Here is a 72,089-nt window from a genome sequence, read left to right as displayed (position 1 = left end):
GGTTTAAATATAATAGGCCATTGCACATTTGCACATACAAGTTTAATAATCAGTTCTGTAGTTTAGATAACACAGGTGTAGTAGTGCAGTACAATTGAATCCTCCAGCAAAAGTAATCATTAACAGGTATGTCTCAGAGCTGACACTCACTCACATTCGGGATGTCCCTCTGTCTCTCAACCTACACTGTCTCTCACTTTCTGTCCAGGTGAGCAACACTTTTTTGGGGGCCCACATTTCCTTGAGAGATGAGTTTATTTACTTTCAAAACTTAAAAATAAGGTTGAGTGGTATGTACTAGAGATTTTAACTGGCCCCTGTGTTTTGGTTTTGGTTTTGGTTTTGAATATGTACTAACTTTGTGTTTTGGTTTTGGCTGAACCGCCCTCGCGTGTTTTGGTTTTGGATATGTATTAATATTAAAAATTGCTAAAATCACATACTTTTGCTCATGATTTGTCCCTACATTATCATTAATCTCAATGTCATGTGCAAGCTAATGTTTAGGCATAAATCTGCAAATATATGTTTGTGTATTACTTCCTAGAAATAGTGTGACCTGGTGCTCTTAGAAGCTGTTAGATCAATGGGTTTTGTGGATGTTAAACCACCCAGGGGGGCTGGTATATAAGGATAGCACCTTATACCATTTATGGCAGGATGGCAAATGTGAATGCCTTTGAGGAGATCTCTTGCAAGACAATGAAATCTCACACATGTTTGGGAGGCCCCAGACAGGCCGACTGCAGAGACTGGGTTGTATGTTAATGACAGATTCAAGCTGAATAAGGGCACAGGAAAAGATCATATCATTTTCTCCAATATCATACATACCAGAGGCATGTGTGGTATGCAGATGAAGGGAAACTTAGGACCTGTTGTGTGAAGGTAAAATCATGTTCGTAAACCATACTGTTGAAAAGTTAGGACGGTGTAAAGAAAACTTGACTTAGAGGTATTCAAACAGCAAAGTCATAAGACCCTAATTTGCATTCTCCCCTCCTGTTGGTTCTGACCTCACAGGGAAGGGGGCTGGGGGGCCCTGTAGCTTGACTTTAAAACTGTATTGAAAATGTAACCCTGGGTTCTTCTTCTGAGGGAGTTTAATTGAAGAGGTTCCATTTTTTCCTGCTCCTCCCGGCACCACAAACTTGATTCTAAGTGAGGTATCAATTCTGTGTTTTATCCTTTTTATTTTATAAGAAACAATTGCACTCTATTTGTATGTCATTTTATTATCTTTTTATCTTAAGCATTGTGGATGTATTTTCCATATTAAATTACACTTAATAAGTTCTAGTCTCTGTGTTCTTATGAATTCACGCGACAGTTTGGTCCAGACGCTACCTAATTGAAACTGTGCAAACCTTGTGGTTTAAGTGAACTCTGATTAAAGTAAATTGTGTTGGATTAATGCTAGGGAGAACCGAAGGCTTCCTAAATAAGAGTGTCAGCTCTTATCCGAAACAACCTTGGTGGTGGTAATTAGTATCGCAAAGCTAGTGTGTGGCATAGATAGGGAAGGATTTAATCATTTTAGACAGACCAGGTGGTTGTCTTTGTGGTTGACCCTGTGTCACATATGCGTCACGCAGACTCAGGTGAGTGCTGTTCGTGACAAATTGGTGGCAAGCTTGTGGGATATATTTTTAATTATTTTTTTTAAGAACTTAAGTGAATTAGGGTTGTGTGATCCCTGAGAGAGGAAATACAGACTAATTCACCAGAGACTAAACTCAATGCTTAAAACATTATAAGACATACAGCAATTGTTTCTTTCCCTCCCCTTCTCTTTTTTTTCTTATCTTTTTTTATTTGGCATTAAACTGAGGAAATGGCTGCTGCATATAAACGTTTGACAAAGGAGGCGCTGATTTCAGATTGTGAGGATGCAGTAATTTCCACCAGTGGCAAAAGTAAGGAGCAATTGATTGAAGCTCTTGTACAGAGGGATGAACATCAACTCACAGTTGTGTCTGAGGAAGAGCATAGCCAGGACTCAGGAGCGGACCTGACTGTGGATATTCCTCAAAACCAGGGACGGTTAATTTCGGATGATTCTAATGGTGCATGTGTGGACACTGCTATGGACGTTTATATGCAAACCGCCCTGAAATATTTGGGCCCAGCGGACATTACAACTAAAATGCAACTCATACAGCAGTTCCAGGAGAAGGAAGCTGCTGACCGTCAGGAGAGAGAGAGACACGCTGCTATGGAGGCAGCAGAGAGGCGCGCTGCTATGGAGGCAGCAGAGAGGCACGCTGCTATGGAGGCAGCAGAGAGGCACGCTGCTATGGAGGCAGCAGAGAGGCGCGCTGCTATGGAGGCAGCAGAGCGCCAAGCAGAAAGAGAATCTGCCGAGCGAGAGGCAGATAGGAGATATGAGCTGGAGCTTGCCAAGCTCAAACGCCAGTCAGAAGCGAAAGACACTGGTATTAGCAGACCCCGTCCTGAGAATTTCCCTGTATTGGAAAAAGACGGGGATGTAGATGCTTTTTTGCGAGGATTTGAAAAGACTTGCCGACAGTATGGACTGGCCAAAGATCAGTGGGCACAATATTTAACCCCTGGTTTGCGAGGTAAAGCATTAGAGGCCTTTGCAGATCTTCCACCTGAGATGGACGGAAATTATGAGGCAATCAAAAGTGCCCTGTTGCAACGTTTTAACATCACCCCAGAGGCGCATAGGCAGAAATTCAGAGATTTAAAACGCAGTGCCTCTGACACATATTCAGGACTTGTGGCCCAGCTGTGTGCTTCATTCAAACAGTGGGTTGGAGGGCTACAGATCACCACCTTTGATGCTTTGCAAGATTTGATGATCCAGGAGCAGTTTCTGACTTTGTGCCCGGCTGATGTGAAGGAATGGGTAGTGGATCGGGACCCTACATCATCTGCGGAAGCAGCTAGACTGGCTGACAAGTACACTGTCACCCGGGCACCTGCAGCTAAAAGAGGAACTTTTGTGCCAGGGCAGTCGGCCTGGAAAGGGGGCCGGCCAGGAGGATCAACGCCACCCCCCTCACCGCCATCACCCACTGTTTCTTCATCTTTTGGGAGAGTTGGGGCAAAGCCTGCTGTGGGAGACACCCGCAGGTGTTTTGTGTGCAACCAGGTGGGGCACATTAGTACCGCTTGTCCAGAGAAGAAGACCAGTTCACCCTCCGCTGGGGGGGTACCTTCCCTGCAATCTTCACCAGCTGTCCTCTGTGTTGCGGGACCAGAAGGGGGCCGGAAGGACAACCTACAAACAGTCACTGTGGGTGGCAAGGTAACTGTGGGGTTAAGAGACACTGGTGTGGATGTTACGTTAGTTCATTCAGAACTGGTAGGGTTAGAGGACTTCATTCCAGGAAAATGTATTTCTGTGAAAGGGGTTGGTGGAATTCACCTAACTGTACCTGTAGCCAAAGTTTACCTTGATTGGGGTGCTGGAAGAGGTATAAGGGATGTCGGGGTCTCAGATAATATGCCTATAGATGTGTTACTGGGGACAGATTTAGGAAGAATGTTGTCTCAGTATGTCTGTAATGACGATGTCCATGCCACCCCTGTTACTGTGTCAGAATCAACTGAAAGTACCAAAGTTTGTTCCCAGGTAGCAGGAGGTGACAAGGAAAAGGTCTGTTCAATTGCACCTGAAATGTGTAAACCAGGATGTGACAGGGACAGGGAATGTCTTATTATATCTGATGTAGGTAATGATGCTAATGTCACTGTGTTAGAATCAGCTGAGAATACCAACGTTTGTTCCCAGGCAGCAGGATGTGACAGGGAACGGAAATGCCATATTATACCTGAAGTGTGTAAGGATTTTAGTGCCGCCCATGTTACAGTACCAGAACCTGCTGAGAGTAACCACGTTTTTTCCCAGGCACCAGGAGGTGACAAGGAAAGAGAATGTATTATTGTACCTAATGCGAATAATGAGGATAATGCCAATAACAGTATTGTGTTAGAATCTAAACCTGTTTTTACACTGACATCTTGTCATGGGATGGGGACAGCGGATACTGTGATTGCAGATATGGGCATTAATACTGGTATAGATAATGTGCTTTCTAGAAAAGGGACAGATGACCATGTGATTAATTCTGTTGTGCTAGAGAAAGACAATGTTTCTACCCAGGTAATATGCTCAGAAGATGTTGTACAAGGTAACTGGCAGGGAGGGCAGAGGGAAGATGTATATTCTGTGCCTGAATCAGCTGCACACAGAGCGGGTGAGCATGTGGGGGAGACACATAGTCCTGACCAACGGGAAGTAGCGAGGGACAGCAATCCTTACATTGCTGCTGGGACCTGTAGTTCGAATGTTCACCACTTAGATCTACATCTGAGTTCTGACCATTCCTCTGAGTTGCCTATAGAGACAGGGGAGTCAGTTGCTAGCCCACACTCACTTATCCAGCTATCTAATGGCTTAGAGGAAATAGATGAGGGACCCAAACTCCCTGTTACACTACACCCCCAGATAGATGAGTCTAAGGGGGAGCGGAGTGTCCTGTTCCTTAGACCCTCAGATCAGAATCACATAGTGTATCCCACAGACGGGGACTTGTGTAACGGGGAAGCAGGGCAGAGTGGACGTAGGTATTCCGCTGTGCCAGGATTGAAGGGTTCCCATTTACAGGAGTTCTTGTGGGAGGGAGATGTTCTCTCAAGCAGCACCCACAAAGACACACAGTCAGTGAAAGGTGCAGAGAGCGTAGGTAAGAATGCAGAGGTTTGCCCACAGCTATTGCAGGACCAGAAGTTCCAGCTGTCTGAGATAGTTAAGCCCTTCTTAACCCCTCCCACCAGAGAACCTATTGAGGCCCAGCTATCAGCTATTCCATTTGAACCTGGTGGGATCTGTGGGAGATGGCTTGGGCTATGACCTGTCAGTCAATTCCCATGCCATCTCTTAAAAAGGGAAGGTGTCATGTGCAAGCTAATGTTTAGGCATAAATCTGCAAATATATGTTTGTGTATTACTTCCTAGAAATAGTGTGACCTGGTGCTCTTAGAAGCTGTTAGATCAATGGGTTTTGTGGATGTTAAACCACCCAGGGGGGCTGGTATATAAGGATAGCACCTTATACCATTTATGGCAGGATGGCAAATGTGAATGCCTTTGAGGAGATCTCTTGCAAGACAATGAAATCTCACACATGTTTGGGAGGCCCCAGACAGGCCGACTGCAGAGACTGGGTTGTATGTTAATGACAGATTCAAGCTGAATAAGGGCACAGGAAAAGATCATATCATTTTCTCCAATATCATACATACCAGAGGCATGTGTGGTATGCAGATGAAGGGAAACTTAGGACCTGTTGTGTGAAGGTAAAATCATGTTCGTAAACCATACTGTTGAAAAGTTAGGACGGTGTAAAGAAAACTTGACTTAGAGGTATTCAAACAGCAAAGTCATAAGACCCTAATTTGCATTCTCCCCTCCTGTTGGTTCTGACCTCACAGGGAAGGGGGCTGGGGGGCCCTGTAGCTTGACTTTAAAACTGTATTGAAAATGTAACCCTGGGTTCTTCTTCTGAGGGAGTTTAATTGAAGAGGTTCCATTTTTTCCTGCTCCTCCCGGCACCACAAACTTGATTCTAAGTGAGGTATCAATTCTGTGTTTTATCCTTTTTATTTTATAAGAAACAATTGCACTCTATTTGTATGTCATTTTATTATCTTTTTATCTTAAGCATTGTGGATGTATTTTCCATATTAAATTACACTTAATAAGTTCTAGTCTCTGTGTTCTTATGAATTCACGCGACAGTTTGGTCCAGACGCTACCTAATTGAAACTGTGCAAACCTTGTGGTTTAAGTGAACTCTGATTAAAGTAAATTGTGTTGGATTAATGCTAGGGAGAACCGAAGGCTTCCTAAATAAGAGTGTCAGCTCTTATCCGAAACAACCTTGGTGGTGGTAATTAGTATCGCAAAGCTAGTGTGTGGCATAGATAGGGAAGGATTTAATCATTTTAGACAGACCAGGTGGTTGTCTTTGTGGTTGACCCTGTGTCACATATGCGTCACGCAGACTCAGGTGAGTGCTGTTCGTGACACTCAATAACACTAATTTCCGGTTATTTCCAGTCAATTTTGACTACCTCACAGGTCACAATATTATTTTCATCCACTGTCAGCCAAAGACTGCAGCGAGCTGGCTAGTTACTAATCGCCAGAGCAACGGTACAAACACATGGCAGTTCAAAGCACATCAAGGAAACATTGCCACACAACAGTGATAGAAAAGAAAAGTGGTGCAAGGTGGAATTGTCCTTGGGCCCTCCCACGCACCCTTGTGTTAGATATTAAAAATGACATGTACAGTTTAACAAACCAAGCACTCCAATGACAAGAATTTCCACTTTTGTGGCTGAAGTGTTTCGTTTGTTTGGGCCCCCCAAAACAAGCTAACAATAGCTTAGCACACCTTAAGCCCAACAGTGCTTTCAATAAACTCTACATCCTCACTCTCATCAGTGTGTACATCATCCTCACACAATGCTAATTCATCCCCGCTGGAATACAGCATTACAGAAGTCTCTGTACTTTGATATAATTGGCGGTAAAGGCCTTCCTCATGGAATTTGTAGTTCATTTTGATGAACATCATCTTTTCCACATTTTCAGGAAGTAAGCTATTACACCGATCGCTGACAAGGTTCCCTGTTGTGCTGAAAGCTCTTTCAGAGTACACACTGGAGTGTGGGCAGCTTAGGTTTTGCAAAGCGAGTTTGTGCATGTGTGTCCAAATTGCCTTTTTTTTTCCTCCCAGTATGTAAAGGGACTGCCTGACATGTCTATTTGTATGCTGTAATTAAAATAATCCTTCACCATTCTTTGGATGCTGATAATAGGTTGAGGTGTAGTTACAGCAGAGGTGTTATGAATTTTGGGCAATTCTTTTAGACGAGACCAGATGTCAAAATGTTGTGCTGACTCATCTGCATCACCATTGGGTGTCTTAGGAAACCTAAGGTTTGCAAAGCACACAACAGTTTATAGTACATCTAGGTAACATTGCCACACAGCGGTATCTGAAAGGAAAAGTGGTGCAGGATGGAATTGGTTATGTTGGATCTTAAAAAGGACATGCACACTTTAACAAACCAAGCACTTCAGCAACAGTGAGTGCAACTTTTATGGCTGTGCTTGATTTGTTCTAAAACTGCAGCGAGCTGCCTGGCTGCTCTGTCAATTAGTAACGGTACAAAAACACGGTAGTTCATAGCATATTTAGGAAACATTGACACACAGCAGTGGCAGAAAAGAAAAGTAGTGCAAGATGGAATTGTACTTTGGACCTTCCATCCACCCTTATGTTGGATTGACATAATATGATCAATTGGCAAGAGAGTATACAAGGTTATAGAGTAGACAATATAATGAAATTTACAGTATAATTAGGTCATCGTTTACAATGTAGACAGTATTTATTAGGTTGGCAATTCAAATGTAGACAGTATTATCACGAACTCTAACCCTTACCCTATCCCTAGTCCTTTCCCTAACCCTGCCCCTATCCCTAGACCTGTCCCTATCCCTATCCCTAAACCTGTCCCTATCCCTAGACATGTCCCTATCCCTGTCCTTAGACCAACTCCTTAACCATATCCAAAGCTCTATAATAATACTGTCCACATTTGAATAGTCTACCTAATTATACTGTCCACCATGTGATTTGTCAACTTCATAATACTATTGAAATTTGAATTGTCGACTGTTACACAAGCTGATAGAAACAAGCCCAAAATGTCTAACAGTGAAAGATGGAATTGTCCTTGGGAAATATGTTAAAAATGTTTAACAGACTCACACAGAAAAAGGAGGGGTAGCAGTACAGTTTAACAAACCGATGAAGTGTAAGACTGATGGCTTTTTGCTTTTCCTCCATCCTCTGAAGCATATAATGGATGGAATTCCACCTTGTTACCTCCTCGTGCTTCAGTTGGTAGCAGGAAAAATGTAATTATTCTTGTAACTGCTGAAATCTTCTACATACTGTTGCAGAATGACAGAAATGTCCCAAAATTTTATGGGCAACAGACAGCATTTCCTGCACGTCCTGACATTTTTCAAAAAGCTCTGTACCACCAAGTTGATTATGTGAGCAAAACAGGTAATGTGATGGAACTCACCAAGCTGTAATGCTCTCACAATATTGGTGGCGTTAATAGAAATGAAATATCGAGAGTCCAAGTGGGATAAGCCATGTAGCAATGACATCCCTTAGATTGTCAGCTGTATGCCTCTTAGTGAAGCTACATAGAGTAGCCTGCCTCTAAAAAATGTGACGTAGTTGGATACATGCTACTGCAGTTCCTGCTGGTGAAGGCCAATCACCAACCCAGTGGGCTGTCACAGTCATATAATCTTTAGTTTGCCCAGTTCCGTTTGTCCACATATCTGTGGTTAAGTGTACAGTGGGTAGAATGGCATTTTGTAGCCCAATAATTAAATTTTTACGAACCTTCTGGTAGAGGTAGCTTTTCTAGTAAAATAGTGTCCTGAAGGAATTTGGTAACAGGGTCACAAGACCTCAATTAACTGTCTAAAATCAGCTGCATTAATAGTGGATATTGTACGCAGATCTAATACTAGCATAGTCGCCATGGCATCTGTGATTCACTTGCGAATCAGTGTCTCAGTGGCAATCATACTTGCTTCCTCTTGCAAAGGATTGTTTAACAGTCACTTGTTGTAAGCTACTAGTAGTCTTCTTCTTGGTTTGCTTCTTAGATGAAGATCCATTCCCAGCAGCAGCAGCAGCAGCAGCAGGACTAACGCTCAATAATTCTTCAGAGGAATCCTGGATAGTGGAGGAGTCATCTAGCCTTAGCAACTTGGATGCAGGACTAACTCCGACACTAGTGAGGCTATTGATGAGGAAGGTGTTGTGGGTGCAGATTACAGTTGCTGGAATCTTGGTGAGAGAAGGGAGCTAGCTGATGCTGGATTGCTTGTTGTTATTTTTTTAGCATAAGTTTCTGATTTTCCCAACAGCTTCTCATGAACTCTCTTCAAATGGCTTAATATGGATGAGGTTCCTAGATGGTTAAGGTCCCTACCTCTACTGACTGTGGCTTTACAGACGATACAAATTGCTAGATAACTGTTGTCAGGATTTTGGTAAAAATAATTCCACACATAAGAGGTGGATTTTTTTGTTTTATGCCCAGGCATGACAATGGCCTTCTTATCACTGGCAAGAACTGCTTCCACTGGACCAGGACACAAACAGCATCATCGTCATTAACATCCCCATCAGTGCCTCTCTGTACCCCTCTTTTTCTTAATACTGTGCCTCTCTGTTCCCCTCTTTTTCTTAATACTGTGCCTCTCTGTACAGCTCTTTTTCTTAATACTGTGCCTCTCTGTACCCCTCTTTTTCTTAATACTGTGCCTCTCTGTACCCCTCTTTTTCTTAATACTGTGCCTCTCTGTACCCCTTTTTTTCTCAATACTGTGCCTCTCTGTACCCCCACCGTTGTTCCTCACACTGTGCCTTTTTTTTTTTTTTTACTTACATTAGTATTAGCTGTTTTCTTCTCTTCTCTTCTCTTTTGTCTTCTGTCTTCTTTCTTCTGTCTTGGTCCTGTCTGCCCTGCTCCTCACTGACTGCCGGGCGTGACTTTATGACGTCACGCCCCGGCAGTCAGTGTAAACAAAGCAGAGAGGAAGGAGGAGGGACGCCGACGCCGCTATTTTGTAAGTATTTTTTATTTTTTTTACAATGCTGCTCCCCCCCCACCAACGAAGGGGCGGAGCCCCGAACCGCTGCACCCCAATGACGCTGAGGAATGGCACTGATACTGTAGACTGCCAAGAACACTGCCACTCCTCCTGTTTCAGTGTGAGCTATGGCACAGTACAATGTCACTAGAGACTGGAGAGTGACAAGAACACTGCTACCCCTGTTTCTGTGTGACCACTGGTACTGAGACTGGAGAGTGACAAGAACAATGTGAATGGAGACTGACAAGAATGCTGCCACCCCTATTTTTTCTGTTTCAGTAATGACGTTGAGCAATGGCACTAGAACTGTAGATACATTTACCCCCAGATCTCCGTGGATGCCGGTACTTATAGAATCCAACACTCACGAGATCCGTTGACGCAACAATAATGTTTTGCCTTGTTTTCATTTTCGAGGGCGCGCAAAAAGTACCGAGCCAGCTCAGCTCGGTACTTGGTATCTGCTCGGTACGCGGATCTGCTAAGTTCGGGTGGGCTCAGTTTTCGGAAAACTGAGCCTGAGCATCTAGTATGTACTATGACTATGAGCTGTATGCATATTTGGATCAAAGATTTATGGTGGATTCAAAGTTCCTTTGGCTCTGTCCTACAGTCTCTGATTGTAGATGAAATACGTGTCACTGGATATTTTCCCTTCCAGTCACATTATAATTGGTGTGGATAGAGAAAGAACATTTATAGTGAACAACTACACCTGTTTTAACAGGTGGTAATCACTTCAATGATGACGAGAAATCCGACACAGAGAAGACCTACAAAAAAAAACAAATGATTTTAGGAAAAAATTACTGGAATATACACAGTGTCAGGACCCCACAGGTTAAGTAAACGCTTAACCTGCGGGGTCCTGACTTTGCCGCTTTAAATTAAAATGTATGCAGGTCACACTGACGTCAGACATTACTGCCGGAGAGCTGTCCATTCGGAAGGAGGTCCGGTCAGCCTTCTGCTGCCATCGGATATTTGCACATTCGGTTTTCAGGCAAGTCTGTATATAGTCCAGTCGTTTTTTCCTCAAATCGTTTTTTTTTTTTGTAGCTCTTCTCTGTGTTGGATTAAGCTTTGAACTGGGTATTCTCAGTTATTGCAGGTCAAAAGATCAGCTATAGATAGCACTGTAACTTTTACTGTACTGTAAAAAACACATTTATTGGAGCTATAGTATCTAGTAGACCTGTATTTTGGTGGTGGGGTGTATTAAAGTAATTCTATTGTTTTCAAATAAGCATTGCATAAACGATTGTATTGTGTTTCCAAAGCACAAAGTAATTTATTTTAGCAGATGCAATAATTTAACAATTCAATACAGATGCAAAATGTATCAGTTCAATACATAATTATAATACAGTACAGCGAATACCAAAAGATAAATACATACCGTGCTCCCACTGGCACCAGCACACAGTATTTCACTCCAGAATACTGTGGTCAGAGTAGACTGAAGCCAGTGGGAGTACAGCTATATTATATACACTCAGTGTTACAGAGAGAACAATGCAGATGACGTGGCTTGCTTCTATAGGTCCAGACTTCAGGTGGGTCCAGTGTAAACAGGTCATAGGCTAGTTCAAACAACCCCCTCTAAGGCTGAGGGTCAACATTCTAGATGATTCTCCCGCCCAGAAACCAGTTTAAGCAAGTCTATGTACACATTACAGTCAGTATAACTTTAAGTATTTATTCCCTAAGATCACTAACTAGAGTATGCAATGTGCGATCTCTTCGACAAATGAACCGCTGATGAAAAGGGGATTAAAATGATACTAGACACATTTCCTATAACCTGAACCTTAAATAACACTAAAGTGTACATATAATCATAATATATAAACTAATAATAAACTAAATACTATCTGCTCATAAATCACTGTGGATTGGAATATGAAATATATAAATAACTAAATGTTGTAGTGCGAGTATGTGCGTACGTATTTTACCGTGCGATCGCAGTATGTCACGTGTAGCGTGGCATATTGAGTGCAATCTCACGATAAAACAATATTAACCAATATACTTTCGTTCATCCAATTATACGACTTCGACAGGTGGTGCAAGTTTTCTTCTCACTTGAGAAATTACAAATTGCCACAGCAAGTTTGGAGCCAAATGGCCCACATGGCACATGACTGGCACCAAGACAATGTGGTCATGGAGCATGGGGCTTCGGCCTTCGGGAGCAGCGTGATTGAATGCCGGCAATATGTTTGAATTTTTTGGGGCCCCAACTAATTTCAGTTTCATTAATAGCCAACATGTGTCCCTTCTGCCCCAACTATGGGTGGCCCAGACTAGGGATTTGTCCCACACAAATATCAGGCCTCAGTCATCACCTAGCATCTAAACTGGCAGTGTCAGTGCCAGCATGCACTCCAATGCTTTTAGCTTCATCAAAACCTCTGCACAGCGCTCACTAAAACCTTAAGCATTCATCTCAGACATTAGGCTAACTAGTCTCACTACGCTATATAGTCACAGCACTCATGTGGGATTGCGATGTCAACTCGAATAGAACTCCTGATGGTAACTGAAATGGTAATTCACATAGGTCCTCCAAGTTAATTGTAATTTGCTTTCCCAGGCATCAGAGCAGGTATTTAAATCCTCCACTGCTACTACAGATCACACAACATGTGGGGCTGAAGTCCACTAAATAGCAATCAGTCAAGGGGCGCTACATGGCAATGAAACAAATAAGGTAAATAACTGTAATTTGATAAAGCTGTTTTAATTAGGGAGTGAGAGATAGGTACACAGGTAAGCTGCACTTAAACATATTTTCCCCTTTCTTCCAGGGGCATGTTTGGCATACATTCTCATTTCAGAATTACAAAAAATCCAGGACAAATGTATGCATTTTGTAAGCATGTATTATGTAAGTGCAAAAAATAGAAGATGCAGGGTGCAGAAGAAGACAAAAATGTTATCAATCTACATTCCTCTTTTGCTGTTTGCAGGTAGTAAGTGGGCATCAGGGATAAGTTATGTCACCAGAATTTCTGTACTAAATCCCCATGCTTCATTATAATGCCCCCATTCAAGCAGGGCCCTCTTAAGACCATCTTGGGCTCCTGGGCACAGCAGTGCACTGGGGCCCCTATATATACAAAAAAAAAAAAATGGATGTCGGGCGGGCGTGATGACGTCACGCCCAACAAGTACTGCAAGCGCGACAGAGGAGGAGACCAGGGAGGGAGCCGGATCGGCAGCTGACAGCACGGTAAGTATTTTCTTCTTTTCTTTTTACAGGCTTTTTTTTTTTTTGCTTCCTCCGACGGGCCCCCCTGGGCTGCAGGGCCCCCGGGCACCTGCCCATTGTGCCCTATGGGAAAGACGGCCCTGCATTCAAGGCTTGAGTGCTGCATTTTAACAGTGTTTGAGCCACTTATCTAGAATGCTCTTGTTCAATTTTTTGGATCTTCTAATTAAAGGTAGAGGTGGTAATGCTTTCTCTACTTCCATGACAACTAGGGGGTAAGTGTATGAAAGTCCGTTTTTTTCAACTCGCCGGAAATCGGCGAGTTTCCAGCCAAAATTTAAAGCGGCCCTGGCTTGTAAAGGCAAGTTTGCCTTTACAAGCCAGCGCCAGTTTAAACTGTAGCTGGAAACTCGCCGGTTTCCGGCGAGTTGAAAAAAACGGACTTTCATACATTTACCCCTAGATCTCCTTGTTTGATTTCAATGTCATTCTTCTACATTTTTGTTTGAGCTTGTTGTTCAGTAATTCCCTGGAATTTAAATGACAGTTTTTGTCAATCAACATGATTCTGCTAATTGTTACCTGTGACAGGATGGACTTCCTGTGCCACCCTGTCATGTTGCTTGGGGCGACTGGGCTTGCCTTACCACTGGCCCCCTTTCTTTATCCCAATTGCACCCTCTAAATGTAGTAGGAGGGGCTCTACTGCCACCACTAGGCTCCTAGAAACGCTTCCTTCTGGGTAACTAACGCTGCTCGTGTAGCCCTTGCTGGGCACCTGGGCTGGTACACCTGACCTCTTCCTTCAGATCATTTTTCCTTTGGATGGTTCCCCCTGGCCTATCACACTGGCCAGAGCTGCAGGGTAGCGGGCGGTGCGTTGGTACTAGATGCTAGGTACCAACCTCAGAGCAGTCAGATAACAGATTAGAGTGGTCTAATCTGTAGGTTACAGGAATTACAGCAGGTAAGAAGATGTCAAAGCAGGATCTTGATGTTTTATTAGCTCAAGAAGTCCTAATAAGGGCAGTTGCACACTAGTTTGAGGTACTAGTGATCTCCAGAAGTTACAGATGAAATAATAAAAAACATGGTCAAGCAAGGCTCTTTTTATATAGTTTTAGACACATAATCTGTCAGGATGTAATCCAGCCTCCTGCCACTTTAACCAATCCAGGCTTATTCATGCTGCCTTCAATTGAATCAGCCTGAAGGGGTTGGCACCTTTTTACATTGCTCCTAGTGGCAGGGGGGAGTGTATTTTGCCCCTGTCCATAAGCTGCTAGGTAGAGGGAGGTCTCAGTTTGCTATCTCCTGCCTGATATACTTTCAAGGACTCTGCCCTGGTTGAAAATAGTACCAGAGAGAGAGGGACCAATTCCCGGGGTAGCAGCCCCTGGCTTGTTGCTCCTGGAGTTCTCTGAGCTCCAGTATGTGACTCATCCTGCTGAGACCCCCAGGAGGTGCTGTTCATTTGAATCCAGGAGGTTACTGTTTAAACCCCTCCAGAAGCCACTGCACGCTATCTGCCAGAGGGGTGAAGACTCCAGGGCTGCTCCTGCAGCCCCCTCTGGACCACCAGGCCATAGCTTTTTTATTAATATACATTTACTTTTAACATAGTGCCTACTCACTTAGATTTTTTTTACATGTATTAATTTAAACATTGAAACATTTCTATTCTCCCTGGTGCCGGGGGTTTAACTCTCTCAATTCTGTTGCTAACTCTCCCAGCTCTGCAGCACACAGTTAAACACATTTTCATTAATTAAATACAGTAAAATATTAAAACTGCTTTCTCACACTCGGCTAACCCTTTGACTGCTGCTGCGCTGGGTATTATTGTTCCAGCGCCACAGCGCACAGTACTGACACGTGTTTAATTTATTAAATTAATTTTAAATTACAATGTTACATGTTTGACACCTAGTGCCAGTGAATTAACCCCTCCTGCACTCAGCGCTGGAGTCTATTTAAAGATGGCCATGGCATACATGCAGCGCCAAGACAGTCTGGGCCTGGCCACATTACCTTATTGATTTCTTGGTGTATAACTCTGTATTCTTTGGCTCTCATTGAAGCCTTCCAAAATTCCTTTCTTTAAGTGAGTTTCCCACTTGGTGCATTATTTTCTTATGGAACACTTACATAGGCCTTGCCTCGAATATTCTAATAAACTACAATTCAATATTGATTGCTTCATCCCAATATGTTGTTGACATATCTGTGTCAAACAGCATACTTTGCTCACTTTTACAGAGAGCATGGTTTTTCTCTGCTATACCATTCTGTTCAGTGTATGGTAATTCAGTTCTTTTTTTTCTGTGCAGCTCTGCTCCTGCTAGTTTATGGAAAATATTTTCATGTCGTTGTAACCCCCTGTCACTCTGTGTGTTGTTAAAGTGCATGGGTTAGGCAGTGCACCTCCTTCTCTAGCCCTGGCTAATTCCTGGTCGTGGATATAGATGGCCTGAGGGTCCTCGCACATGCAGGTTTTACAACATAGTCTATTTAAGGATGCTGGGACACAGGTGTGGTAACTTAAGGTGCAGTGCAAATGGATGTCTGAATTATTTGGGCACAAGACCATCTCTATAAAAACTACTCTTTATTTACATTCCTCTTCACTCAAGCACAATACTTGAGTTGCAAATAGCACTAAAATAAATAGGTAAATCTATAAATAGGTTAAATTGCCCTACCATCACCCCACAAACAAAATAGCACCCATTAATTAGCCACCACTTACCTCCCACACGCTACATTCCCACAACCCCCCTGTGCCATTACACACACACTACATTGCCATAAGCCCGTGTTGCATCACACACACTATATTGTCACAAGCCCCCCTGTGCCATCACACACATTACATTGCCACAAGCCCCCTGTGCCATCACACACACATTACTGTGCCCCCTCATCACCATGCTGTGCCCCCTTATGATCACACTGCGCCCTCCATGCAGCTTTTGCTCCCCCCTTCACCTGCTCCCCTTCATCACACTGTGCCATGCTGCTTTTGCTCCCCCTCCTCCTGGCCCTCCTTCATCACACTGTGCATTGTTGCTTTTGCTCCACCCTTCATCACACTGTGCCATCCTGCTCCCCCCCCCCTCATCACTCTGGGCCATCCTGCTTTCTTGCCTTTCACTCTGTGCCATTCTGCTTCCCCCCTTTCATCACACTGTGCCATACTGCTTCCCCTCCTTCTTCACTCTGTGCCTTCTGCTTCCACCCTTCTTCATTCTGTGCCATCCTGCTTTCCCACCTTCATCACTCTGTGCCATTCTGCTAACCCCCTTTCATAACTCTGTGCCATACTTCTTCCCCCTTCATCACTCTGTGCCATTCTGCTTTCCTCCCTCCCCTCCCTTCATTACTCTGTGCCATCCTGCTTTCCTCCTCCCTCCCTTCATCACTTTGTGCCATCCTGCTCCCCCCCTTTCATCACTCTGTGCCATCCTGCTTCCCCCCTTCATCACTCTGTGCCATCCTGCTTTCCCTCTTCATGACTCTGTGCCATCCTGCTTTCCTCCCAATGCCTCCGTTCCTTTATTTGCCTTACTATTGGCTTCTTTCTTCTCTTTTGTTCTATTCTTGCCTTTTGTCTTCTTGCTAGCTGGCTCCTCTCTGCGCTGCTCCTCACTGAATGCCGGGTGTGATGACGTCACGCCTGGCATTCAGTGCAAACGGAGCAGGGAGGAGGGGCGCCGGCTCCGCCTCCGCGATCATGTAATTATTTTTTTTTATTATTATTTTTTATTATTTTTTTTTTTAAAGTACCCTGCTCCCCCCTACCAATGAGAGGGTTGAGTAATCAAGCGTTGGAGGCCAACCGGGAAATTCCCCGGCTCCCTGGTGGGCTAGTCTGACCCCGTCAATGACACATATTATTAACTGTACTAATGAGATTTTAGCCAAAACAAATACATGATTTAAAGTGAAATAATACTGAATTTTTTTAAACAAATGTATAAACTTAGTCATGTCAAACAATGTCCATTTTCCACGAGAGCTGAATATACTGTTTATTGTCATTTACAGATCTAGCTCATTTTAATACCATTTAATACCACAATACCAAAAATGAATACCATTTAATATATATAACTTCCTCCAGTTTTCTTTGGAGTGAGTGGGAATTACTTAACAAATTTTGCGGCACACTACAGCCTGCAAAACAGTGCCCCAGTGCCTCTGGTAGGTAGTATTTAAAGCAATTTTTCTATCTGGTTGACCTGTGGTTAAGTCACACGTTCAAAATGGCATAATTGTTTAAAAACTAGCAAACAATCTGGTGGATAAGTGGATGACAGCATCTCCAATTTGGTGGATGTGTATGGTCGGTCCACCCCTCAACACTATTACGTACTTTTCCTCTGTCAGGTTTCTTAAAACCGTCAGTAACATCTAACAAATGCACTGCACTGGTTTGGTGATAGTAGGGAACTCTTTGTACAGTTTCCTGTGTGACACTGTTAGCAAATCTGAGGTTATTTACAGCTCTCTGTCTCTCCCCTATGAGAAACAAGCAAGTACTGAGAAAGTTTATGCTGTCAGGCCCCTTTTCCACCAATGATTCTCAGGCCCCATGTGATGTCTTGTTTTACCCTCCTAATGATAGCCCTTGATATAGTTATGACATACTGTAGTAATTTGCATTAAGTGATCTTCAATATGTGCTCAAAAGTCTGCTTAATATCTACTTAATACATGTTTGTACATGAAAAATAAACAGTTTAAAATATATATGGGTTATTTGTGCAGGATTATATAATGCCATATGTTTTGCTAAACATTCATAGAAAAATAAAGTGTAAATAAAAACTGTACTCTAATTTTAAAGACTTGCCAAATGTTTAGATCATAAACCTACTTTGACCAAAAACATAGTAAGTTAATAAGCTGCTGACAAAAATTGCCCTGGGGGTAGAGAATATAGACTGTAAGCTCCAAGGAAGCAGGTGTGAATCATACTTGCCAACGACTCCCGAAATTCGAGTAGATCTTCCGGACTCCTGGAAGAGCAGGCAAATATCTCTTGCAAATGGCCTCTTGCTGTGAAAATGACGCAATTCGGGCTGATTCGCGTAATTTTGGCCCCGCCCCCCGCAACAAAAACAGCATTTTGTTGCGGGGCCAAAATTACGCAATTCACCACGCCCCGCCCCCCCGCCCTCCACCCATGCCTCCCGGATACAACTTTGAGAAGGTTGGTAAGTATGGCGTGGATATGAATGATTAATTATTCTCTGCTCATCACTACATAATATGTTGGAGCTATATGAATAAGCAATAATAATAATAATACATTTAAAAAAATAATAATAAATAAAAATAATAGAAAAAATAAAAATGATAATAAGATAACAATTTGTTTTTTAAAAAAATCTAAAATAACCCCTGGTCCATATACAAGTAAAATAAAAATAGTACCTTTTACCTTTGATACAGAACCTAACTGGACTCCAATTTACATTTTAAACTTGTCATTATGACAAACGGGGGTCCTACTCGGTTCTAGAAAGTTGTACCTGATAAAGTGGCCACTGAGTGTATAGTATGTTCACACATACAAGATAAAATAAAATAAATTTAATATGTTTGTTTTTCAGCTTTTGTCAGACCTTTAATTGGTGCTCCTAGTAAGGTATTGTATAAGGATCAAATTGAACATGTTTATTGTTACATTTTCCACCCAGTTCATGTCTTTTCACTTTGCTGCATTGCCACACGATGTGGAAAAAATGCCCACACAATGACGCCTGCAGAAGAAAACTGAATTTTTCCTATTAATGTAATAAAACAGAGAGATGATCAACAACAGCGCAAATCTGGACCTCAAGCTGCCCTTATCTAAACACTGTAATATACAACAGAGTCAAACTAAAACACAAAAATTACATATGAAACAGAGGTATGGCGCTAGTGATCCGATTAATCAGTCTTTCAAAACGAAGGCATTTTTCAACAATAGTTCATATGAAAACTGATAAGAAGGGATATAATCTCTTCCCCAGGAGACTTTTCAAGTTCTGTATCCCTCTATTGATACACTGAGGGATAGATTTACTAAACTGCGGGTTTGAAAAAGTGGGGATGTTGCCTATAGCAACCAATCAGATTCTAGATTTAATTTATTCAGTACCTTCAACAAAATGACAGCTAGAATCTGATTGGTTGCTATAGGCAACATCCCCACTTTTTCAAACCCGCAGCTTAGTAAATCTAGCCCTAAGTGTGTAAAAGTGTCTATGATGATCCTTTCAATTGACAGGGGAGGATCTCTTTCCTCCGTTGTAAACAGATGTAACATAAAAAGAACAGAAACTGATCATAGTGCAGATTTGCAAGGCAAACATAGGCAAAACCACATGTATTTATAACACGCAAACAAATTATTTATCTGCAACAAGTGGTTTAGTCCATGATCAGCACCTAAAGAAATGCACTTACAAGACTTCCAGTGTTAATAGGCATGTCATCTCCACGGAATATTCTTCTTCCTTCTTCAATATAACATCCAGCCAAAGAACTCATATTTTGAAGTTGTTTATAAAAAACCATCTGTTTCACAGCAAGCAGCAGCTTGACAGGGTGTGTGTGTGTAATCAATTTAATCAATGTAATTTTTAGATTTATTTTTTTTATTATGCACTATTTATAAAGCTCAAAAATTAGGATTTGACCCCGACCGCTAACACCATCTTCTATCCTTTAGGGAGAGCATTGCAGGAGAGGGATCTTCGGATCCCTTCCCAACAGGCTTTGTGCTTCTCCCCAATGCAAATTCTGCACAGGTCATTAGAACCTGTAAGTAAAGTGATCACGATTGCAAACACTTTATTATAAACTATTCGCCGGGACAGGCTCCTATTGGAGTTGATGTCCCAGATTAACAATTTTAATAAATAGGCATTTTATAAAATTTCTTATCAATGTGAGGAAAATGTTATGGGTCATAAATAGACCCCAAAGTATTTAACCATTATTTTTACATATTGTAAATGTTAGAAATAAATGCACACGTATCTGTAAAATTTTCAATTTGATTTTGTAGTTGAAGTTGTACGGTTATTTTATCTTTTAGAAATTGTGAAGGAACCATAAATGTATTAATTAAATAAGTGTAATCTTGTGAACAACGCAGAGGGAGAAAGTATTTTCAATTCAACTAATGAACAGGTCATTAGCGAGTTTCAGTGCATTGACTGTCTAATCGTGGTTATCTCTTCAATACCTTATGCATCTTGATACTGTAATGATATTGCAATGTTCTTGTTAAGTTATAATATTTATGATATAAGCTCTCATGAGCAGAGCCCTCTTCCCTTCTGTCTCTTTACAATTTCTTCTGCTCCAACTTCACTATAATTGTTGTGCCTGGAGCTTCTGGAACCTTTGAAATACTCGTTTATTGTTCTCTACTGTTTTACCCTGTTTGGTCCACTGTATTGTGCACGGCACTGCGGAAACCATGTGGCGCCTTATAAATAAATGATAATAATAATGATGGACACAAAACATAAATAATTATTAAGCAAATTTAATGTATAAATCACTCTCTACCAAATCTATACCAAATCGAAATTAGTTATTGTGAAAGCCCTGCTACTTTTTGACCAAGGCAAAATAAACTCTTTATCATATCACATTAATGGTCTTAAAGTCTTTGTAGCGGTTATATTGTGTTACCATCACCACATCTAGAAAAATGTTCAAGAAAAGAAATCTGTATTGTGAAAGTCAAATTGGATGAAGTCGTTTCAAATTAATAAACATCGATCTAATTGGATTTATGTGAAAATATGCGACTAGCACACTATGGCGTGGAAGGGCTTCTGAGGGAAGACACGTAGGCAACAGTTGGAGAGTGATCCCCCACCCTCGGAGAGCATCGTTTGAACCGACCTATGACCTACATTGTACTACATTGTACTGGATTGTCCTAAATCCTGAACCAATGGAAAATGCTTTTACAATTGTTCTGTTTACTCTATGACATCACCACTGGGTTTTTTTATGTACAACAAACCAGTGTCGGACTGGCCTGGCGGGGTTCTGGGGAAATACCCAGTAGGCCCCACTGTCCAATGGTACCGCCCCCTATCACTATGTGCGGGGCAAAATGTGATCACCAGGGCCCCCGCGGAGAGGTAAGTATATTAGCAGCCTGCTGGTAAAGCAGAATCACTGTCTCCCATCACCCCCTTTGCTATGCTCTGATTGGCTGACACAGTCACTCAGCCAATCAGAGCACACACGCACCCTACCCACACTGCCATGGAGGAAGCAAAGCAGGAAACGTAAGAAAGGTAAGCTTGTGTGTCTGTATGTATGAGAGAGAATGTGTTGCAGTGTGTATAATAAATGTATTAGTGTGTCTGTGTATGATAAATTAATTTGTGTGTGTGTGTGTGTGTGTGTGTGTGTGTGTGTCTGTGTGCATTATACATTTATTAGTGAGTGTATGAGAGAGAATGTGTGTCAGTGTGTATGATAAATATGTGTGTGTGTCTGTGTGTATGAGAAATTAATTTGTGTGTGTGTGTGTGTCTGTGTTTATGAGAAATGTGTGTATGAGAGAGAGGGGTGAGTCAGTGTGTATGATAAATGTATTAGTGTGTGTGTGTCTGTGTGTATGAGAAATGAATTTGTGTGTGTGTGTGTTATGGTAATGTGTGTGTGGGCAATGGGGCTTGTGGCAATGTAATGGGGGTGAGAACACAGGGGGCTGTTATAAGTGAAATGGGGGTAAGGGCAGGGGGGCTTATTATAAGTGAAATGGGGGTGATGACAGGGGGGCTTGTTATAAATGAAATGGGGGTGAGGACAGGGGGGCTTGTTATAAGTGAAATGAGTGAGGGCAGAGCTGGATTAAAGCTCTGGGGGGCCCGGGGCACTTTAGACAGGGCGGCCCCTAAAGTGTGCTATGGCTATAATTTTAGACAAATACACAGACAATACTGTGTGCGCTACTGGTAGGTGCAGGCAGCTTCCTCTTCATGAGCAGAGCAGTGTGAAGTGGGACATACCTCCCAACTGTCCCTGTAGTCAGGAAAAAGTCCTGACTGAGTGGGCCAGTCCCCAAACTCAGGACTGCCCCACCAGAATGTCCTGCTCTCTCCTACCTGTTCTTCCTGCTTACAATACTCGTTGCTGCCGCTTGGGTCCTAAGCTCAGTTGTGCTTGTCTGGATCCTGGAATGTTCCCTGTTTGGAAATAGAATAGGTACATGACATATAGAAATATCACCAATAAGTGAACACAGTAGGCCTCCCTGCCTCCGTGCAGTCCGACATTAAATCAAAACAATTCATGTTTTATTATTAGTGCCCCTTTCCTGTAACCAGCCCGACTGTAAAATAATTTTATTCATCTTTAATAAAAAAAGACCCATTGCCCCCATACAACCCCAACATTAAATTAATAGTAATCACATTTATTAAATAAACCAATTTCCTACCATACATTAAATAACTTGCATTCACTTTTAAGACATAGCAATCTTTTTTCCAAAACTCTGCCATACATTTAATTATTAGCACCCAAACCACCCCAACATTAAATTAATCATCCCACCCTATATTGATAAGTCTGCACCAACCCCACTATTAAATTAAATTGCCCCACCATCACCCCACAAACAAAATAACACCCATTAATTAGCCACTACCTACCTCACACATTACATTTCCACAAGCCCCTTGTGCCCTCACACACACTACATTGCCACAAGCCCCCTGCTGCCCTCACACAAATTAGACTGCCACAAGCCCCCATGTCAACACACACACACACTTTATACAGTATGAAGTTGAAAACATTTAACTACAGTGTTAACAAAATCAATGTATCATTCTAATCATGTATAATTATCTTGGATACTATTAAGAAATGTGAGAGACTTCAGATATCGTCCTAAAAGGCTCCCTTGTGTGTCAATCTAATTGTCGAAGTCGTATAATTGGATGAACGAAAGTATATTGGTTAATATATATATATATATATATATATATATATATATATGCTACACGTGGCATACTGCGATCGCATGGTAAAATAAGAACGAACACACTCGCATTACAACATTTAGTTATTTATATAGTTCATATTCATATTGGTTCCGTTATACAGTGATTTATGAGCAGATAGTATTTGGTTTATTATTAGTTTATACATTATGATTATATGTACACTTTAGTGTTATTTAAGGTTCAGGTTATAGGAAATGTGTCATGTCTGATACCATTTTAATCCACTATTCATCAGCAGCTGTCCGGTTCATTCGCCGAAGAGATTGCATATTGCATACTCTAGTTATTGATGTTAGGGAATAAATAGTCAGAGTGATACCAAACTGTAAAATGCTGAAAAGTGCAAGGGCTCTTCCCGTACCCCTTGGGCTGTGGGGCCATGGTTATTAAAAAGACTGAGAGCACTGTCATGGATGGGGTCTTTATAATCTTTAAAACAAGTCAGAGATCCCTGGGTATAAGGTAGGTAAGGAAGTAAATGTGTTCACTAAGGGGTGGGGGTGTGGAAGCCAAGGATAGTTGTCAGTACGTCAATATGGACAATAAGCTACAATATGAAGTGCTTAATACTCTAGTACATATAAAAAAATACACATTTAGTGAACGAATTACAAAAAACAGAGTATAATCACAATAGAATACATCATGGCAAACATGAACAATGGTATAGTGTTCAGAAAAAATTCCACAGTATTTAGTTTGAACAACACCTTATTGTCAACAACCTCTGTTTTTTTTTTTTAAATATTTCCTTTGACAAAGGGTAACGTTTTTTCAGACCCGACCATGTCCTTCGCGTCAGCTGGGGATTCTCATGTGTCTCTTTATTTGATAGAACCAGCTTTGCACTAACTGGAGCCAAGCTGCTAAATTACAGTCTTCGGGATCTACACCTTCACAACACAGCCCAGAGGAAAATACCACAGCTGCTAGACAACCGCTATCACCAGCAACCACAGCTTCAGCAAGCATAGAGGAAAAGACCACATCTGCTATTTCTTCAGGAAACAGTCACCCCTTTGCCTCTGGAAATACTATGTCCCCTAGCACCACAGAGGATGCTGTCTCTTGGCAACCTGGTCTTGTGGGGGTGCCCGGTGATGTTCCTGTCCCTAGCAGTATGCCAGCTCCAGCTGTGAGTATAGCAGACCACAGTCAGCCCCCTTTGACTGACCCCACCTTGACTGACTCTAGTAACCCCAACATAGACCCCCTGTTTCATATACTGACTTAGATGATAGTGAGGGCTGCAGGGAAGTGTTCAGGGCAGCTCTTTGATCCCTCGCTGCAAGTTATGAGGCACCAGGCTGGCGGCAGCCTTCCAGCGATGGAGGTGGGGAGTGTGACCTAGCGTAAAGAGTTGTTGTACCCCTCCCTCCATCAGAACATCCCCTAATCTGTCCAGTTTCAAACGGGCTCTTAAAACCCACCTCTTTCTCAAAGCCTTCCAGTCTCCCACTTAACTTCCTACCTTTTTCTGCCTCTCCCCCCTCCTCCCCCTCCCCTGACTCTGCCCCCGTTCCCCCTTCTCTCCCTCTCATCCCTGTGTCTCTCTGTCTGTCTACCCCTCCCCTTAGATTGTACGCTCCCTTGAGCAGGGCCATCTCTCCTCCTGTTTCTTTCACTTCTAACTCTGCTCTCCAGCTACCTTTCCCCCCACCCCTCTGGGGGTCTCCCCGTCATCCGTACCCTTCCTCTTGGGCTCCAGCGCTTGCTGGTCTTCCCTCCCCCTCTCTGTAGCTGCGCTTTGAGCTTACTGAGTTACTGTGCTTATTGTTTACTGTACCGTGCTGTCCCACCTTGTATTGTACTTGTTTGTCCCTGTACGGCGCTACGGACACTTAGTGGCGCCCTATAAATAAAAATTAATAATAATAATAATAATACCTTGTAGCTAGGAAGGTAGACAGGGATAGACAAGTCCTGGAACAAGTTCAACTGGTGGTACCACTGGGCTTTCGCGCGCAACTAATGTCAGTTGCCCATGAAATCCCTATGACGGGACACCAGGAAAGGGGCCGAACACTGAAGCGCCTGACACAGACCTTTTTCTGGCTTGGAATGTCGGATGACGTCCGGGTCTACTGTAAGTCCTGAGATTTGTGTCAGCGTCTTGGGTGCCCCAGTGCTCATGTTCCCCTCAGGTCTTTGCCGATAGTTAGGGAACCTTTTCAGCGAGTGGCTGTGGACATAGTAGGTCCCCTTCCTGTGCCCAGCAGATCGGGGAAGAGGTACATCCTCACCGTGGTGGACTATGCTACACGGTATCCAGAGGCTGTAGCTCTGTACTCCATAACTGCGGAAAAGGTAGTGGACACTCTGCTAGGAGTTTTTAGCAGAGTGGGGTTCTCTAGTGAGATCCTAACCGATCAAGGGTCCAGTGTCGCTGCACAAAGTGCGGAGTGCGGCAACTCCATACTGCCCCCCACCATCCCGAGACTAATGGACCATGTGAGCAAATCAATGGCAATCTGCACATACTACAGGCATTTCTAACTTCAGAGGGGCTGGGAACAGTACATGCCGCACATCCTGTGTGCTTGTTTGGAGGTGCCGCGAGAGTCTAACGGTTTCTCTCCCCTTTGAACTAGTATATGGCCGTGGACATCTTGACCTATTCCAGGGGTCATGGAAAGGGGAGCTACCCACCCAGGATGTCCCTGTGGTGGAGTATTTTCTGAAGCTCAGAGATCGGTTAGGTAATCTCATGGAGCTCTCGCAGGCTAACCAAGCGGAAGCGCAGGTAAAACAGAAGACTTGGTACGATCATGGTGCGCATGCCAGAGTGTTTGAGGTAGGACAGAAGGTCCTTGTTCTGATTCCCATGCGCTAGAACAAGCTTCAGGCTGCCTGGGCTGGCCAGTACACAGTCTCAAAATGCCTGAGTGACATCACCTACGTGGCGTCATTTGATAGTGACGGAAGGCGGCAGCGGACCTAAGACGTAAGTATGTTGAAGGCACACCACGAGCGTGTGGAGTTGGTAGCAGTGGTTTCTGCTTACCAACTGAGGAACCAGGAAGTGACCCCCTCCCTGATCTCCTCGCGGATGCCAGAAATGAAGGTGGTGTAGAGGAAGAGGGCTGAGATGCCCACAAGAGGGAGCCGCTTGAGGCAGTGCTGTGGCCCTTTGCGACTCAGTTCATTAGGAAGCCCGGTCGGACTTCCTTGGTGATGCACCATGTGGACACTGGTGAGCATAGGCCAGTTAGGCAACCCGCTTATCAGGTCTCACCAGAGGCCAAGGAAAATATATACAAGTATGTACAGGAGATGCTTGAGCTATATGTGATCCAGCCATTGCATAGGCCATGGGCATCCTCCATTGTATTGGTTCCCAAGAAGTACAAGACAACCCAGTTTTGACTACCGCCAGTTGAATGAGGTGACCATGTCTGATGCCTATCCCCTACCCCGAATTGACGGTCTGTTAGACGAGTTAGCTGGAGCAAAGTATATTTCCACCTTTGCCTTGAGCAAGGGGTATTGGCAGATACCACTGACCCCCGAGGCTCAGAAACGGTCGGCATTCATCATCCCATTTTGCCTGTTTCTAGTTTAAGTCAATGCCATTTGGGTTGAAGTATGCACCAGCCACCTTCCAGCGTGTGGTTGATTACCTGCTGGAAGGTTGTAAAGGCTTTGCTCAGGCTTATTTGGATAAATATTGCCATTTTCAGTAACTCCTGGGAGGACCATCTGAGACATTTAGGGCAATTGTTAGAGAACATTCAGTGTGCAGGCTTGACCATCAGAGCAGACAAGTGTCAAATGGAGATGTCAGAGGTGCAGTACCTGGGTCATCGTATGGGGGAGGTAGGGTTAAGCCAGAACCAGCTAAGGTAGAGGCAATTCAAGACTGGCCACAGCCCACCACCCAAAGTCAAGTACTGGCCTTCTTAGAGACATCAGGGTACTACAGACGCTTCGTCCCAGACTTTAGTACTGCAGCGAAGCCCCTGACAGATCTCACTAAGAAGAAACTCCCCAAAGTATTTGACTGGACATCCGCTTGTGAGCTGGCATTTCAGTCTTTAAAGGTAGCCCTGGTTCGTGCTCCAGTACTGTTGTACAAACTGACACGTCACAGTATAGACTGGGAGCAGTACTTAGCCAGGTTGGGCCAGATGGGCAGGAACACCTTGTTTGAGCCTATTTGAGCAGAGAGCTGCTTAACCGGGAGGTGAGGTATGCCACAATTGAGACGGAATATTTGCCCATTGTGTGGGCAGTGAAAAAACTTAAACCTTATTTGTATGGACGACATTTAAAGTGGCTACAACACACCTCAGGGGAAAATGGCAGATTGTTGCGTTGGAGCCTTGTCCTGCAAATTTATGACTTTCACATAATTCACAAGCAAGGAAAGGCTCACAACAATGCAGATGGACTGTCTCGACAGGAAGAGCCGGATCCTTCAGGTCACCTCCGGTAACCCTAAGAGACTGCAGAACCAGGAACCAAATAGTGGGGACATGGCACGCTGGTTGCCCGCATGGACAAGGGGGGCAGGAGTGTGACTGGATCACTTATAAATAACTTATGGTATAAATTTATTTATAGGAAATAGCGGAAGGGCGCTTATTTATATACTTGCAAATGTACTTATTTTTTATATTGTGTGTATTTTGGTAAAGGAAATATCTTTATTTCTGAGACCAGGAGAAGAAATTTGTTTTTTGTTTTAACTTTGCTAGAGGAAATGCATTATTTCTGAGGTATATACCTGATGCAATAAGCCTTTGTTGAGGAAGTCTTTTGTATATTTTGGTAGGGAAATGACTTGTTTGGTGTTTTGTAACCTTGCTTTGGGAATGTGTATTCTACAACTGTCTGAAGAAAGCACCCATGTTAATCTCATGTTAATTAGACCTTTTGATGTGTGAGGGTCCAGCATCTGAAGGCACAGGAAGGTTTAATTAGACTTTATGTTAGATTTCCTGTGTCTAAAACAAGATGCAGGAAATCACAGCAAGTTTTAGAATATCATAGATAAGTGTACATATTGTTAGTTTTGCATTGCATGTGAATCCATGTTTAGGTAAACACATTGCATCCTGATTCTAAAAATAGCTCAGAACTCAGTGGGCTGGCCTACACTGTGAGGCTGTGTCCAAAAACTGTATAAAAAGCACTGTTTTGTATTGAAAATTGTTCCCCTTGTTTCATCTGACCTTCAACCCGGGTGAGCACATAAATATCACTTGCTTCAAAGACTTGCTTGGAAACTTCTCTATCCCTGTGACCTACAGATTAAACCAAACTCTAATCCGTTCCCGGCTGTTCTGAGATTTTGACCTAGCTTTCCGTTACCACGCTCTGCCGCTACCCAGCAGCTCTGGCCAGTGTTATAGACCAGGGGGGATCCATCCACAGAAACCCTGATCCATAGGAAGAGGTCAGGGGTACCAGCCCAGGTACACCAGTAACGGGGTACACTAGCAGTGTCAGTTACCCAGAAGAAACCCGGTACTGGATGCCCGTAAGGAGTCCAGTGGTGGAAGCATTTATAAGCCCCTCCTACTGTGGTTAGAGGGTACATTTGTGATACCCAAAGGGAACGGTGGCAAAATAAGTCCAGCCGATTCGCAGCAACAACAGACAGGGTGGCATAGGCGGTCCATCCTGTCACAACTAAACAGCCCTCATTCTTTCCGCTTAGTACAATCACTACATTATAATGAGGCTAATTGACTCAATGCAATATTGTAACAAGGTTAATTAACCAACTAATTTCTCCAGTGTTAACCTTTTGATAAATGTGGTGAAGTGAAAAAATAGAGTTTAGGCCTCTCACCAAATAAGAAATAGACCACAGATTGTGTGAGCTGCATCATGTAGGGAAAACATAAGCAGCAAATACATCATCACTTACATGCTGAGCTCCAGGACAGTAAGACACGTAATGTACATGTCTCTGCAGCAGTCACCCCTACAGCTTCCCTCACTGTGTCGCTTTTATTTTCCATCAGTGGTTTGTGCTGTTATAAACTAAACACACAAAACAATGAACTAGCAATGCGTGTGAGCTTTGTTTTCTTAAGTGGGTGGAGTCGCTAAATTTCTTACATTTACTTCAGTAGTAGCCTGTCTTTTCTTGTGTTTGGTTATTTAAGCAATGTTCCAGTACTACTTCACCGATTACAAACGAAAAGTAAATATTACATTTTATGGGAATGATTTGTTCAAATGACATCTCCCTTATAGTTTGTTTTCTTATTCTCTATTGCTTTATTGCTTGATTTAAATGCTAGCCAGATAGAAAACCACATGCAAGTATGAAGAAATGTAAAAAAAAAAAAAAACCTGCAAGAGAAGGAATCAAAAACATAAAAGGAACAAAAGAAAAATGGTACAGAGTTGATTGTAAAAGTAAGACAATTTCTATTTAAAAAAAGTGCACACTAAATGAGCATATTTACTCCCATATGCAGAGCCATACTGATCTCAAAATGCATTGGCAGTATATGCACCACATTTACACCAAAAAGCAAATTAGCCTAATTCTGCCCATATGCAGAGCACATTCATGCAGGCAGAAATCAGCACTGGTAGTATAAGCACCAGGCTTTCTGCAAGCGTATTTGCACTGAATATAATACAGCGCTCAATCTCAAAAGAGTTCATCTCTGAACTAGGTGTGCACTAGTTAATTGGACGCAGTTTTAAATGATATACAATAACTCTATAGCGGCATATGAGTTATAATGATAACAATCTTTATATACTAAATAAAGACAATGAAGTGAATTAGCAATAGGAAAATATGATCTTCAAACAATGAATTCAATTAAATACAAAAGTCTCCGTACTGATATTTAAAATAAGGTGCATTGACTAGAATCCATCACCATGCAGACAGTCTTTAAAGGGTGAAACAGCTAATGTTTGTACTCCAATTAAATTGATGTAATTATATGCAAGAAAAAAAATTGTTGTTGAAAGTATCTTGCAATGTAGCCATGTAGCCAGTAATGTAAATATTTACTCACATTATAGTGGTTTTGGTTGGGATTCGATATCCTTATTATATATATATATATATATATATATATATATATATATATATATTAAGATTGTTATCATTATAACTCATATGCATGTATAGAGTTATTTTATATCATTTAAATCTGCACCCAATTAACTAGTGCTCACCCAGTTCACAGATTAACTCTCCTGAAATTGAGCACTGTATTATATTGAATTGTTAGACCTTTAAGAGTTTGGATTACTCTAGGTACAGCTGCTCTTTAAAGTTTAATTGGTTATAGTTGGTAAAGTTGCACTAATTATAGCTCTTCTCTGTATGTACACTGAAGCCAATCCAGAAAGCAATTGTGCATGTAACCTCAATTAGGCTCATTAGTGAATGCACATTTCTGTTTGTTACCAATCATATTAATTGTTGTACATGAATGCTGAGGATTTACAGTGTTCTGGCACAGTCTCTTACTACCTTATTATGCTTTATAACATAGGTGCTTATATAACACCCTTTTTTTCTGCTTGTATGTGTGTGTGGATATGTGTGTCCTGTCTTTAAGTAAACTTTTTACCTTGTTTCCTTGTTGTGCAGTGGCTCCACTTTAGTCTGAGTACCATAGGATCTTCAAAGGGTAATATTCTGGAAATGAGCAACACCAGAGGGAGACTAAAGAACCCTGCACCCCGTACTTAGGACAACAGGCACACACAAATGATACACCAGGCTGGTCTCTAGAAGCCAAATAAAGTCATTTATTATTGAGGCCTGGGCTCCTTAAGGTTTTTTGTAGGTATTATATATCAAAAATATATCTCTTTGATTCAAACAGTGTTTTACGGGTAACTTTAGGTGCAGCATACATTGTTAGCCATCATATCTCTGTCTTTACATGCATTCTTTGACAGTGCCAAATTCTGTCCTCTAAATTTCTCTTAATGTGGACTTTTAATTGTATTGTCTTGTCAAGACAGATGTTTTTGGCAAACAAATCTGCATCAAAGTCAGTTCTACATACTTGTGTGGAAAGGCCAACTGTCCAACGTCGGTCTGGCCCACCAGGGTACCGGGTAAATCCCCAGTGGACTACGATGCCTGATAACCCTGCCATCTTTGCAGCCGACAATGACGCTGCAAGAACTATCACTGAGATGAGGAGCTGCCGCCTGGAGAAGCTGCAAAAGCATGAAGCCAGGAGATAGCAGGTTAGTAATTTTCTACACTGCCTTTGTCATAGAAATGGGGAGGGAAGGGGTTGTTACTTATGTTATATATTATCGCTATATACTATTATTAGGAGGAGAAAAGGGGTATCACTAACTCTATACACTGGTATTACGGTGGAGGTGGGTATCACCAACATTATACACTGTTATTAGGGAGGGCTTGGGGCGGCTGTTACTAACTCTATAAACCATTACTAGGATGGGGGAGTACTAACGCTACTCTACACAATATTATTAGGGTGCGGCAGTACTAACACTACTCTACACACTGTTATTGGGGTGGTGGAGTACTAATGCTACTTTACACAATATTATTGGGGTGGGGGTGTTACTAACACTACTCTACACACTACTATTGGGGTGGGGGTGTTACTAACTCTATACAAAATTAAGGGTGAGGGAGTACTAGCACTGCACTACACAATATTGGGGGGGACCGTACTAGTACTACACTGCACACTCTTGTTGGGGTGGGGAAGTACTAACACTACTATACACACTATTAGTGGGGGGAAGTACTAACACTACTATACACACTATTAGTGGGGGGAAGTACTAGTACTACACTACACACTATTGTTGAGGCGGTGGAGTACTAACACTGCACGCTATTATTAGGGGGTGGATGTTCCAATAGTACAAACTATATTGGGGGGGGTGATGTATTAACAATACACACTTATATTGGGGGATTCTGGGTCAGACTGGTCCACCAGGGTAGTGGGTGCGTCCCACTGCCCTCTACTCTAGTGGCACCTATCAGTATATGTTTGGACTATGAGAGAACTCAACACAGATAGTGCCCAGTTGGTATCTAACCCATGACCCAAGAGCTGCAATTATAACCACTGTGCCACATTTCAGTTGTAAAATTCCTTTGTGCATTATCTTCATGATGAGAAGCAATGTCCCATTATTTATGATGAAAGTAGTCACTGGTGTGTCCTCACACTGCATTGCAGAGGAGTTAGCGTGGGCCAGGTACAGTGTGAAAAAGATGATGCCTGCATCAGGTAACAGGGTTTCCCAAACCCAGTCCTCAAGGCTCCCTAGTAGTGCAGATTTTCCATATCTCCTTGCTGGAGCACAGGTGTATTCATTACTGACTGACACATTGTAACAGATCCACAGGTGGTCCTAATTATGTCACATGTGATACAGAAAACCTGCACTGTTAGGGAGCCCTGAGGACTGGGTCTGGGAAACCCTGAGGTAAGCAATAAAACTGCTGTACAAGGTCCTTTATTGTTCATGTTACAACGATAATTGATTGGATTAATCATGTCATTGCAAGCAGTGGACATAAATGATACTTATAGTCATGTATTAATTGCTAGCTTGAACCTCTTCAGTGCAGTGTCAGACACAGGAGAGCTTTTTATTTTTCAAATGTGAATACAAATTATATAATGTCAAGGATGATTTTTTTTGAGGGGGTTAGGCCTATTTATTAAAAGTGGGTGCTAACATCGGGCTGGTTTTGGGGGAGAGAGGCCTAGAGGGATCACTTATCACTAGGCTTTCCATATTTTCCAAACATGGACCCAACATTTCAGGGCCCATACAAACAACTCCTGAGCTGATGACACCAGCAGCAATATGGAGTGAAAACCTCAAGGACAGGTAAGAGAGAGCAGGACAGTAACTGACACTGCCAGGAGGAAAGAAAAATCACAAAGATCAGGTGACCGGGACATTGATTCCCCCCGCCCCCCTTTTCTAGTGGCTGTCCATATCTATCTGGTGGCTTGCAATGCCCCTTTAGTGGAGCATTCATTATTTTGTCGGCCCTTACCATTTCTTTCCCCCGGTGGGTCCTTCATGCCCCAGTCCGACACTGACTATGTCCCTATCTGAACTGTCTGTTTTACATACTTCTTATACTGATGTACCAAAAAAGTAAATACCCTTACAGCGCTACATATACCACTACTGCAAATCAGTGAATTAAAACTTGACACCCAAGTTTAAATAACATATAGAAAAAATATAGGTAAGTCCCTTTTCTGCGCTGTGGTTTCCCAAACACAACTCGTAGAATAAATCTTAAATATGATAAACAGATACTTATAATGGTTGATGATATGGTGTTCAATTTCTTTCAAACGATCATAGGAGTTTTCCTGATGGTAATCCAACCATGTAAAGGAAAAAGTTATAATAGTGTAATACTGTATGGTACAACAATATATATGCCCAAATTTTGACAATATATAGACTTTTTCAGTTCTGATGGTTGTGACTATATAATCACTACAGTCAATGGATATGTCACCATATATAACAAATATATTCAAGATAGATGGTAGATGTATGGTGTGAGATTCCCCACAATTCAATCTACTTACACCGTAGATTCTATAAAATTGGCACTTCAAAATAGACATAGGCTTCCGCTCCTCCCTTCTTCTTCTAAACCTCACGGTAAATGCAAGAAACAGAGAGGTATCTCTTAGGTAGAGGCTAAAAACATTTATTGAATAAAAACATAGATGTTCCTACCGCGGAGTAAATAGCGATCAGCATATCATATGTGAGCCATTCCAGCGGGTACACAAATATTGGTTAGCAGGGAGTCTGTAACGTCCGGGTGTTGGCTGCAAAGTTTCAAGATAGCAAGCTTGTAGGCTGAATAGTCACTGTGTTTCTTCTGTGTTTGCCGGCCGAGACGGGGACGTGTTTAGACGGAGACTTCAGTGACTATTCCACCTACTCCGCAGAAAAGGGACTTACCTATATTTTTTCTATATTTCGTATATTTCAGGGCCGGACTGGGACTAAAAATCAGCCCTGGCATTTAAAGCACACAGGCCCACCTCTGTTGATAAGCTGGAAAAAAAAATGTGTGCCGCAGTGCAGTGGTGGTGCCGCCAAGGGCATAGCTACATTATGTTGGGGGCGTGGTCAAAATGGTGCGTTGATACATACATTATAATAAAACATTACATTTATCAGACCCTCCCCATCCACATTACGCCACCCCCCCAGATACATTATGACACCCCCAGCCCACTGTACTTATCTATGCTTCTGATGCTGCTGACATTCCTGTAGAGTGAGCAGGGAAGCTCTTAGTCTCATGAGATTAATAAATCTCGTGAGACTTAGAGCTCCATGGCTTGCTCTGCAGGCTGTGCCCTGTCCGGGACGGAGCACAGATCCTCCTGCTGACCAACTGGATTAAGGCTCGGGGGGCCCGGGCACTTAAGTCAGGGGGGCTCCTATGATGCTATTAGACAAATTTTTTACAAATACAAAGGCAATACTGTGTGCACTACTGTTAGGTGCATGCAGTTCTGCCTTAACAAGCAGTACAGTGTGAAGCAGGACATATCTCCCAACTGTCCTTGTAGTCAGACCAAATCCTGACTAAGTGGGACAGTCACCCACCAAATTCAGAACAGTTGGCAGACTGTCCTGGTCTCTCCTACCTGTCTTGTCATGGTCACCACTTGTGGCTGCTGGTGTCTTTAGATCAGTTGCTGCTTGTCTGGATCCTGGAATGTTGGATGCCCTATTTGGAGAAAAAAATGAGCAGATGAAATTTAGCCCTGGTGTTAAATCAATATAGCATCCATGTTTTAAAATTAGGCCTCACTGCAGCCACAACATTAAAGTACTAGTATTCACATTTGATAAATACATCTATTTCCCTCCAACTAGCCCTGACATTAAATAGTATTCCCATTTAATAAATAAAACTATTTCCCTCTCTCCAAAGCACCCCAGCATTAAATTAAAAATCCAATCACTCCATCTGAAATTGATAGGCCCCACTATTAAATTGCCCCCATCTTCACCCCACAAATAGAATAGCACCCAATAATTAGCCCCCACCTGCAATTCCCTATTAGATTAACAGCCTACCTCCCACATTATATTAAGAGCTACCCATACACACATTATGGTCATACACCGGCCCACACACACATACTATAGTTATACTGTTACACACATACACACTATAATCATAACCTGTCACACACACACACACATACTATAGTTATACTGTTGCACACATACACACTATAATCATAAAGGTCATTCTTTGGATATTTTTTCTGGGGGTTATTTTTTTGGTAATTTGTATTCATTGTCATTCAGAGCTTGATTTATATATTTTTTAACTTTGTCGATCCCATTTTTATTGGCGCCTGTCAGTAAATTCTGTGTTATTTTTTGTTACACTATAATCATACCCTGTCACACAAATAAATAGATACCCTGTCACACAAATAAATAGATACCCTGTCACACAAATAAATAGATACCCTGTCACACAAATAAATAGATACCCTGTCACACAAATAAATAGATACCCTGTCACACAAATAAATAGATACCCTGTCACACAAATAAATAGATACCCTGTCACACAAATAAATAGATACCCTGTCACACAAATAAATAGATACCCTGTCACACAAATAAATAGATACCCTGTCACACAAATAAATAGATACCCTGTCACACAAATAAATAGATACCCTGTCACACAAATAAATAGATACCCTGTCACACAAATAAATAGATACCCTGTCACACAAATAAATAGATACCCTGTCACACAAATAAATAGATACCCTGTCACACAAATAAATAGATACCCTGTCACACAAATAAATAGATACCCTGTCACACAAATAAATAGATACCCTGTCACACAAATAAATAGATACCCTGTCACACAAATAAATAGATACCCTGTCACACAAATAAATAGATACCCTGTCACACAAATAAATAGATACCCTGTCACACAAATAAATAGATACCCTGTCACACAAATAAATAGATACCCTGTCACACAAATAAATAGATACCCTGTCACACAAATAAATAGATACCCTGTCACACAAATAAATAGATACCCTGTCACACAAATAAATAGATACCCTGTCACACAAATAAATAGATACCCTGTCACACAAATAAATAGATACCCTGTCACACAAATAAATAGATACCCTGTCACACAAATAAATAGATCCCCAGTCACACAAATAAATAGATCCCCAGTCACACAAATAAATAGATCCCCAGTCACACAAATAAATAGATCCCCAGTCACACAAATAAATAGATCCCCAGTCACACAAATAAATAGATCCCCAGTCACACATATAGCTCCCCTGTCACACATATAGCTCCCCTGTCACACATATAGCTCCCCTGTCCACATATAGCTCCCCTGTCCACATATAGCTCCCCTGTCACACATATAGCTTCCCTGTCCACATATAGCTCCCCTGTCACACATATAGCTCCCCTGTCACACATATAGCTCCCCTGTCACACATATAGATCCCCTGTCACACATATAGATCCCCTGTCACACATATAGCTCCCCTGTCACACATATAGCTCCCCTGTCACACATATAGCTCCCCTGTCACACATATAGCTCCCCTGTCACACATATAGCTCCCCCGTCCACATATAGCTCCCCCGTCCACATATAGCTCCCCCGTCCACATATAGCTCCCCCGTCCACATATAGCTCCCCCGTCCACATATAGCTCCCCCGTCCACATATAGCTCCCCCGTCCACATATAGCTCCCCCGTCCACATATAGCTCCCCCGTCCACATATAGCTCCCCCGTCCACATATAGCTCCCCCGTCCACATATAGCTCCCCCGTCCACATATAGCTCCCCCGTCCACATATAGCTCCCCTGTCCACATATAGCTCCCCTGTCACACATATAGCTCCCCTGTCCACATATAGCTCTCCTGTCACACAAACTACCCCCTCCCTCTTACCTTGTGCGCTCCGCAGCGCGCTGTACAGTCTCTCCTAACACATGGGACGGCACCTATCACATGGTGCTCGTCCCATGTGACATCTCCAGAGCCATTCATAGAAGAGAGGGGAGGAGCGACCACACCAGGAAGTAAGTGTAGTGCCGACCCCACTGCTCAGCACACAGACTGTCATGCTGAATTCTGGCATGACAATCTGTGTGCTGAGCGATGGGGCCGGCCAGCTAGCAACCGGCTCATCTGGCCATCGGCCCTTCTGGCATTTGCCAGAAGTGCCAGATGGCCAGTCCGGCCCTGACTCCAATAATATAACATATATATTATTTATACATTCCATATTTATATACATGGGTCTTCGGGACCGCCTCCGCTGCTTGTCTCGGGCAGTCACCTTTACCTCGGGGTTGTGCAAGGTGAGTATTCCAGTCCCACCACCAATACATTTTCAGTTCACCTAGGGGTCCTGTCCCCTGGAGGCACAGGCACCCCGGACCCCAAACACCAACGACCTTCCAGCATCAGACCAAGGAGACCCACCCATTCAGGGCTTTCCGAAGCTACTGGTCAGATTCTACACTTGAGCTTAGCCAAAAGGCAGGATCGAGAGTGAATTTTTAATCTCACACTGGACATGGTAACTTGTTGTAGATATACATGGTAAATGTCAAATATATCAGAGCCCTTCTTTGATTCACAAGGGCAGCCTTACTGCACAGATCTACCTTATTTGTAGCATAAACACTTAAGTAAATCAAACTATTTGAAAGCTCCGCTCTTGTCATGCAATGATGTGATGTCTTGCAGCTACTTTTGTGCATGTGCATTAGGATTTATGAAAAATGCATTGATTTGCTGGACAACATGGCAGCGCCTACAGGGTTGCAAAAAGTTTAATTATTAAGAGCAAGAGTGCGGCTACGTTTGCACCAATATGAAAAAATTAGATTTCATCTTGTGGGACAAGACTATTTTAAATGAGATAGAGCTATGGAGATGATGCAATTACATGGGCACACCACCTTTTTCATCTTGTCCCACCATTTCCAGTCCCACCACCAGTACATTTTCAGGTCACCTCCTGGCCTTGTCATCATCATCAACATTTATTTAGATAGGGCCAGCAAATACCATAGCGCTTTCAATTTTGGTATCTACTTGTCTAATAATCTACTGATGCTTTTGTCCATGTAATGACATCTCATTGTTACTAGAGATGGGCGGGTCCGGTTCTTTGGGTCTCCGAGTACCGAGCTGAGTAGCTCGGTACTCTCCAGCCCGCTCCGAATCCAAATCGAGTCCGAACGTCATCGTGACGTCGTCGGATCTCGTGGCTCGGTTCTCGCGATACTTCAAGATTATAAATACACGCCTCCACAGCAATCCATCGCCATTTGACAGAGGGAGAGAGCAGGGTGTAGTCACAGGCTGATTAGAGCAGGGATAGAGAATACAATATTCTTATTCCAATTGCTGTAACAAAAATCTCTAGAGAAGAGAGGAGGATAGAGGTGCTTTTGGGGTGTCCCCCATAATTGTGCATAAATATATCTGTCAAAAGTCATATCTGTCAGCAGTATCTACCAAATAATTTTTAGCACTCAGCAGGTCTACGCGGTTGCTTTCATTCTTCGCAGTCTAACTTAGATCAAGAAGAAGTGAGCAATTGATTCTTTATTGTGTTACTATGACTATGTAATAGGTTTGATAATACTAGCAATAATTTATGTTTCAGCAATACAATGATTAGCTATGAACCTTTGTAATAGCTAATAATTGTTGCAAATATTAGTCAGCACAATCTTGTGCAGATTTATTTCCACATGTAGTTAGGGTTAATTCATCTGAGTTTGGGACACTTATCTCTATCAACTCCCACAAAATCATCCAATACTTATTTATTATATATGATTAATAGATAGCTATATACATACACAGATCAGCCACAGCTTTAAAACCACTGTCAAGTGAAGTGGATAACATTGATTATCTCATTACAATGGCACCTGTCAAGGGGTGGGATATATTAGGGAGCAAATGAACCGTCAGTTCTTGAAGTTGATGCGTTGGAATCAGGAAAAATGGGCATGCGTAACGCAAGATGACTGGGTCAGTGCATCTCCAAAACAGCAGGTCTTGTGGGGTTTTCCCGGTATGCTGTGGTTATTACTTACCAAAAGTGATTCTAGGAAGGACAATCGGTGAATCGACGGCAGGGTCATGGGCACCAAGGCTCATTGATGCACGTGAGGAGCGAAGGCTAGACCAGTGGTCGGCCCATCACCTCTTGGATATATATATTCCTGCCGTATCAGCCACTGTGGTCTGGAAAAATGCCATATGCACAAAAATGTAACACAGACAACAATTTATTCAGCTGTAGCATTGCTGTGCGGATGCCAGTTATGTACACCATGTACAGAATGTCCATGATTTCATGAGGTTGTAGGCAAAAGCAGTGTATCACCTCTACATCTGGCATTTAAAGAGACATGAACGTAACCTGTAAACATGCACCCTGTGCTTTCAAGGTTGTTGTAGTTGCTGGCATTGGAGGTTTCCATATCGTTGGGCCATATACAGGGTCATTTCGCTCACAATACTATAAATGTCAGAAAAATTAGATGGGAAAATGTTTTATGACAGTACTAATCAAATAAAAATTTAAAAAACAAACAAACAAGAAAATAACCAGTAGCATCATGGTAAAGAAAAAGTGCAAAGAAAGTGAAAAGCACGGGTGAAGCCTATTAATCAAGGATTTAACAAACATTCTTCTGCTATCACCATCTCAGAATAGCGATAGCAGGAGATATTCAATGAAAAAATACTTTAAAAGCAATTTTTCAGATCGGAATACCTGAAGAATATTTTATTAAGATTTTTCACATTTTGGTGTGGTACTGAAAGCCCAAGCTAGATAGCAGTGCCAGCTTCTTATTCACTCAAGATAACCAAATTTCCTCTGGAGTGACAGGTGGGCAGAATCCATGTATCATGTGACGACCATAAACAAGGAAACAAATCAAAAGTAAAACACTTGTTTGTCTAGAGACTAATAAACATCAGTTATATTATTCACAGCAATATATAAATGTTATGTATGAATAATATGCTTGTATTACTTATTCCTGTCTATAGCAGTCGCTTGTATATTCTACTTCAATAACAGACATCATAGTATGACTGAGTGTAAGAGCCTAGGAGGAAAGGGTTACATGTACAGTACACTCCCAGATGGACTTCCCCAATGGGCGGGCTAGGATACGTGGGTGAGACAGGTGCAGACTGGTTACATAGTGATTCAGAAAAGCCCAGCAGATAAACATGGTTTTGCTGAAGAGGATTGTAATGTAGCAATGTCTGCTAAGCTTGAATGGATTCTCCTGCTTCTTGGGTGCATTGTGGGTCTTATATCAGGTATGTCATTTAGGAATTACATCTGCATAGTGTGTTTTGACACATAAGTAGGATTTACAGGGCCCCTTATAGCAAAACACAGAAAAATTAAATGAGAAGATACAATATGACTCATTATATGGACGTGCTATTTTAGAGGAGCAGATTGCAAAACAGAAGAAGAAAGAGAGAAAGAAAAAGTGAGAAAAGTGAAAAGGGTGATAGACGGAAAGAACCCTAGAGAGATGTATCACAAGAAATGAGTGAAAGTAACTTGTCGTGAAACTGAAACCTGTTATAACACATTCCTCATTTCAAGTGGGAAAGGGGGCACTTCAGGGTTATTAAATATTTACTCACCTTTTCAGTTTTTTTTGGACACAGCTACAAAATCACAAAGCAGTAAAACATAGAGTGGTCAGTATAATACAGTTAAGAGCCAAATAAATACTTTTGGAATCTAATGGAGACATTTAGTTAATCAGATCTCTGGATAAAGTTGCAGTTAGGATAGCTAAACTTATGAATTTGGGTTCAAAAGAGGGACTGCACATGTTGTAATATTAGCAATGATATCAGGCAATTGGCTGCATGTGTGACTCCAAAATGCCTCCCAATAATTGGTAGAAATAATCTGATTATTAATAATAATAATTTATTATCCACATGTTGGTATATGCAGTCAGAAGATGACCGCTATCGGCTTGTGTTGGTAATTATATTCTCACCACACTAATAGTCGCAGTAAAGCTAGAAATAATCCAAATGTTTATCCTGGGAGCCCAAGTGCATTGCCATATTAGACAGTTGCATTGACACTTGGCTCTTGGGTTGAGAAGCAGGAGTGGTCCATATTCATCTATATGTGCCTATTTGTCTGCTGGGTGTATACATGATACCTGTACTTGTTCTGTGTTTTAATCTACTCTCTTTATAAACTATATTTTTCCTTTTTTATCCAACAATACTGTTTGTTGTATCTTCATTTAGTTATGTGTTTATTAAGTCGAGGTGTCAACAATGCCTTCATTTCAAACATCACAACTACATATTTTAATGTATTGTTTATGTTGGCTTATGTGCACACTTTAAATGCACTTTAATTGTGTTTAAATGTTGCAAAATATATAGCAATGTATAATGGGCACTGGCTTATAACTGCAGCCTCAGAAAAATGTAGCGTGGTTTTACAGACACAGGGGGCCTATTTATCAATTACATTTTTCATGTAAATCTCCTGAATACAGTAGTAAGGATATTTAAGTATCCTGCTAATTTATGACTAGGGCATCGCAGCAGATATCTCTGATACCTGCTGCTTTCCCTGTCTCTTCGAACGCAAAAGCAGTCCCCATATGTTTCTATGGGGACTGCTATTTTGCACCATTTAACAAGTTCCAATAAGCTATTGAAGGCTAAGTGGAGAGCATTGTGGTAGAGGGATCTTCAGATCCCTCACAGCATCTTACTGCTCCGCCCTCCTCTCACTATCGCAAAGGTGACCACTTTGCAATAGTTACCACAGAGGACATAGGAGACAGGTCTTCGAACAGCAGTTTATCGTGACTGCTGTTCCTAGTGAAGAATTTTAATAAATAGTCCCAATATTTCAATCCTTGTCTTTGCGATAAGGATTGAAATTAATTGTGTTTAAAATGCAGTGGATAATAAATATGCCCCTCTGAGAATACCCACAAACCCTAAGACACCTTCCTAATGCACATCGTTAAGTTTATTAGAATACCTTTTCTGCAAAAAAGAAATTCTTGTTTTTGCATTTGATCAAAAAATTAGATACATTACTGCATCAAGCCACTGCCAGTATTCAGACAATCTGCCCACGTCTAATACTTCCCACCAAAAGAAACACAATTTTAGATGTCATCTTTAAGGTCCACCATGAAAACAGGCACAAAAATATGTAAATCAGTATTTTCTAAACCCAGTCCCTAGGGAGCCCTAACAGTGCATGTTTTTCATATCTCTCTGCTGGAGCACAGATGTATTGACACAATTTGAAAGATCCACAGGTGGTATAGTTATTTCACTTGTGACCTGGAAAACCTGCACTGTTAGTTGTACCTGAGGGCTGGGTTTGGGAAACACTGATGTAAATTAAAGAAGAAGAAACCTAAGAGAACATTAATCATCTAAGACCTGATGCACTTCAGAGCCACGTGGGTGTCCCTCTTACCTTCAAAAGGGCAGCACTTTAACCTTAATCTCAGTAATAAGTTAAAACAATACATTTAATCAAAGAGAGAGACACCGATCTGTAATTACACATCAGCAGGTAGATTAAACAAGTGTTACAAGCTATTACAAACAAATCTGGCAAAAGGCAGGAAGAAGCTGGGGCCATAGGTGAAAGTTCTAGGGCTGACTGTTGCCCATCACTGCTCTAAGATACAAAATTGAAAGCTTGTCATTGTAAACACCAGACAGGACTCTGAGATACCATCCCTATCATTTGAAAGAGCAAATCTCTATGGCACATTTTCGAACATGTAAAAGTGCACTCCCATAATGAAAATGGGGATTTGCAGGCAAGATGGCAGTATCTCCGAAGTTGCAAAAGTTTGATGAGAGCTGGGTGGATTGGAGGCAGTACAGGTCTGAAGTAATTTATCCAAAGTGCTGAAACAAGATTTAATTTTGTAGGACCCAAATATTTAAATGGGCTGGTATGGGTGAAGAATGGACATTTAGGAATGTATTCTTAAATTTACAGTATTTACGTCCCATCAAAGGACATGAATTCTCCAGGTGGGCAGAAACCCATCATTGTCCACCGGAGTGTAGGAATGAAAATCTTCATGGGGGGAGGGAGGGGTAGAGGCCAAGAACTAATTGCAGGGCTTGTATCCCCTTTTTCTCAAGCTTGGTATTTTTTTTTTCGACAGTTATAACAGAGACTGTGGATATACAAAGACTCCCGATCCTATGTTAACTTTTGCCAGCGTTTCAGGGATTGGCCAAACCCAGTTTCATTGTTTATTTTACTATAACAAATTATGTCTAGATTATTAAATAAATATTATTAATATTAACTACCAATTAGTACAATAGCTGCTGGAAAGATGGATAAATTCAATTGTTCATCTTAAAAAAAATCATTTTTTATAGTCATTAACCTAGTTTTTATTTAGATTTCATTGACAGCCTAATCTCATTTGATTGGTAGTATTTATAAATCTGTGGTCACTGCCTCACTGGTTTTGGTATGTGCCATAAATTTAAATTGTTATATCTAATGTTTGTTACTGGCCGCACTGCACGAAATGCAGGGTAAAAGTACAGTGAATAGTTGTTCATCTTCAATACAGGTTATTTATTAAATGTTTATGAAGAGAACACTTAGGGATATATTTATTAAATTGCGCATTTGAAAAAGTGGAGATGTTACCTACAGCAACCAATCAGAATCTAGCTCTCATTTATTTAGTACATTCTACAAAATGCAGCTAGAATCTGATTGGCTGCTGTAGGCAACATCACCCCCCGGTTCCTACACCCTTGCTTGTCCATATACTTTAAATAGGACACATTTTGCACCTTCTTGCTCTTTTATGAAAAAGAACATATCTAAGTGCACTTCAATTATCAATCGCCATTCCATCTCTGTCTCCCCACTCTACCAAGCCCTTCACTGGCTCCCCTTCCCCTACAGAATCCTTTTCAAGCTCCGCACTCTGACTTACAAGGCCCTCGCTAACTGCACAGCTCCCTAAATCTCTAACCTTATCTCTATTCACACTCCCTCCCGCCCACTGTGATCGTCCAACGATCGTTGCCTCTCTTCCCCTCTGATTACCTCCTCTCACGCACGTATCCAAGACTTCTCCCGCGCCGCTCCCCTCCATTGGAACAAGCTCCCCCGCTCCATCAGAACTTCCCCTAATCTGTCCTCTTTCAAACGAACATTAAAAACCCACCTTTTCCTTAAAGCCTTCCAATCTCATGCCTAAACTCCCACCGGTCGGCTACCTCTCATTCTCATCGCTTCTTCCCTTCTCCCCCTTCCTCGACTCCGTCTCCAGTTCTCCCGTCTCTCCGTCTCATCCATGTGTCTGTCTGTCTTCTCCTCCCTTTAGATTGTTCGCTCCTTTGAGAAGGGCTCTCCTACCTCCTGTTTCCATCACTTTTAACTGCGCTCTCCAGCTACTCAGCTCACCTCCTCTCGGTCCCTCTGCCCTCTGTCTCCTCTCGCTTCTCTCCGCTCCCCTCAGTGACTCTCAACCTGTCATCCGTGCCCACCCTCTTGGGCCATAGTTACCTGCCTATACTCACTTTTCCCCTCCCTCCTTCTCTTTCATGCTGTGCCTGAGCCCCCAGAGTTATAGTGCTTACTGTTACTTGTACTGTGCTGTTTCACCTTGTACTGTGCCATTGTTTGTCCTGGTACGGCGCTACGGATACTTTGTGGCGCCCTATAAATAAAAATTAATAATAATAATAATAACTTCACTCAATGTAATAAAATGCTATAAACACACAAAAGTGCCACATGTAATCATGATTAAATTAAGCCATGGGACTAAACCAAGCACAATTTCAGGAGAAAAAGTTTAAACTAAAAAAGATGTGTCTAAAGTGGTAGAAAATTGCATTGTATACATTTTCTGAAGTGTCGGACAAACAGCAAATGTAGGTACAGAATGATTTTACTGGACTGTTTTCAAGGACTGTCAAGTGAGCATGAACCTAAAATTCTAGACTGACAAGTAGGCACACTAACGCAATTAAAAAATAGTGCAAGAACACATTTTTTGTGGTTCATAATGTCTTTTTGCAGTAGTTTTTATTACATTTTTAATAGATTTGAAGTAGTTTTGCATTTTTTTCATAACGGGTTTGAAAAACTTTATTTTTGGCTACTGAGCTCCATCTATTTTCTCAACTTTGATTGAGATGGGGCTACAACGGATGACATCCTTTCAGGGCTGTTGATTGTTATTATTTTAGCTGTGGTTTGTGGTGTCACCAGTGGTTGAAGTGGAAATTTAGAAGTGCTGGTATGGAACTTCCACTTTGAAATTAATGGCTGGGGGCTTGGGGGCTGTCAAGGCTCTCTGAAGGCTTAGGGATCTTAATAGAGTGAAATTAATTTTAGATGCATTTTAACACTGCATTGCAGGGTTTCCCAAACCCAGTCCTCAGGGCTCCCCAACAGTGCAGGTTTTCCGGATCACATGTGAAATAATTAGGACCACCTGTGGATCTGTAAGGAGATATGGAAAATGAATACACCTGTGCTCCTGCAAGGAGATATGGAAAACCTGCACTGTTAGGGAGCCCTGAGGACTGGGTTTGGGAAACCCTGCTGTATTGTATAATATAAAACATTTTAACTGATGTAAGGCTGTCCACCCTGTGTTCCCCGCCTATCTTGTGTCCAATTACCTTTCCTCTATGTCCCTCCACCTCTCCCTCCTGTCTCCTTTATGTACTTACATTTTCCCTCATATCTCCATATTGTATTAAAACTATCCAAAATATCTCCCTTATTTCTTCAATATTACACTTTACCTTTCCCTTATCAATTTCCTTTCTCTTATGTGCTCCTATCTTCATTGCAGGTATCCCCCTCTCTCCCTCCCTATCTGCTCTCCACTGTGCCTCACATATTGCTTCTCTTGCTCCTCCCTTCCTCTTTGATTCTCTCTAGTTCATCCATGTTCCTGCTCCTATTATTCCCTTTTACTAGTTCAAACATTTGCCCCTCCATCATCACACTGTGCCCCCTCCTTCATCACACTGTGCCTCCTCCTTCATCACACTGTTCCTCCTCCTTCACTACACTGTGCCCCCTCCTTCACCACACTGTGCCTCCTCTTTCACCACACTGTGCCTCCTCCTTCATCACACTGTTCCTCCTCCTTCACCACACTGTGCCCCCTGCTTCATCACACTGTGCCTCCTCCTTCACCACACTGTGCTCCTTCACCACACTGTGCCTCCTCCTTCACCACACTGTGCCTCCTCCTTCACCACACTGTGCTCAGAAAAGATGCCTCATACCTTAAATGATAAGGAAATATATGGAGAAAGAACTAATTGGTAAAGCCTATCTATGTGTGTGCAATTAATTGTATGGTGTACATATTATTCTTTGCACCATATATTGCTCTGCTATCTGTAATTGTTACCAAATAAGCCTCAGCTTTTAAAACTGCCACCAGATATAAACTGGCATTCATTGCTGCTCATCAGATATGGATGACTACCCTGTACTTTAGCTGACTGCTTTGTAAACTAGTCTATACTTTGTTTACTACACAGGGTCTGCTTTATATATCAGCCACAAAAAGTGGTCTGCTTTTTGAATGGATTCAACTGTAAGTAGTTTATGATCCCACTTGAATAAGTCAGATCTGCAATATAAATTAGGCTAGGGCCTTAGCCATTTACCCCATTTTTATCAAATGTATTGTCTTAACTTATTACTGTGTTTAATGTGAAATTGCTGCCCTTTGAGAGTAAGAGTCCCTCTTCTATCCAGCGTCTTCTTGGTTGATCCCGGTGTCTTCTCTTCTTGACCCGTTGTCTTTTCTCCGGCGAGCTTGCCTCTCCTAGGGGAACTGAAACTGCGCCGCGTGGGATGACGATATAATAGCCATCATGCTGGTGCAGAGTGGCAACGCGACAAGCCCTGATTGTCTCTTCTCAGCACCAAAAATTCAAATGGCCGTTGGTGGGCTCTGTTTGGATCGCCATTACACCCACTCGGAAACGATTCGCTGCCGCCAGCCCCTGCAAGAAGAATGATGAACTTACTGGTGCCGAATCATCGACTCTCTCTGGGATTACATGAAGAGACAGAAGAATTTGAACAGCCACAGAAGATCTTTGGTTAGTTCTCCAAGATGTTTGGAACAACTTCCCTGCCAAGAGCCTTCAAAAACTGTGTGCAAGTTTACCTAGAAGAATTGATGCTGTTTTGAAGGCAAAGGGTGGTCATACCAAATATTGATTTGATTAAGATTTCTCTTCTGTTCATTCTCTTTGCATTTTGTTAATTGATGAAAATAAACTATTAACCCTTCAATTTTTGAAAGAACTCTTACTTTGCAGCATTTTTAATTTTTTCCACACCTGCCTAGAACTTTTGCACTTTTGTGTGTGTGTGTGTGTGTGTGTGTATATGTGTATATATATATATATATATATATATATATATATATGTTTAATTTATTTAATATACGTTAATGTTGATGGCAATTGCTTTATATTTTTTTCTCTGTGTGAAAATTTACATTCCACATAGATATTGTATATATCCTACAATATTATTAATCAAATCTTACATACAATGACGCTTCCGTTTTTTGCTCATAGGATGACCATATGTAAATCCCTTGCCTTAGACAATACTTCTTTGTCATGTAGGTCTGGTGAGTTCTTCAGCAGGACTCATATAACATAGGAATAAACAAGACAACAGTACATAGTGTAACATGTAATCATAGAGGGATTAAATAAATAATCTAGATAAATAATCTAATTAAAACTTTAATATAAGTGGCAGGCTTTGATAATTACCTTAATAACGAATAATAAAATAGAGGGTCCTGCGTGATATATATACTACATAGCTACACACACACACACACACACACACACACACACATATATATAATATAATATATATATATATATATATATATATGACATATATAGTCAAAATTGGTGTCATGTTATCAATGTTTATTTTTTATGTTAGTTTTAATGTTCGGTATCATTGCTAGTTTTAATGTACATTATCAATGGTATTTTTAAAGTGCGGTATCAATGCTAGTTTTAGCTTGCGGTATCAGTGCTAGTTTTAGCTTGCAGTATTATTGCTAGTTTTAGTGTACGTTATCAATGCTATTTTTAATGTGCGGTTTCAATGCTAGTTTTAATGTGTGGTGTCAATACCCATTTTAATGTGGGGCTTTGATGATTGTTTTAATGTACAGTATTTTAGTTTGTAGAATCAATGATTTGTCTTATGCAGACAACCTAGGCTAGCCCTCTGGGAGAGCTGTAAGTGTCATGCTGTGGGCTGTAGGTGATGTAATGCAGGATGTGTCAATGCCTATAGCCTTATACCCAAGGGCGTTATTTTACATGCGTTTTATACAGAGGTCCTTGTACAATTTACAAGTACCTGTACTAATATTAATATATATATCACGCCCGACATTCAGTAAGCAGTGGCAAGGAGAGAGGATGCTGGGTCCCAGGCACCGCCGAATTGGTAAGAAGAAAGAAGAAAAGACAGAAGAAATAGAAGAAAGAAGGTCAAGTATGGTAAGTAAAGAAACGGAGGGGAATGGTGATAGGAAACGGGAATGGTGATAGGAAACAACAATGGAGGGGCAAAAGAATGAAGGAGGGGCAGAGTGAGGATGTGAGGGGCACAGAGTGTGTGGAGATGATGCAGGGGCACAGAGGGTGTGGAGATGATGCAGGGGCACAGAGTGTGTGGAGATGATGCAGGGGCACAGAGTGTGTGTAGATGATGCAGTGGCACAGAGTGTGTGTATGATGATGCAGGGGCACAGAGTGTGTGGAGGCGATGCAGGGGCACGGAGTGTGTGTATGATGATGCAGGGGCACAGAGTGTGTGGAGGCGATGCAGGGGCTTGGAGTGTGTGTATGATGATGCAGGGGCACAGAGTGTGTGGAGGCGATGCAGGGGCACGGAGTGTGTGGATGCAATGCAGGGGCACGGAGTGTGGAGATGATGCAGGGGCACAGAGTGTGTGGAGGCGATGCAGGGGCACGGAGTGTGTGTATGATGATGCAGGGGCACAGAGTGTGTGGATGCGATGCAGGGGCACAGAGTGTGTGGATGCGATGCAGGGGCACAGAGTGTGTGGATGATGATGCAGGGGCACAGATTGTGTGGATGCGATGCAGGGGCACAGATTGTGTGGATGCGATGCAGGGGCACAGATTGTGTGGATGCGATGCAGGGGCACAGATTGTGTGGATGCAATGCAGGGGCACAGAGTGTGTGTATGCGATGCAGGGGCACAGAGTGTGTGGATGCAATGCAGGGGCACAGAGTGTGTGGAGGCGATGCAGGGTCACAGAGTGTGTGGATGCGATACAGGGGCACAGTGTGTGGAGGCGATGCAGGGGCACTGATTGTGTGGAGGCGATGCAGGGGCACAGTGTGTGGAGGCGATGCAGGGGCACAGAGTGTGTGGATGCAGAGGGGCACAGAGTGTGTGGAGATGATGCAGGGGCACAGAGTGTGTGGCTGACTCTAAGGGTGCCGCACACTGCAAAAGTTTGGGAACCACTGCCTTAATTTTTGATCTTAGGGGCCCCCCTGTCTTAAGTGCCCCGGGCCCCCCAAAGCCTTAATCCAGCTCTGTCCACCACTATGTAGCAATCCTTTATCCTAAGTAGTGATCATGAATAGAAAAGTAAGGGATCCACCAGTGATATCCCTCCGTGGGTAATCCCCTTAGGGTATCTGCTTATAGAAAGAATCTCCAGAATGCGCTTGTCAATATCCACTCTTAATCAGAGTTTCCTTCTTTTCATGAAGCTCAAACATCAGCAGTGTCCACACATAAAACGGAAAATGACACAAGAACAGACCTTGTGTATTAACTTAAAAACAGATTTATTCCAAATAAACTTAAAGCACACTCACTTCAAACATGAAGGAGCACTACTTATGAATCAAACCCGTACCAAATTTCCATTCTTTAAGGCACATAACAGGATCTCCAACATGAATTCAAAAATCGCGGCAGCCACAATCCATACTCTATGTCACCTGTAATGGTTGTCTGGTAATCGTACTCTACCAACGCGTTTCAACCCTTTGTCCTAAGGTCTTTTTCAAGGTATGATCCTACAAATGAATCTTCGGTCTTTTAATAGATAAACTTGTCTATATGTGAGAGCTCACACGGAGCGTTACACACGCGCTAGCCCCTCCCACTTTCTCAATATCCCCTCTTCATATCGAAGAAAAATTCCCACGTATGGACGGGTCATGAATTTGGGGCAAGTCTGGTGTCCTGGCTGCGATACATAGACGACGTGTTTTTTGTCTGGAGAGGAACTGATAAAGATCTTAAGAGATTCTGTGAATATCTAAACAATAATGATGTAAACAGAGAACTCACTCACATCAGTCCCTGCCCCATTGAAGCTTACAATCTAAATTCCCTAACACACACACACACACACAGACAGAAACACAGACTAGGGTCAATTTGATAGCAGCCAATTAACCTACCTGTATGTCTTTGGATTGTGGGAGGAAACCGGAGCACCCGGAGGAAACCCACGCAAACACAGGGAGAACATATAAACTCCACACAGATAAGGCCATGGTCGGGAATCGAACTCATGACCCCAGTTATGTGAGGCAGAAGTGCTAACCACTAAGTCACTGTGCTGTCCACGTATCATTAGATTCATTCCTTGTTGACTTTGGGAGTACAGAGAAAGTAAGTAAGTAAATGCTAAAGATCAATATTGATAAATAGGAGCATTTCCAGGATAATTAGAGACAGTTGGCAACTATGCATATATGAGACACATTGATAGTGCAAGTGTCACCAGCTCCCTACAATTCTGCCACCTTTCTCCGGATTCAGGAAACAATATATTTGCTAATGTGTATATCATTAATATATCATAAATATTATATAGCCTGTGTTCAGATATGTGTTGATATGATACACAATGAAAACTGTCCTCTTTGTTCTTTTGACCTAAATGATTAGGCAAGCCATTCATTCTTTAAGACATATCCAATATGCATGTACATATCTGGCAAAATACCACAAACGCCACTTGGATTTTTAAAGACTTCTTACTTGTTATGTTTGTGATGATACTTTTGACCCAGTGGATCCACCTCTTCTAATCTCTATACAGAGCAAAGTTTGAAAAGTGATACTCAGGAGTGTGTAGGTGTGAACATGTATATTACACAGATACTTGTTCTTACTACTTGTATGACTGTAAGTTTCAGTGTCTAGTGCCATTGGTGACAATCTGTTCTATGGGCCTGATTCATTAAGGCATGCAAAATTAACGGATTGTGCATTTTGATAAAAGCGCAAATAATACGGGTATGCGCAAGTCCATATTCAACAAGGAGCGAATGTGAAGATACGTGTGGTGATGAATACGTGTCTAGGTCTGTTCTGCTCTATGATATAATACATTGCACATTGCAGGGTAAAATCCAATACATATGTGGGGTATAAAGTCAGAAAGGAATGCACAGAAAAAAAAAAAAAGTCACCTGTTAATAATAATATAGTCACTGGTGAGTGACTCGTACAAGTGACACATACCTTTGAGGTGCCCAAAGCTTGATTTGGATGCTGCTGAGTGTACTCGAGCTAGGCACACCCTTACTGGACATTAACTACATACATACACCCATTCCCCTCCCTGTTCTGTCCCTGAAATTGAAGGCAGTAGTAGTGGTCCATTTGCGCTTGAAGATTAATTGTTTAAACCACATATATTTATTAAAAATATTAAATCCCCATATACCTACAATCTGATATCTTCAAGGTTATCAACGGTTAATAGTGTTTGGAAGGGGGGAACCCCATACACTTTTTTTTAAGAATTCTATTTTTAACACTTTATTGTCCCCTAGACCCCTGGCAGATGCAGGAGTTACCGCTCACCCAGCACGAAGCTGACTTAGACGTTCTCTGCACGGGAACGCCATTACTGTACCTTGCAACAGACCACGGAAATATACAGTCTTTCAAGAATGACAAATGTAATCTGTCTATACCTCTATATATTCTATAGAATTTTACATGTGCTGTGTCCAGAATGTATCAAATTATATGTTATTACATAGAAAAATGTCATTTATAATGTGTGTCAACAAAAACTCATCATACTTGACAACATTGACTTTTGACTTTTTGTCCTCCGGGAGGGGGGTATGGTGGAAGGACAGGAGGGGGCAGGACACAGCTAATCGAGTCATTTTGGCTCTGCTCCTGCGCCAAATGCAACATTTTGTCGCAGAGGGGGGAAAAATGATGTGATTCACCGCAAGTTGCGTCATTGAGGCTCCCATCCTGCCCACTTCCTATGCGGAGAAATTGACTGCTCTCCTGGTATTCTGGGAAACCTACCCAGAATTCAGGAGTCTCCCGGATATTCCATTCTGGGAGAGTGGGAATTCAATACACATTTGAAATTATACGTGCAAATTTATTTTAGTAGGGTTTCCATGGGAAAGCTATTTTTCCCTGCAAAAAGTAGAATTGAATGACTGTGGACACAATTATATGTTTTCTGATTATTGTTTTAAAAATATACTTTATTTAATTTTCTCGTTTAAAAATAGATTTTGATTGCTGTTTCTAACATCTCCTCTCCCTCCTCTGTGACAAAGAGAAGTTTACTGCTAATGCATCTAGTTATCTATTGTATGAATAGAGTAAAACGTTTGTACTGACGTTTGTATTTTACCCTCCTAGTCAATATACATTGTGACTTCTGGAAGAGCAGGTTTAAAGTTTCCATGAGTCATGTAGATAGCAAATGCTATAAAGTGTAATTTGCCCTTCACTGAAGAATGTGCACAGGATTTTTTTTTACTTCAAACATGAGTTTATATAGATCACATCTGATAGTGATTTAATGTCATAAGGACATTAACCCTAATTGGTGCTTTACTATAATAAGGGTGTTTCGGGCCAGAACTGTATGGGAGCCCAGATCTTTCCCCCTCAAACTCAGCACTGAGTGTTTGATCTTGATGATTGTGAAATTGGGTTTGGGGTTAGGGGTTTGGTGTCTTTTCCTTTGTGTTTGGGGTAATGTTATTTTTTGTTTATTGCAAAATACCTGTAGCATGAGCTTTGTGGCATATTTTAAAACACTCTGGTTTGCTATGTGTGTTTAAGTATTTTGTATGAGATATTATTGAACTGCTTGAGTGGGTGATCAAGCACGTAAAACGTATGTTGGGGGATGCTAGTGTAAACCAGAGCTAGCCCTGATCATCATTCCAATAATCAGCAGCCACTAATAGCCAAATGTCACTAGAACAAGTTCAACCACTGTGAAGATGTGATCCCTACCAAAGAAAAAGTGCTAAAGATCATTCTTTATTTCTCCAGGACAGCTTTACACACTCACTTTGGAGTAATCTGCAAAAACTGCAGTTGATACCGTTGTTATCTATATTACTACGTCACTGGAACAACTACATACTTTTGAAAGAACTGCAATCACCAGTGCAAAAATATCACGGGTCCAGTTTACATAACACAATGTCACATGCTTTATGGAGGTGATGTATGTGTACTGCATACACGGGTTCCTCCAACTAGTAGATCTTGAAAAAAGTTACACTTATCTGTCCTTAGGTATAGAGCGCTGCTTGTAGTATGCTGCCATGGTGCTGTACTGGGGCTGTGGTCCATAGGGGATAGACATAGTGGGGGGAGCGGGTAGGATACATAACTGCGAAGGAGCAAATGTCAGCACTTAACCTGCCGACATGAAAATATCGGCAGGCTACATGCCGACACTTACATTATGCAGACAGGTTGACAATATCATCAGTGTGATTGGCGACATTGAAAACCATCGGTGGGAGCGTGGTCCGTACATCTGGTTAGTTCCTTGTTTTTAGAGCTGGGGTAGGATGGGTGATATCATGAGTTTAGAGATGTTTTGCTATCAGGGGTCAGATAAACAAGGTAGGTGGTTTGAACAAGCTGTTGCGGTAGGTAGTGTGCAGGTGGTGTGCAGCAGTACTAGTGTTATATGGGGAGAGTTTTTTTTCAGAGTGGCAGATAGGAAGAAATAGGTAGTAGATAAAAAGGAATTTATAGAGCATAATTATTAGAGGACAAGGTGAGAATAGCTGAGACACTAGTATATATGGAGTGGCTTGGAATCGGTGAAGAATGTTAAGAGCAAAGAAGAAATGGCGGCGGCTCCCTGACCTTGCCTAACACAAACAAATACATTTTGTTTTGGATGGGCAGCACAGAGTTGGTGGCAGTGTTTAATAGCTCATTTGGCTGTATATTCATTTTGTTAGAAACACGTATTTGTATTGTTGGGTATCAGTCATTGGGTTTATACCTATTAGGTGTTTTTTTCTGTAATACACACGTCTTACATTCAAGCACTATACACTATATCCTACTGAGCATGTCAATTGCAATCATAAAAAATTAAAGCGATAACAGAGTTCGCTAACTGGAGCGCTACAGAATCTGCTAGCGCTATATAAATAAATGTTGATGATGATATCGTATTTCAGTCAGAGTCTTTGGCTTCAGTCGAGTATCTTTTGCCATGTTACTTCCACTTATCATTGTAGTGATAGCCTTACAAAAGTCAAAGTTGTTTTACTTACACAAAATGTAGCAATAGTGTTGTCACTGTAAAAGGTCTAGTTAATAGAGGTATTACACTTTTTTGATACATTTTATCACTGAGCTACAATGTATCAATGTAGCTCATTGCAGTTAGTGGTGACAGTCCACAAGAAGACTTTTCAAGGATGCACTTTGATGGAGACTCAGCTCCCAGGCTCTTTGGAGTGGCACGATTGATCAGGTTCCTTTCTTGAGTCTCATGGACCAATCAGTGAAAAGTCTTTAAACACGGTGAATGAAAAAAAAAAAAGTGTGTGTGTGTATATATATATATATATATATTGAGGCTTTTTTCCAACTGTTCCTGTGTATTTGGGTCACCACACCATCAGTCAATCCTGTGCGGAAGACTGTGGGAGGTTCCTGCTGTACCTGAGGACATGGTATATCTGATACCTGAATTTCAGATAAGCTTGCATTATTATTACTCTTTGTGAGTGTGCATTTTATATGTTAAAATCCTGATTAAATACTGTTACCTTGAAATACTACACCATATAGTGTATTATCTCCCTTTTTTTCCTATTGAGTGGAAGAGAGATATGTTTACAGTATGCTGATGTTTTTGACTGGAGACCAGACTTGCAGTTGCTGAGTATGCTGACCACATAATATTGAAAGTGAAGTGGTTGTTAAGCTGTGTTCCAGTCTTTGGATTAATCATACAGATAAGCGATATAATTTCCTTTGGGTGTGTAATACTATGGTGATGGGCTATCACTAACACACTGCTTCTACTAATCCTATGCCTATATTATTCTGTCTTTTATATGTGCAAACTGGACTCATACCCATGGTCCTATAAGACCGTCCAGCAAACGTGGAACTTTGATCCATTGACTATACTATTATTTTTCCACTGAACCTGGGATAAATTCCTAGTAACACACCATTGTGCGCCGTATCCTTAATTGACTTTCTATATATATATATATATATATATATATATATATATATATAATGTTTGCTGTGGCCAGTAATGGTACAAATGAGTAAGTACTATTTTTGACTATTTTTACACTTTTATGCCAACATCTGACATCCAGGGGTGTTGGGAAAAGACTATCTGCTCAGAGCTGTTTCCTGTTGGGGGCTGCATTTATTATTTGATTTTTATAGCCTAAGAGGGAAATGCAGTATATTTTTCTAGTTCTATTATTATTATTATTATTATTATTATTATTATCATTTATTTGTTAGGCGCCACAAGGTTTCCGCAGCGCCGCAAATAGTACAAACAGTAGACTATACAGGGTATAACAGTACAGAACAATAAACAAAAGTACCAATACTTCAGAAACTCCAGGCAGGCAGATGCAATAGACACGGAGCAGAAGAACGGGTAAGGAGACAGGAGGGAAGATAGTGAGACTATTATCAAGAAACAGTGGAGAGAAACCTCTTTCTTCAAATCTCTTTCTATATATTTTACACTGCTTCTCAGAGTTTTTGAAACACATACAATTTTGCCTTAACTTAAAAATTGTGAAATCAGTATATTATTTTTCAAGCTGTCCAAATGATAGCTGGACTATTGTAAATAACGATTGCTGCCATCCTGGTTTATGTAGATGTAAGTTTCCATTTCCTGAGTATTTATATAAATCAGTGGTGTCTAAAACTAGAGCTAAACAGTATATTTTTCACCCTATAAAAGTGATTCCTACATTACAATAAATAGAAAAAAATAGAAACAATTATCATTAACTGCAATATTATGTTTGACAATAAAATGCATTATAGGAAAATAATAAGAAATCTTGACAATACAATAGACATAAAAAAAAACCTCAAAATGCAATTAACCATTCAAAATAATAAACACTTTTGTACTCAATCACAAGTCACCTCTGTTGCTAGAATGGAAGGAATGGGTTGCTAGATTTTCCACTGGGTGTTATTTATTCAGCAATTTTTTGTAAATCAGTACAGATTTGCAAATTCATGGCCTGATTCATTAAGGATCTTAACTTGAGAAACTTCTTATTTCAGTCTCCTGGACAAAACCATGTTACAAATCAAGGGGTGAAAATTAGTATTCTGTTTTGCACATAATACTGTCAGTTTTTCATGTAGCACACAAATACTTGATAGCTTATTTGTACACTGAAATTTAAAGTTGATATTTGTATCAGGCCGTCACTGGTGAAATCTCTGAAATTCGTCTAGACATTCAGAATGGGACTAATCCAGTGGTTCCCAAACCTTTGCAGTTCGCGGCACCCTTAGAGTCTCCAAATTTTTTCAAGGCACCCTTCCAAAATAATTTTTGAGCAGTTCTTTTTTAGAAGTAGTTGGGTCAAAAAATTGTAATAAGTATTTAGGTCAGGACAGAAATACTTATTTAGTTGTATGCAAAAATGCCCCCTCTGCATCCAGACACTCTGCCCCCTCTGCATCCAGACACTCTGCCCCCTCTGCATCCAGACACACTGCCCCCTCTGCATCCAGACACACTGCCCTCTCTCACACTGCCCCCTCTGCCCTCTGTCACGCTGTCCCCCTCCTCTGCCCTTTCTCACGATGCCCCCCCTCCTCTGCCCTCTCTCACGATGCCCCCCCTCCTCTGCCCTCTCTCACGATGTCCCCCCTCCTCTGCCCTCTCTCACGATGTCCCCCCTCCTCTGCCCTCTCTCACGATGTCCCCCCTCCTCTGCCCTCACTCACGATGTCCCCCCTCCTCTGCCCTCTCTCATGCTGTCCCCCCTCCTCTGCCCTCTGTCAACCTCCTCTGCCCTCTGTCACGCTGTCCCCCTCCTCTGCCCTCTGTCACGCTGTCCCCCTCCTCTGCCCTCTCTCACGCTGTCCTTCTCCTCTGCCCTCTCTCACGCTGTCCTCCTCCTCTGCCCTCTCTCACGCTGTCCCCTCCTACGCTGTGTCCCCCTCCACTGCCCCTCTCACGCTGTGTCCCCCTCCACTGTCCCTCTCATGCTGTGCCCCTCCTCTGCCCCGCTGTGCCCCTCCTCTGCCTCGCTGAGCCCCTCCTCTGCCCCGCTGTCGCACTCCTCTGCCCGTTACACTCCTCTGTCCCCTGTTACACTCCTCTGTCCTGTTGTGCCCCGCTGTCACCCCTTTCTGTCCCCTGTTACACTCCTCTGTTCTGTTGTGCCCCACTGTCACCCTCTTCTGTCCCCTGTTACACTCCTCTGTCCTGTTGTGCCCCGCTGTCACCCTCTCTGCCCCGCTGTCACCCTCCTCTGCCCCTGTTACACTCCTCTGTCCTGTTGTGCCCCGCTGTCACCCTCTCTGCCCCAGCTGTCACCCTCTCTGCCCCGCTGTCACCCTCCTCTGTCCTGCTGTGCCCCGCTGTCACCCGCTGTCACCCTTCTCTGTCCTGCTTTGCCCCGCTGTCACCCTCCTCCGTCCTGCTGTGCCCCGCTGTCACCCTTCTCTGTCCTGCTGTCCCCCGCTGTCACCCTTCTCTGTCCTGCTGTGCCCCGCTGTCACCCTCCTCTGTCCTGCTGTGCCCCGCTGTCACCCTCCTCTGTCCTGTTGTGCCCCGCTGTCACCCTCTCTGCCCTGCTGTGCCCCGCTGTCACCCTCTCTGCCCTGCTGTGCCCCGCTGTCACCCTCCTCTGTCCTGCTGTGCCCAGCTGTCACCCTCTCTGCCCCAGCTGTCACCCTCTCTTCCCTGCTGTCACGCTCCCTCTCACTCCTCTGCCGCGTACTAGCCATAGAATAAAAAGAAAGAACACAGAAACTTACCAATCTGTCGGGCGCCGGGACCCAGCAGACTCCTCTCTCCCGCAGCAGCTTGTTTCTGACGTCGATATTCAGTGACAGCTGCGGGAGAGAGGAGTCTGCTGGGTCCCGGCACCCGACAGATTGGTAAATTTCTGTGTTATTTCTTTTTTTCAATGCTTGGCCCGCGGCACCCCAGTGACAGCGCCGCGGCACCCCTGGGAGCCGCGGCGCACAGTTTGGGAACCGCCGGACTAATCTATTCACCCATCACCCTAGCTGAAATACATTCTTTTCCCTCACAACTATTCCCTGTGCAACTTTATCTTGTTTGATGAAACATATCTACCAGGAAAACAACACAGCTCTCCGGAGACATACCATCCCTTTCAATGGATTTTTTTAATTTCATCTGGATTACCTAAAAGACCTCAATTCTAGAATCTCATCCAGGTGTGGATTTAGCATAAGAATATAAAACACAATGTTTTCAAAATCAAGTATAAACATCTCTGCTGAATTGAAGGAACATGTAATAGGTAATAAAATAACTGGTATTTAATTTAAAAATAATGTTTTATCCTTATAAAAAAAACAGTATTAAAAGATTTTTTGTCATAGAGTACTTACATTTTGTCAAAATACTGTAAAATTTGCAGGAACATTGTTTACTACTGTTGTGTTTGTTTTAAACACTGGTTAAAATTGTGAGGGGAAAAATACATATGACTGTTTTAATGGTTATAAGAGTACATTCATTATATTGTCATAATTGATTTATATGATTTACTATTCCTGATTTTAGGAGTGCTTCATAAACCTATAAATCTCAAAGTGGAATCAAGAAACTTCAGCCTCTTCTTGACGTGGCTTCCAAATCCTGAAAATCCATCAAATGTAACCTACAAAGTAGGCTACAAAGAAAATGCTTCACTTCGGTAACTCTATACATGTTAGACTTTATACCACTGTTTGATAGAATCATTTTCTTGTGATTTATTTTGTAAAATAAGGATAATACTACTGAAAGGGACAATGCATACAGTGAGGGCACAAATGAAAAGTCACAAAGTAATTGTTTACGTTTTTTAGCACAAAAAAAGGAGCATAAATTATATTTCTATAATAAAGCTCAACATTGCTTACATTGAATGTGACCCCAGAAATTGAAAATAATCTGCTGCAGGTGATTGGATATAGAACTTAACCAGTTAAGCAGAAACAAAACAGGTGAGGAGTTTGACTGGAGCGGTACACCTGTCAAACTGTAACACAGGTGACCTAAGGCGAACTCAGGGAGGACAGAAGTCTCCCATGGAACAAAAGGGCAATGTTTTTATTTTCTTTAGGACCATATATATAATGTGTTAAATAATTTATTTTCTTCACTGCAAGTTAAGGGAGTTTTTCCACCTTAATATTACTTTCATTTATTGCAGGTGAGGCTCTTATAAGAATGAGACATTCTTCTCCATTATTACAATGTAGCCAACTGGTCTGTGCAGCATTGGCGCATCATAAATTGCTAAGGTTTATTGGACTACATTCACATTAATTATAGATTGCTCTATCAGTTGCATGTTTATTTGCTTCTTATATGATTGAAATCTGTAAGAAAAAATATAGCATGAATGGAACAATGCACATTTTTAAAAACTGCAGTGACAGAAGTTATATGTGGACTTGTTCTATGACAAGTTTAATCTGTGCATTGTTCAAACATATGTATTAGGATCTAGATGAAATAAAATAATTCTCATTATTGTTTAAGGGGAAAAAATCATTGAACTGTTTATATTTAGGAATGCAAAATACAGTTTTTACCATACTTGCCTACTTTCGGCAAGTGTAGTCCGGGAGAGGGGCATGACTAGAAGGCAGGAGGGGGCAGGGCGTGGCCAAACGTGTCATTTTGGCCCCGCCCCTGTGCTGGAAATGCCGCTTTGTCGCGGGGGGCAAAATGGCGCGATTCGCTGCAAATTGCGTCATTTAGGCTAGGCAGTTGCGGGATGCGGGAGACTTGCCTGCTCTCCCGGGAGTCTGTGAGACCGACCCGAATTTCGGGAGTCTCCTGGACATTCCGGGAGTGTTGGCAAGTATGGTTTTAACCAGTGACAAACATTTTATAGCTACTACAAAGAACAACATAGGCAGTGTGTAGTATGTGTCCAGCAGTAGATTTTATTTTATATTTTTATATATGCTTCCTTAGTTCTTTACATTGTGAATATGACATGCAGGGGACTCACTTTACCAACAGAAGCAATCTGACTGCCGGGCCTAAAACACTTGTGGATCCAAAGCATTGGCATCTCCAACACATCATACTATTATGTATTATTTTGGTGATACAGGAAGCTGTGCTGTGCTGTGCTGTGATGTTCTATACTATTATACAGTCATCTTTACATTTGCACATGTTAGGATGCCCTAAACATATTTTTAATGTTCTGTGCAACCATGTGTGTAATGGTACATTTATCAACAAGGCCTTAAGTTTTTCCAAAGGTCAATTATTTGTTCAAAGCCCTGACTATAGCCATAGACTATTCTGCAGAATTTTGTGACAGAGATTATAAGTAGCAGTTTGCAATTTTTGTCTTGAATTAATATCCATTTTTTTCCTTTTGTAAGTTGGAGAAGTGTCCCTACATGCACAAATGTCACTGCGCCGGAGTGTAATCTCACATGTCTCTTAATGGAGAACTACACTTGGGAACACATGGTGCGAGTGAGGGCTGTTTCTCATTTGCTGCGTAGGTCTCCATGGGTCGATCTTGGAAATATATCATATCTTTTTACAGGTAGGTGTTAGTGTATCAAAGCAAATGATCAATAGTTTTTGCAACCAACAAATATGTCTGCGTCTATGGAGCTTTATAACATTCTGGTTAGAAAACACTTCTGTTCCAGTTATTAAACATATTTTTGCAGCAATGATAGAAACATTCTTTCTGACTGCTAAATAGCTAAGCACATAAGGCAATGATCTATCAAAAGTTTAGTGAAAACGCTATAAATTAACCCCCAAACCAGTGTTTTTACTCCACTCTGGTGAAACTGTTTAATTTCATTTACTGATTATAGAGTGATGTCGAAGTATGTTTTTAAAATATTTTTTATCTAAATTAAATGGTTTAAGTAATTTAACTTTCAATTTATTTTTAATTATTTTACCTCTATATTTTTTAATGGAGTGCAGTAACTTCTTTTAGTCTGCATAATTCATTGCAATTGCTGTCTATAAGGCCTTATGCACACAGCTGTACATACCAGGCCTGAGTCATTAAGGAGCACAAAAAATAAGTAACATTGCACCAGGGCAAAACCATGTTGCATTGGAGGGGGAGGTAAATTTAAAATGTGGGGATAGATTTACAGTTGGGGTAGGGCATGTCCTAGATCAACTTTAAATTTCAGTGTGTATGGGCGAGAGGGGAAGAGGCTCCATGATTCACGTCATTTTGGACCCACTTCCAGTGATGTAATGCCTGTTTGGGTTTTTTTTACAGTGTAAAAAGACCCCAAACAAGCATTACATCACTGGGGGCGGGGCCAAAATGACACGACTCGCAAAGCCCCGCCCCCTCCGTTCATACATTCCGGCTCTAATTTTATTGAAGTGGGCAGATGGGCCAGATGCGGGAGAATCGCCAGCTCTCCCGGGAGTCCGTGAGACCGACCCGAATTTTGGGAGTCTCCCGGACATTCCGGGAGAGTTGGCAAGTATGGTATATCTTCAACACTGTGCGTTCTGTAAATGGAAAAGCTAAAGCAGGCAACATTTTGAAAAAGCCATGTTTACCTGAAAATTGTTTTCTTTCTTTCAGTGAAGCCCGACCCACCAATTCTACACATAGCACAAGGTGAAAGCAGTGTATCTATCACTGCCTCTGTGAGTGTACCATTATGTGTGCCAGAAATCATTTTTCTATCTCATTTGAAGTACTCTGTGGAGGTCGTGAGGGATAAAGCTCTGAAACAGGTAGTTGAAATGCACTTTTTTAGTGTTTAAACTCTAGTACAGGCATTGGAAATGTAAGATGGCTATCTTTTAATACTGTTCAATAGTAACTCCACCAAAACTTAAACCTTAGTAATGTTCATCAAATCACTGGGCAAGCAAACATGTTCTGTGGACGTGGGCAGTGTCCTCAAATACACCCATCCTGTCAAGATAGAAACGCTGCAACATGGAGTGAAGATGATCACACATTAGCATTAAGTAGCAATTTGCTGATAATGGGCCTGCCTGCATGTTGACATCACATTAGACACTGTCGCTCATGTAACATATGAAGTCTGGCGGCCTTTGTCGCTGAAGCTCTTTCCAAATGCGCCCCTCCTTCAGAGTCACTGATGTCTTCTCTTGCAGCCATAATTACAGGCAACCTGGACAATTTATATACATAAACCTGACCATGCTTGGATCATAATTGCTTAATTAATGCCTGTTTAGAAGCCCTTGCTTTCAATATGTTTGGTGTCTTATTTGCCCAGGTGTTTCTAATTTTTTTTGCTCATTGCCTTAACTATATTTTTATGGTAAATTTATTAAAATGAGGATATGCAAAAAAATCTATTACAGTCTGCTTTGGGCCTCTTGTGTCACACAGTCCCTATTTGTTTGACACATGCACAGATTTTTCAAGGCAAAATATCATTGTTTGCGGGATGACCACATTTAGTTATTCTTGATGGAGCAGGAAACATGTGAATCAAGACATTCCTTATGTAATGCGGGGTAGGCGCACTAATGCACCTGTTTCTACGTACAAATGCAATAATGAGATTTTGATTTGTGGAATAAAATTCTCTAATGAAGTCAGAGGCATTCTGAAAGTACATGATTTTTATAAGGCCACACAGAATTTTGCAACAAGTGACAGAAGCCAAAGATTAATATAAAAATAATCTCTTCAAGGCACTATTAAAGTAGTCAAGCCATCGAATCAGCTGTTACAGAAGCCGGCAATGCCAAAAAAAGACAAGCAACAAAATATAATAACAGAGCTTAATGATGTGCTCTGAACTGCTAGAACATGTATATAAATAACAAACGTCAGCTAGTATAGTATATAGTATATGAGCTCATGTGTATGTATTTTTATTGATGTATCATTTGTGATGCTTTTAATAAATACAATTGTATTTGTATATTTACCGGTTATATAGTTTCTATCAGTGGTCAAAGTGGAAATATAGCAATGGAGGTATGGAAAATGTAAGTGAATGGAATTTGATAGATTTACAATCTAAGCAGTAGAAGAAGTGGTGGTATAGCGGGTTGGGTACTAAATTTCAGTACTGAAAAAGACGACACTACTTACCCCTCCAGCATGATCCCGAACCACGCATTGCCGACCTCCTCAGCGGGGACGACTGTAGGAAACATAGAGCTGCCATAAATTACACACACCGAGTGTCCGGCACGAACCAATGACGTCAATGCTGATAGCGTCAGTATTATTACTGCTGTTAAAGGGGATTGGCCCTTTAACAGCAGTAATATACACTTTAATACATATAGGAGCAGATTCAATTTCCTGCGTTGTTCTTTAGAAACAAGCGGGGCGTGCATTATTGCCGTCACAGATTTTTGCTTGCGGCTCACAGAGCTGCAAGCAAAAATCAGCATTGAAAGTACTGTAGCAACGGTAAAAAGCGCACTGTTACTACGGTAATAGTGCGGTTTATTACCGCACTATTACCGTAGTAACAGTGCGGTAATAGTGCGGTTTATTACCGTTACTACGGTAATAGTGTGCTGCCCACTTTGTTCTAAAGAACAATGCGGGAATTGAATTCTCCACATTGCATTTTTTTACATCTTAAATTCTATCAATCATATCAAGCATTCTTTGGCAGTATTTTCCACTCTCTCTTATCCTTATTAGATCATACATAAAGAACAAATGAATGGGTCTTCAATCACTATCAAAACTGATGGATTTAATGGAGAATATTGTTTTGCTGCCAAGACAATATATGTGATGGATAGCACTAAAGAGAGCAGATTATCGAATCCAGTTTGCAAGACTTTTACTCACAAAGGTAACTATTTATATGATTTAATTTAAAATGTTTAATCCAGGAAAAGCAAACTAATGAGACTCATAACAAATTAAGCATTTATGAGGGCATCAATATCAGGACAGTTTTGTCTAAGCATTTACAGGATAAACATGTGTAGACCAGCTGAAACTCATTCAAGTTTAAATTGATACATATTAATGGTTTTTGTTTGTGAACGGGACACCTCAAACACAGTAGTATTCGTAATTCAAATAAAAGAAAATGTTAAAATGCTTTATTCTTATTTAAAATATTATTTAAATAGTGTTTAAAAATAAAAATATTTTGAAAGTCAAAAAGTCAAAATGAGGGTCTTATTTATAATGGGTGATTACAACATTGCACCCCAACTCGATTGTCCCCATCTAAACAAACCCTCAACACCGCTCTTTACTTTTCCCTGGCTTTCTCCCAGTTGATGGCTAAAGTCTAATTACACCCCTCGAATATGAACAGTAAAAGTGAACTGCAAATGCAAGCCTCACATTCCTATCAATAAATTATTGTCCTCAGTTGCCCATTGAACAGGTTTGTGGCTGTAGTTGGGTGAGAAACTGCCACATCTGAGGAAAGGGTTAACCTCCTGAATGTCAGGACAAAGTTCCAAACAATCCTCATAGGTGAGGAGTTTGGGCCTATTTAAGGACTCAAATTAAATTTAGTCATGGCCACTGAAAGAGCCAATATACACTGAACTTACTGCATAGCTCTGGTATTGCTGTGTTGTGATGTGGTCCTCACAATAAAACGCCAATTTGACCCCGCCTCAAAACTTTGGCTGGTGTCTTCATGTTAACGCACTTCAAGGGACATCAAACTAATTCAACATTTCCGGTATATCTGGAGACAACACATGCATATATAACACATAATTACAAAAATTAACAAGCAAGGTGCTCAATTATAGCTTGCTTAAGCTAAATTAACTGCTCTAGACATCAGTGGAACAATGATCCTAACCGTAGACAAATTACTATTAGGGTAGATAATGCATCTTAATGCAAAAATATATGCACAGCACACCTGCAGCTATGTTGCTATGTGAATTGTGCCTTCCCCTGCAGTCCATGAGTCTTCTGCTTTTTGCTGGAGAAGGGGATAGATCTATGTATATATCTAATTCTTGCTGATAATAAAGGAACACTAAAAATTCTTGGTGTTAACCATTTTAATAATAGCTGGCATGCATTTTTTCTTTATTTGGTAAAATGCCTCAATCATTATTTTGGGGCTCATTTAGAGCTGGACTTGTATCAGTTTTTTGCATAAGATACACATTTCCGTACTGCTCTCGTGCCCAAAAAATGCATACGCAAACACCCACATTGACGTTTTGCATATTTTGATTTGCGTCTTCTTACACCTGAAGCGGAAAAACAGGTGGGTAGGGCTGGGAAAGCGTAGGTTGGATAAAGTAAAGGCAAGTTCACGTAATTTAGACAAAATTAGATCTGGACACATCAACACATTAGCAGAAATGCCTTTTAAGAAGCGAATCTCTTGTGGATGCCCGAGGGCTTGGGCCACGATACATGATCATGATGACTAGCAGCAGCAATATCTATCTGTTTCTTATTGGCTAATTGCATATTGACCTCTCCAGCTGAAAGTTCTTAAATCATTAGCCGGAATATTTTCACAAGTTGCAGACATCTATTAGCATTATTTAATGGACATATTGAAAGAAAGATTTTTAAAACTACAGATGCTTTTATTTACTACTATCACTTTCAAGCCACATCTAGACTCCGTAGTGGGGCGTATACACACTTCTTATGCCTGGCGCAAATGCGATTGTTTTTGAGCTGAGTGCATCTAGAGATGTATCTGACTCAACAATTGTAGGTAAATATGATCGTTATCATGACTCTTTTCCTTATATTCGTTCTGAGCAAGTTTGCATCCACATCTAAACGAATCCCTTAACTTGCACCTGAAAAGTGAGCGTAGTTCACATTGGGGGTGCCACATTCCCTGGGAACATCCCTAGTTCATCGCTAGTTTTATCCTGCGTCCCGTCCGACAGGACTCTTGGGAGAAGTGACCCTCTTACAATGTATGTGGTTGTGCACTGGAATTTTTATAACAGGGGAGAGTTTAAGGGTGCTTAATGCATTAAGCGCCCTCAAACTCTCTCCTCTTCTAAAAATTCCACTACACTGCCACATACATATGGGCAGTACGGTGGCTCAGTGGTTAGCACTTCTGCCTCACAGCACTGGGGTCATGAGTTCAATTCCCGACCATGGCCTTATCTGTGAGGAGTTTGTATGTTCTCCCTGTGTTTGCGTGGGTTTCCTCCGGGTGCTCCGCTTTCCTCCCACACTCCAAAAACATACTGGTAGGTTAATTGACTGCTAACAAATTGACCCTAGTCTGTGTGTCTGTCTGTGTGTTATAGAATATAGATTGTAAGCTCCAATGGGGCAGGGACTGATGTGAGTGAGTTCTCTGTACAGCGCTGCAGAGTTAGTGGCGCTATATAAATAAATGGTGATCATGATGATGATGATGATACATTGTAAGAGGAACACATCTCCCAAGAGTCCTGTCGGACGGGACGGCAGGATAGTCCCAAATGTAGGGATAGTTTGGCGATATGCCGACACACCTAATATCTTTTAGATATACAGCAATGATAATGAAAGTAAAAATAAAAGCAGATGCTGGAAACAAGCAAAATGTTTAATTCAGCTGAAAATAAGAAAATACTTTTTCCTCTTATCCAAACACATTTTCATTAACTTATTGGGATAAATATAAGTGGACTTGTAAATAGGGAAGTCATAATTGAATAACTGTAACTGGTTATGGAGACTAACATCTTTCCACTTCAAGCTTACATCTCTGTTTGTATAGTACAAGAGAGCCACTGAAAGATATGTTTCAGATGAGCACAATGAGAGCTTATGACATTAAGTATATGTTTATATATCTTTGTAAGTGCATAAATATATTGCCTTCAGTATAGATCTAAATGTAACATTTTTCCTTTTTAGTTGAAGACCATCAACAGTTACTGGTTGGACTGACAGTTACATTTGCTGTCATCTTCGTCATATTTATAGTTTGCATAATCTATTTTATAATAAACAAAAAAGCCGAGACACCTAAAGCATTGGTAAGTTCAACATGAGTTCTGAGAACAACTACAGTATGAGCTGCTTTCACAAGAATGTTAACATTTTCCTGTTAGAGCTACCTCCAGAATATATGGCATAATGCACAGCTTACTTTAAACCATAAGGAGAATTTATATCACTGAGGAGTTCTGAGACTAGGCCAGGTGCTTTTATACAGAGAAACATCATTTCAAATTTATATTTATATTTCATATGTTTATATTAAAAGTAATAATACACATTTTCACACCTATGGGCATGCTCAATTAAACGGATACTCAGACTTGTCTGCAACAGGTTTAATTCAGGAAAACCTTCACATGTATGTATTAGGAGCAAGTAGGTGTTATCCCCAGATTTTTTGCAAATATATATTGGTGATGGGGGACTGATTGGTTACTCTGTTTTTTCTGCAACTCTCCTACTCTTTCATGTAAGTCTTAAACACACATTGCATCCAACTCTAAATGGAGCCCTAGGTATGCAAATGCCTCCAACTTTAAATGAGGCCCATTGTTAATAAACATTCACCGATGTTTATTTATATTAACTGTGGCTATAACACATTGGATAAAATTGTATCCAATGCACAAAGCATAACTAATATGTGTCATATCCAAGGGCCTTGATGAAAACCACAGAAAGAGACCAGAAAAATAATGTACTTTTAAAAACTGCAGGACATGCACAATTCAATAAATTAAAGTTTCCTAAAGGTGTAAAACCCCTTATCCACTTATCCACTATCATGTAGCAAATAATTTACTGATATTTATACAAAAGTGCTATATATGCCTAATATCAATAACCTAGACTACCATGTAGCTAATAATTTACTTATATTTATACAAAAGTGTTATATGCCTAAATTATTTTTTTCAATAGGATTTTTCATGCAAAAATTATCGTTTGGAGGCATCAAACTTGCCAGTTTTGTCCTTGGAAAATGATGGATTACTGGAAAACTTAATTACCATTTATGATAAAAAGGATCAGGCATTATCAGTCTCACCTTTTCTATATAGTGAGAATAATGTTAGTGCAAATGAATATCCTTTCAGCGGCTGTGGTTACATGCAGCGACATTCTATGCAAGACAACTTGAAAAACGAGCTTCAGACTGGTAATTCTGTCCGTCAAGAATATATGTCATCTAAAGGTTTATCAATAAACTCCAACAGTGATAAGTCCTCATCTGGCTTTAACTGTGAAAATACATCAGGATCAAGTACGGGAAAATCAATGACACTGGATAAAATCCAAATAAATGACTGTACACAAGAGAGAAATATAATTTGGGGGGAAATTCAAACGTTGTCTTCTGCAAACTTAACTGAACACCACCTTTTTAACAATCTTGGCATACTGGACCCTAACGGCTTAGGGAATGTGCCCTTTGATACATTGTGTATAGCGGGCAATAATGACCAGATGGAAAGCTCAGATGACGAATCTTCTAATCAGCCCCACACAGACTCTGAAGATTCCCTGGAGGAATCATCTATTGTTAGTACAGAGTGTGAAAAGTCAGATTCCTACATAGCTTCAAAGGTTGGAAAATCACAAAAGAACTGGAGTTCAGGTTACGAGCAGAGGCGTTATACATCAAAGAGGTGTTAAAAAAAAACATTTAAAAAAAGTTATTTTTTATCCATGAAAAAAAAATTTAAAATACAACATCGGGATATTATATAAGCGGCACACTTGATCCTTCCAGACCCCGCACTGATTCACCTATATGCACAAATCACATCCACATGAATCCATGCACCAAGTCTGGGAATCTGGATAGTCCCATCAAAATCGGTCCTGTTGGAAAGTATTTATTATCTGTAATTGAGTATGTAACCCCATGTAATTTCAACAGGTTAGGTTTCGATAATTATACTGTTTGAGAACAGTTGACCTAAAACTTGAACAAGTTTAATTTACATATGCATGTTTAAGGACATCCTCTTTATACAGTATGGGTACTCGAAAAACGGGTCCAGAAACTCTGCTATAAGCTACTGCACAAAAAGGCAGAAGAGCCTATTCTTTTAATGTAGAGTAACCTACCACTTTTTGTTAGAAATTAAGACAAGTGTGGTGCATAACTTTGCAGCGGGTTGGCTATGCAATATCTACTTTCATAATGTCGGCATTCAAAATGTCTACACCATCATAATGTCGACCAACAAAATGTCCTCATGTTCATAATGTCTACACAGTTAAAATTTCGACATACATAATGTCTACACATTAAAAATGTTGGTATGTAAAATGTGTGCACACGTCATAATGCCTACAGAATTGTAACGTTAACATTCAAAATGTCGACATAAATAGATGTAAACAAAAAATGTCAATAAATAAATAATGGCAATGCATGTTATGCTCCTGGGATATAATATTAATATCAATTGTTTAACTGTAAAAAATTATTTTGTCACTGGTGAACTACAGGTTCAAGCATGCCCAGCCTGCTATTATCCCAGTGGGCCCTAGGTGCCAGAACATCCTGGCACTTGTGGTTCCCCAAGTGCCATCATGTCCTGCCTGCCATGGATATGCTGGTGCTTGTAGTATTACAAGTGCCAGCATGCCCAAACACTTAATGGCAGCCTGGGCATGTTGAGACCTGTAGTGCCCCAGGAACAGAATGGATTTTTACATTTAAACAATTAATATTACCCACCACCCAGAATTGTGGGAAGAGCCCTAGTGCTATCAGCAGGGGAGTGGTCAAACCTGGGGAAAGGTAGCCCGCATTTGTTTTCTTGTTTGGCATTATGGCAGGGGGATCCCATGTTGCAGGTTTCCCTTCTATAGTGCCACCAGCCCATGCTGGGAAAGCCTAGTGCTAATATTAATAAATTTGTGGGGACCCCACACTTTTTGTCCCACCGATTTTGCTAGTACCAGCCTAGGCTGGCAGCATTAGGGTTGGTTAAGCTGTTTGGCAAAGGAGTTGGTTATTTTTCTCCATTTACTGCATGTTTTTTTGTTTACATCGGGCAAAAATGTGAATGTCGACATTACAACCCTGTAGATATTATGACTGTGTGTCAAATATGTCGACATTTTGAATGTGTAGACATTATGTGTGTTGATATTTTAACTGTGTAGACATTGTGAACATGTAGACATTTTTTTTTTGGTTGACATAACAGTATAGACATTATCACCATCGACATTGAGGTGTAGAAATTTCGAATGTAGACATTTCGCCTACATCCCTTTGCAGCAAATGCTGATGGCTGCTTTTGAGAGCGATCAGCTGAAGATGTTGGAAAGGGGATGGAGTGTTTAGTGCTGTAGTCATTAGCATGAGATGCCGCTAATGCACTGAACACTCCCTCTTCTATCAAACTTCTTCCTGCTAACCGCTGGCAACACTGGCTGCTATGTGTTGTAGATGATGATCTTTACTTTATTGTCATCCCTTGAATGTCAGAAAACGTTTTAAATCAAACCATTTAAAAGTTGATCACTACATAATGCCATTTAAAGCACATCAACAGTCATCAACTTGGATCTATAAATGACTCTGCTAATGACAAAGTAAGCCAGGGAACACTTTTGTTTACATTCATTACCAATTTACATGTCATATTACACTTTAAAATAAATAGAAAAGCAGAGCAAACCCTTTCTGCATTTATAGTAATATATTTGCTTTCAGCACAGAAACTGAGCACTTTGACAGATTCATTGCAACATTCAAGCAGCAAAAGATATAATTGCACAACTGATGATTGTCATACAATCTTAGCCTCCTTAAAATATTCTACCCGTTTACCATCGCTTTGCATACCTCATTCAAAACTTAAAACTTAATTTATTATCTTTCTTTACCCAAGCTTCCTGCATTGCTGTGTTAATGGACCACACCATTGAGCACTTTTTGCATATCTGGCTGGACCAATATGCATTATGTAGCACTTAGTAATGTAATGTATCAATCTCTTATTTTTCTATAGATTGTAAGCTTGACAGCGGGGCCATCTTACCTTACTGCCTGCTTGTTAATGTCCAGTATTGTTCTATTATTGTGTTTGTTCCTAACTGTATAGCGCTGCTGAGTATGCCTGCACTGTAAAAATAAATGTTAATATTATTAACTGTTGTGTTAAGCACTCATTTATCAGTTTCACATGTATGGCTAGATATCTCATGTGTCTGTTAATTCTAGATGCCATTAACACAGAGTGTTACATTAATAAATAAATGTTTTTCCAAGGGAAAAAAAATATAAAATATTTTTTTTTTAAAATTTCCATGTATATACATAAATGACTATATTATTGACAGGTAACATTAGTTGCTTAATATTTTTGTTTTTGTGCGTTCTTTTGAGATTTTACTTTCCACATAGGTATTGTACGTATCCTGCAGTGTCTGATTTAGTACAGCAGAGTAAGCCTACAATCGTAGTCAACATCACACTTATCTTTGGATTCATTCCTTGT

At 41.3% G+C, this 72,089-nt stretch overlaps 1 protein-coding gene across 1 annotated transcript; it reads left to right on the top strand.

Moving 5' to 3' along the window:
• The first annotated feature begins 40,250 nt into the window (after nt 1–40,250).
• On the top strand, nt 40,251–71,741 carry IFNLR1 (interferon lambda receptor 1). Its single transcript, XM_075195390.1, has 7 exons — nt 40,251–40,382; nt 59,247–59,379; nt 61,076–61,245; nt 62,272–62,426; nt 64,339–64,495; nt 67,516–67,637; nt 68,524–71,741. The coding sequence occupies exons 1-7, from the start codon at nt 40,322–40,324 to the stop codon at nt 69,256–69,258; spliced, it is 1,533 nt and encodes a 510-aa protein (XP_075051491.1). The 5' UTR covers nt 40,251–40,321; the 3' UTR covers nt 69,259–71,741.
• The last annotated feature ends 348 nt before the right edge of the window (nt 71,742–72,089 follow it).

The sequence above is a fragment of the Mixophyes fleayi genome, chromosome 2 (assembly GCF_038048845.1).
Source record: "Mixophyes fleayi isolate aMixFle1 chromosome 2, aMixFle1.hap1, whole genome shotgun sequence".
Classification (NCBI taxonomy): Eukaryota; Metazoa; Chordata; class Amphibia; order Anura; family Limnodynastidae; genus Mixophyes; species Mixophyes fleayi.
Note: the sequence above shows the minus strand (reverse complement) of the source record. Positions and strands in the feature narration are given on the sequence as shown.

Coding starts and splice junctions, on each gene's coding strand:
- IFNLR1 (XM_075195390.1), top strand. CDS start 40,322: ATGTCTGCTAAGCTTGAATGGATTCTCCTGCTTCTTGGGTGCATTGTG. Junction 64,496..67,515: donor CAAGACTTTTACTCACAAAG/GTAACTATTTAT, acceptor TTTCCTTTTTAG/TTGAAGACCATCAACAGTTA. Junction 67,638..68,523: donor CCGAGACACCTAAAGCATTG/GTAAGTTCAACA, acceptor TTTTTTCAATAG/GATTTTTCATGCAAAAATTA.